This window comes from Alexandromys fortis, unplaced genomic scaffold (assembly GCF_014885135.2).
Source record: "Alexandromys fortis isolate MF-2015 unplaced genomic scaffold, M_Fortis_MF-2015_v1.1 scaffold_51, whole genome shotgun sequence".
In the NCBI taxonomy this organism is placed as follows: domain Eukaryota; kingdom Metazoa; phylum Chordata; class Mammalia; order Rodentia; family Cricetidae; genus Alexandromys; species Alexandromys fortis.
The window spans coordinates 946,511-1,014,690 of NW_026067925.1; the positions used below are offsets into that span (position 1 = coordinate 946,511).

General features: G+C 46.5%; 1 protein-coding gene across 2 annotated transcripts; it reads right to left on the reverse strand.

The window, feature by feature from the left end:
• Positions 1–29,240: 29,240 nt before the first annotated feature.
• Vangl2 (VANGL planar cell polarity protein 2) lies at positions 29,241–57,405 on the reverse strand. Of its 2 annotated transcripts, none has more exons than XM_050143095.1 (8): positions 57,103–57,405; positions 43,452–43,713; positions 43,174–43,294; positions 39,753–40,360; positions 38,860–38,996; positions 38,231–38,366; positions 33,909–34,140; positions 29,241–33,047 (listed from the first exon to the last, which is right to left on the reverse strand). In XM_050143095.1, exons 2-8 carry the CDS (start codon positions 43,520–43,522, stop codon positions 32,787–32,789), a joined length of 1,566 nt encoding a protein of 521 aa, XP_049999052.1. In that variant the 5' UTR covers positions 43,523–43,713; positions 57,103–57,405; the 3' UTR covers positions 29,241–32,786. The 2 variants fall into 2 exon arrangements, with proteins under 2 accessions (XP_049999052.1, XP_049999053.1); XM_050143096.1 differs by lacking the exon at positions 57,103–57,405 and adding an exon at positions 56,690–56,810.
• Positions 57,406–68,180: the final 10,775 nt, after the last annotated feature.

A 68,180-nucleotide genomic window follows, 5' to 3' on the forward strand; every position in this document is an offset into this window, starting at 1 on the left:
CTCATTACTCTGCAATTCAGACCAATGCCAACACTTCATTAAACGGCTGATTCCGCTTCAGGACAGGCTTTGGGGCCTATCCCTGCCCACTGAGGCTTTCCTAAGCTCGAGAACCTCCTACTTCTTACACAAAGTTTAGCAACCATGATCAGTTTCTAAATAATCTATTAACAAATCTTTGGCTCATCCACTGTTTTTATCAATAATAATAAATATCAAACATAACATTCAGAATGAAGATGACTCACAAGAAGTCAAAATGACCTGCAAGGTCAGGAGGCCTGTGAGGTCTTTGGAAAAGGTGATGCTCCCTTGCAGGAGGGATTTGGGAGGGTTTGTCTTGTTGAAGGAAAGCTTTGAAAGCAAAGCTAATGGAAACTCTCTTCTCTGTGAAGGGGAGGGTGGTTAATAAAAGTGAGAAAGCACCCCTTTCCCTCCTTTGTGAGTCATTTCCTTCTCAGAGCTTCCTGTTTGTCCTTGGTTGTTCCTCAAGCCTACCTTTCCGCCCTTGCCTCCCCTCCCCAGCACGATTTTCACAGGTCCACGGTTGAGTGAGTCGAAGGAGGCCTCCAAAGCCTTTGATGTTGAAAACGGTTATGAAGCCAGAAATGACTCCTGAATTTACAAACTTTCCAGTCAGGGTGAGCCTGTCTTGATGCAACAGGTAGCTACAAGCTCCAAACCCAGCCCTGCTCATGTGTGTGTGTTCCCCCTCCACTTCCCTCCCTCCATCTCGTCCCATTTCTTCATGATCATCTCTCCGCTCCCCTCTTTTTTACTTGAGTGTTGTTTTCATGGATTTAAAGGCACTTAGACTAGGGATGCAATCTCAAGCACGGAAAGTAAAGCTTTTTTGTTTGTTTGTTTTCTTTTGAAACAGGGTCTCTCTCTCTCTCTCTCTCTCTCTCTCTCTCTCTCTCTCTCTCTCTCTCTCTCTCTCCACAGTTGTGGCTGTCCTAGAACTCCCTCTGTAGACCAGACTGACCTTGAACTCAGTGCTGGGATTAAAGGTGTGCCACCTTGTCTAGCAGGAAATAAAGCTTTGAGATGAAGATTTTGAAGCTTTTAACTGAACTCCAAGTTGGCTGGTCCTCAAGAAGCATAAGAAATAAAGTTGGGGTTTTGTTTTTTTGTTGTTGTTGTTTTTTAAAGAGGAAAAAATCAGAGATCTTTTGCAAGGGTAACCATAAAGATGAAACATCTTAGCCTGGTGTCTCCTGATCTAAGTGGCATCCGTATAGCTACTTCTGAGAATGACAGCTGGCCTGTGTGTGGCTACTTTTTCTCAAGCGGACCAGTCATCAGCAAGAGGTCACACTTCGTTGTGGGATGGCTCTGAGAATAAATGCTGGCCTTCCTCACTAGCTGGCCTGCCTTGGGTAAGACACGTGGCCTAGCCCAGCAGTTTTCATCAGCACAGCGCCGCTCTTAGGACCCTTAGTGGCCAGTACCATCCTAATTGCCAATGACTATGCTGGACCAGCTGCAGCTATTATTAACTCTGAATAAATTAAGTTTTATATGTAAATAACATATCACTGACACATAATTGTAGATGCTCAATTAATTTCAGCTCTACTAATGATTGTTTTCCTCCCTACCCACCCCCAGACCTCATCATCAAGTCAGTTCTGTTGGGAAACTGGTTTTTGCTTTTAAGTATTATTCTAATGTTCCACAGTTTACAGAAAGGAAACCTTAGACACAGAGGTGAATAGATTAAGAACACAATATTGAGTCAGAGGCTCCAGTATAAGACTCTGTATGCCAGTTCAGAACGTGAGCCAATAATTCCAAGTCCAGAACTCTATAGGAATCAATTACAGTTGTCAAGAGAAAAAGAGCTCAAACTTTTAACTGTTCCCGCCCAGTCACTATCCATGTGATCTCAAAGAAGCCGCTTACCCTCTACAAGTCTCATTTTCCCCATGCACAAAATGGCACCTAAGTGATTAAGTGGGATCGTCAGTCCATGTGCAAATGAAATTTTAAATGGGATTCTTTCTCCTTTAGTTTTAAATGGTGCTCCAAAAAAAAAAACAAAATCTGAACTATAAGTTTTCCCGTATTGCAAAGCATGGGCACTTGTTTAAAGGATACAACCAAGGCTGGTGTTGTGACCATCGGCACATCACCTACTTCATGAACTGAAGTTGAAGAGAGAAGCAAGGAAAGGTATTCAGCAGGGTGTTATGGAATATCGTATTCTCCTCCTCTTCCCTATGAGGAAAGGAAACTCCCATGGTGTCAAGTCAATCAATAGGCTTCAGTGGAAACATGGGTGGCTCATTCAGAGAGGCATACGCCCCCCAGAGTGCTTGAGAGCACAGAGCAGAGGAAGAGAGAGGTCATGAGTAGGATGGTCGCACAGTGGTGTTTTTACAGATCAGCATAAGCGTTCCACGGTGGAATTAGTTGGAAATCTCACCACGCCATGGAAGTCCATGAAGACTAGGAAAAGAGTTGCAGTTAAAAGGGAAATCAAGCCAGATAATTCAGATAATATCAGAATTAAAGCCCCCAGCAGGGAAGTCTTTGAAGGACCTAAAGTATATTCCATGGGAGAAGTAGCCTTCTGTTTTACATCTGTTACGTTTCAGGTCACAGTTGGATGTAAAACACATTCCAAAAGTTACCAAAGTCCTAGGCTATAATGGACCTGACTTCAGGGAGTCTCAACAAATTAGGTCTGACCACTTACTCTAGAAATCAAAAAGAAAAAGTAATAGTAAGTATGGGTTCTATCAATGTATTTTAAAAAGAAAAGAAATCAATGTATTCCAGCCCTGACTTTGAGCGTACTGCAATGAGCTTTTGGGTTTGTGAAGGAAGAACTGAGGTATAAGGGCAATAGGAATGCACAATTAGGGCACACACACACACACACACACATATCAAACTATGGTCTGGTTGACCCTTATCTCAATTCTGGCTCTGTTAGGTTGGTCCAGATAAATCACTGTCACACCAATTAAGGGATCATTTCAGCTCCCTCTGTTTCTGGCATAGGATAACTGCCTTTGTTTGTTGTGAACACTCTTATAGAGTAATCTACCTCCAAGACTCCACTGTTGCTAGAATTCGACAGAACTGGAGATTTAGAGCAATGTCCAAGACTTTCAGATACGTCCTCAAGGGTCTAGAATAGATTTTGTAAAAGCTAGCAGTAAAATGCCTTGATTCCTTTTATTTTGGTGACTTCAGTCTTAAAAGGTAAAACAGATTAGATAAATTTGAGGCTGATCATGAAAAATAAATTTTAAAAAATGGAGGCTAACCAACCTGTATTACCAGCTTTTACACCAGTACTGTTTGAGTAATTAACACACCTATAGGCAGAGTTGAGTAGGGATCTGACCCAAAGTAAAAGACAGATACAAAAGGAGGATGGATGTGTTAAGCTCCATCCTGACTCTAATTACACAGCTGCAGGCGCAAGTGCAAGTCATGACTGTGCCTGTTACAGTATGAGTATGAAAAAACCTTCCAAAAAGATCCATATGTTGAGAGCTAATAGTTCCCAGTTGGTGGAACCAATCAAAGTGAGGTGATTGGCTCATGATGGCTCTAATCTAATCAATTGATTGATTTTTTAATTATTTATTTTTATTTATTATTGGATAATTTCATATGTGTATATGTAATATATTTTGATTATATTTACGCACACCTACATTTTCTTATCCACTTTCCATTTCCTCTGGAACCGCAGCTGCTTTTTGTCTCCCAAAATGTCTCTCTCCTATCTTCATGCATTGTTTTTGTTTTTTTTTTTTATTTATTATGTATACAATGTTCTGTCTGTGTGTATGCCTGCAGGCCAGAAGAGGGCACCAGACCTCATTACAGATGGTTGTGAGCCACCATGTGGTTGCTGGGAATTGAACTCAGGACCTCTGGAAGAGCAGACAATGCTCTTAACCGCTGAGCCATCTCTCCAGCCCCTTGTTTTTTTTTTTTAATGACTCACAAATTTTAATTAGGGTTGCTTCCATGACCATGGGTATGATGTTATTTACTGGAGCATGGGAAACTTACAGTAGCTTTACCAACGGAGAAAAATGACTTTTCTTCCTCAATCACCATTAACTGTCAAAAAGTTCCTCATCTATAGGTATAAATGTAAATATTTAAGAGGCATTTTGATAATACATCCATTTAGCAAAGCATCTGTAGTAGGTTCCCTCTAGTCCCTATGATCTCCTCATCCACGAGCTTTTGACCAGATTTACAGTGCCAGTCATGAGCTCCCTTCTGTGGGGCAGGTCTCAAATCTAACTGGAAAGCAGTTGAGCATCTTCCTAACTGTCATGCCCTACCACACCAACAGGCACATCTTGCCTGGTAGATTGGCATTACAGGTCAAAGAGCTCACAGCTAAGTAAGACTTTTGATCGGTTTTTCTCCTTCAGCAGTCTGGATAGCATCTTCTAGCACTGTGAAAGCCAGCTGGCAGGAAAGAAGCTTCCAACTCAACGCCAGTTTGATTTCTCTCCATGTCCTACAACCAAAGTGTGCAGTATCTTTAGCAAAATGGTCTTACCATCTAGTTCTTGTTGGGGACTAAGCAACTGATAGAATGGCAGGGGTAGTAAGAGATGAAGCCTAGCTGGAGGAAGCAATAAGGGTATCTTGTTCCTCCCTTCAGCGGCGGGGGAGGACAGGGTGGTGGTGCTTGGCAGCCATCAGGAGGTAAACACCCCTCCTCTGGTACATCTTCCCTATCTAGTCTCAGGAGCACAGTGATGGGGCCAACTACCTTTTGGGCAATTGAAGCCTCTAAAATCATGATCTCAAAAATAACTTTCCTCTTTTAAGTTGTCTTTCTGAACTATTTGTCACAATTATGAAAAAGTGACTAATAGAGTACTTTTTAAATTTATTTTTTCAAAATCAGCCTTTGAGTCCTCGTTACAGTTTCCATTCTAGCCCCTATGGTATTCCAGTATCTTCTGCCAGAGCAAAGTTTATGGTCGCTCCCAATTCCTACTTATGATTAATTACTTTAGTTTATGAAACATTAGTGACTGACTTTCACGTGCCTTTCCTACCTACCTTGAACTAGGTATTCTACCTTAAACCTGTATTCTCCTAATAGTTTTTCTTTACTTTTCTCTGTCTTCAGTCTCCTATTTCTTCCTAAGATCAAAACTAGATTTCTTCCTTTTCTTATGCAGAAAAGTCCAATCCAACCGTTTCTTAAGAGCCCTGGCTGTTGTTCCAGATGACCTGAAATTGAGTCTCAGTAGATCTGATGCCCTCTCCTGGCCTCTGCAGGCACTGCATACAGATGGTACACAGAAATACATACAGGCAAAATATCCATGCATAATTTTTTTTAATTTTCCCTGTAATCTTTCCCCAAAGATTTCCCTAAAATCTTTGTCTTCAGGTCATTTCTTTCATCTTGAGTGTATTGTTTTCTTAAAAATAGTTCAACAGCTCAATACAAGAAAATGTCTTAGGTGTGACAATATACATCTATAATCATAGCACTTGGGAAGTAGAAACAGCAGGATTAGGGGTTCAAGGACAGCAGCCTACACATAGAAAAAAGAGCTACATCACAAGTTGGAGGGCAGTCTGGGCTATATGAGCTCTTGATATAAAGAGAAGGAAGGCAGAGCAGCGGTGGCTCACACCTTCTATACCAGCACTCAAGAGGCAGAGGTAGGGGGATCTCTGAGTTCAAGGTCAGCCTGGTCTACATAGCAAGTTCCAGGTATCCAAGGCTACACATAGACATCCTGTCTCAGAAAAAAAAAAAAGTAAAGGAGAAGGAAGAGGAGAAGGAGGAAGAGGGAGTTATAATACAGCTCAGTGGTAGAGGGCTCACTCAGCATATTTTAGGTTCAGTTATCAACACTGGAAAGAAGGAGGTGGAGGTATTGGAGCCATTAGGTGCTACTTCAAGAAAGAATTCAAACCAGGGGGCTTTCGCAGAGTAAGTTTCTGGATAATTGGTCAGTTGAATTAATGTTCTTCATCTATAGACTTATGTAAAACAGCTAGCCTGGCCTCTTTAATAAGCTTAGAGAATTCAAGTGGATTGCCTAACTTCAGAAAGAAATTGGTAACAACATAAAAAACTGGTGTTGCAAGGAGGGGCTGCTTGTTTGTCCTGGCTGCCCAGCTAGCTTAGCCCTGAAATAACCACACAGGAACTATATTAATTAAATCGCTGCTTGGCCCATTAGCTCTAACTTCTTATTGGCTAACTCTTACACCTTAATTTAACCCATTTCTATTAATCTATGTATCACCACGTGGCAGTGGCTTACCAGGTAAAATTCCCAGCTTCTGTCTCTGGCGGCTCCATGGCATCTCTTCACTCCACCCTTCTTTTTCCCAACATTCAGTTCCATCTTCCCCGCCTACCTAAGTTCTACCCTATCAATAGGCCATATTCATTAACCAAGAAAAGCAACACAGAGACAGAAGGATCCCACACCAAACTGGGATTCTGAATTTTTGTGGAGAGTTCCCTGAAACAAATGACAAACGTTTTTGACTTGACTACTGCCAGAATGTATGTTGTTTTAGGTTTAAAAATTCATTTCAAAGGGGACGTGAAGGGGGATGGAGATGGTAGAAGGACTACTACAAAAATAGAGTTAGGAAATAATGGAGACATCAAGGTGTAAACGAATGGGAGTGGAGAAAGCAGGGAGAAGATCGAGTGCAGAGGAGGGTTATCCAAAACTAAAGGTGTAGGAAGAAGTCACATGAGAATGTACTACTTTATATGCTAATTTTAAAGCATAATTTAAAAAAAAAAAAAAGACTTCTAGTATAGATGATGCCAGCCCCAGAAACCATAGGTTACTAAACTAAAATCTCAATGCTGCGTGTAGGCCACCTCCCTAGGAGTTGCCGGCCAGGCATGCTCCAGAGGTCCCCAAAACTATCCCGGTTATGGCCATTGCCCTTGGTTGCTCACCAGACCCCATACAACTTAGTTACAGCATACAGAGAAGTCATGCTGGAACTGAGCAGGACGGTGCTCCCTGCTGGCTAACCTACAAGTACCAGAAGTTGTTAGGAAGGCAGCTGAAAGGAGAAGTTACCAATAATCTGTCCGAGCTTTGGGCTTTTCAAGAAGTGTTTTGTTGGCACAATAATGGAACTGTTACGGGGTTCAGCAACTGACTTTGGGTTATGTCTGAGGACCACTCCATAGAAAGGAATTCCTTCCCAATAGTGTAACTACGGTCCAAGACCCATTACTGGGGAGGGCATAGGCACTAGGAGTGAAACTAGTATTTTTCTTTGCTAAATAGCCATGTTGTCGAACTGCCTCCTGAGTATATTTATACCCCTGGACTAGGGCAGGCCTCAGCCATTATCAAAGACGCCTCAAATGAAAAGCAGTTAATGCAGAGACCAGAGGCTGGTCAAGGTCCTGGGGGAAGTGACTGTTGGATGCTCAGACTTAAATGGGACAACTGTATCTTTCCCTCCAAGTTTCCAGGAACATCGTAGAAAAGGGAGCTGGGAGCTGTGAAGCTATATGTTGTGTCCATGACACAAGTCATGGCTGTGTACTTACAACAGTTGTCACTGTTCACAAAGGGCCCATACGAGACTGAGCTGTAAACATGCAGTCAGAGGTGGGAGAGGGGCTCACAGTACCCCCACCCCACCCAGAGGAGCAAATGGTAATCTAGGGCTAGTGCGGCAAAAGAAAGTATTGTCTTCATTGAAGAAGCTACTGACCAGTTGTATATTCCAGTGGGTAGCTTCACACGCATGACCTTGTGCGTAGCCTGGGTTAAATCCACGGGGCCACAAAACAAACACAGAAACAAAACAAAGGGGCGTGGGAAGAAGAACCGGTTAGGTGGATCAGCAGTTAAAGATGCTTGCTGTGAAGCCTGCTGGCCTGGATTTGATCCTGAGACCCACTGGGCGGAAGGAGAATTGACTCCTGAACATTGTTGTCTGAACGTTATTGTCTGACCTCTACAAGCACACTTGCTATAGACACCTCTCCCAACATACTTACACAATTAATTGATTATTTAATTAATTAATAACTAATTCACGGGGAAAAAAGCAAAGCAGAAAGACATGGGAGCGAGGCAAAAGTGGGGAAACGGTGAGACACAGGCTGAGAGTGGCAGGATGGGTGTGACATGGATGTGTCACACATGAGGGAACCCGCCAAGGAATAAACTAATTTTTAAAGTTAATGAATTAAAAGGACCTCTGCTCTTTAGTCCCTCGACCTTAAAACGATGAAAAGTAGATGACCAGTCATCAAACAGCAATCTGGAAGCCCTTTTTCTGACTATAAATAAAAACTAAAATAACAACAATAATAAACAGGTTAATTCGGGTCACCCAAGAAGCAGATGCCAAAACTGTGCTGAGAAGATGCCTGTGAGAGAAAAATCACAAGAGCTGGAGAAAGCAGGGAGACTGTGATGGAGATCTGACCCCTGGGAGAAAGAGAGGACCGAGAGGATTAGATTAGCTGGGTCTCAGACTGCTGTGCCATTCTAAGAAAGTTTTAGCCAGGCCACTGGGGAGTCATCAAGTCAAAGGCACCCATCAAAGGAGTCTGCATCTTGCAGGCAAAGGCTCCATTAATATTCATGCCGCCCTGAGTACCGGCTAGGAAAGCCCCATTAAAAGTACAAACACAATGGTGAATTCAGAGACCAGCTGCTAAGTCATCCATCACTTAGACTTTCTCAAAACAAAGGGTTTGAGCAGTGTCCTTTCTCGCCGCCTCAATAAAAAAGATTTTAAAAGCAGAAATCACATTTGGATATATATATATTTATTTATTCTATATCTTTCCTTATTGTGTTGATGTGGAAACAACTAAGCTGTACAGCTGAAAAATACAATATCTGAAATAAGATTTGCTAGGTAGAGCTAACTGGAGCAGAAAATGAACAGTGAACTTGATGGTATTCAGTGCAAACCATCTCATTATGAATAAAGAAAAGCATCAATGAAGAGAAGCACTGTTAAGCAATATAATATAAATGGAATCAGAGACTCCCAAAGAGGAAGGAACAAAAAAATAATTGGAAAAATTAATAGCTTAAAATATTTCCAAACAGAGCCATCTAAGGTGCTCAGTGAACCTCAGACAAGAGAAACATAATGCAAACGGAACCAAGTAATAAAACCAAAGAGAAAAAAGAAAGTCTCAAAAGTAACCTAAGGAAAAAAAGAAAATGGCAAACAAGGGAACTCACAGAGGTGGGAGGATTTGGGAGGGCAGGGGTGCAAAAATTCTAGTAAAGCACAATGTTAATCCAGGAAAAAAAAAATCTTTAGAGATTTAGGGAAAGTAAAAATGAAAACACTAAGTCTAAAGTTCTATCCAAAGAAAATATATCAGGAAAGTAAATAAAATTTTAGCAAAGAAATCAAAAAACTTTATGGCTAGAAGACATATACTATACACAGTGTTAAAGGAAGTTCTTGAGGCCAAAATTAAAGGATTCCAGATATAAGTTCAGATATATACAAAAGGATTAAGAGCCCTGAATCTAATCTCACCTAGCAATGATTAAAAACAAATCTCAAAGTAATCAACAATTTCCAAGTAAATTAGTTTTGTCCACAACACTTGAAACTATTTAAAGAAGTGCAAAAAGTTCAAATCTAAAATTTTATATTGTCATGATATCTGACATCCAATAAAAAACTATCAACTATGTGGGGCTGAAGTGGTGACCAGGAGCACATATTGCTCTCCCAGAGGACTCTGGTTCATTTCCCAGCACCCACATCAGGCAGCTCAGAACTGCCTTTAACTCCAGCTCCAGGTGATCCAGTGCCCTCTTCTGAACACCACAGGTACCTGTACCCACACATGAGTATACACCTTCCACCCTGCACCCCAACACACACACACATAATTAAAAGTAATTTTTTTTTAATTTCTTAAAACTGGTGCTAAAAAGAAAGCTATTTAGTGACCAGAGGAAAAAACCCAGGAAGTACAAAAGAAGAAAGACAAGAGTGACAGCTGACAGGAGACGGTGGAAGGAGCAACAGTCAGCAGCATCGATCACCCTCGAAGTCTGGGCTCTGAGCATAACTTCCAAAAACAACATTTTCATACACACAAAACCCGAAAGAAGTCATCATTAGCATATCAGCACTACAAGAAATGTTACAGAAAACCCTTCGGAAAGAATGAAAATGGTGACAGGTGCTCTAATCAGGAGTGACACAGACACCTCTGAGCCTTCCCCTTACCTTCTCCAGAAGTGCCGAGGTGGGGACTCTGAGGATGCCAAGGGAGCCACCTTCAGAGCCACCTCCAGTGAACTCTAAGGGCCTTTCCTGTTCTCCCTTTTTTTAAAAAAGTATTTATTTATTATGTGTACAATATTCTGTCTGTGTATATGTCTGCAGACCAGAAGAGGGCACCAGACCTCATTACAGATGGTTGTGAGCCACCATGTGGTTGCCGGGAATTGAACTCAGGACCTTTGGAAGAGCAGGCAATGCTCTTAACCACTGAGCCATCCCTCCAGCCCCCCTGTTCTCCCTTTTAAACAAGGCTATTTTATTTTAGAACACATGTTCTCTTAGGTAGGACACACATTAATAATAGCAATAGATGAGTGTGTTAATTTGAATGAAATGTCTCCCATGGGCTCATAGATTTGAACACTTGGTCTCCAGTTGGTAGCGCTGTTTGGGGAGGTTTAGGAGATGCAGGCTTGTTGGAGGAAGTATGTCACTACAGATGGACTTTGAGGGTCTAAAGACTCACACCACTTCTAGTTGCGGCCTCTGCTTCGTGCTTGCAGTTCAAGTCGTGAGCTCTCAGCTTCCTGCTGCAGCGGCCATGCCTCCCTTCCATGATGGATTCCCATCTCTCTGGAGTCATAAGCCTAAAAGACCTCTTCCTCCTGTAAGCTGTGCCTGGCCTTGGCTTTTTATCACAGCAATAGAAAGGTAGCTAGGGTGAATAGTTAGGGTTTTATGATACGAATATTAACAATAACTTAGTGAGGTGATAATCCAAAACTGTCTTTTTTCCAGTACTCGTGGTATAGAGTATTGTTAAAATCATTAGTAACTAGGGATATGGTGAGGGAGTCAGAAAGGAGCGAATGTTTGCTAGAGCTCAATCGAGGGAAAAGATGATAACAAAAATCTCAGCAGTTGTAGTCAAAAATATAGAAAAGTTGACCCTTGGGAAAGAATGCTGGGGTATTCCCCTCCGTGAATCTAGGTAGGGTTATGTAAATTTGGAGCTTATTCTTCTCTTCTGAATCTCAGTTTCTTCATATGTATAGCTAACGGCTGGCTCTGTGAGCCTGTGCTTCTATGAACATGGCTGAAGTTAGACGTCTGACCACTTTAAATCCTTCTCAGTATGACGAGGTGAGCAGGAAATCCCCACAACCCCAAAATAACCGTCACTAGTGTAACTCGAAAATGAAGATCCATATTTGCATTTGAAAATCTTTTCAAGTCCGGGCATGGTGGCTCACGCCTTTACTCCCAGTGCTCGGGAGGCAGAGGCAGAGGATCTCTGTGAGTGTGAGGCCAGCCTGGTCTAAAGAGTAAGTTCCAGGACAGCCAGGACTACACAGAAAGATCCTATCTCAAAAAATAAAGAAAAAGAAAAGAACAAATGAACGAAGGAATAAGGGAGGGAGGAAAGCAAGGAGGCAGGGAGGAAGGAAAGAAAGAAAGAGAGAGAGGAAGGAAGGAAGGAAGGAAGGAAGGAAGGAAGGAAGGAAGGAAGGAAGGAAGGAAGGAAGGAAGGAAGGAAGGAAGGAGAAAGAAAGATCTCTTCAAGGCTGACTGGGGGAAGGGATGTCAAAGAAGCCTTGAGTGATTGTATAAAAAGCAGGTGACGTCCTGAGTGGATGTGTAGTGTTTGGCATGAGCACAGTTGTCTCAAGAACCCAATGTCTCAGACTCATAGGAATGGCAAAACCTTACTCCATGTATGGAGTCTCAGAGGGACGGCAGAACCTTCCTCTGGTCCAAGTGTGAATGTTGACATTGGTCCAAGGGCAGATGTTGACAGTGTAAAGCAAGTATGAGTGTTTATAAATGATTGACCAGTGTGCGCAAAAAGTAGCGACGGCAGGTTTCTCATCCCAGATGTATATAACCTGAAACTGCTGCCTATAGAAGCCTCCTCCCCAGACAAGCTACCTCCTCCCTCTGAGCTGTACATGTTGCAGGGTGCTGGGTAGAAACTGGTGCCACTCCATCAGAGTGTGCCTGTCCCATGTAATCCCAGCTTTTCTGTATGTGTGTCTGTCCTTTATTCATTCCCTCACCACCCCAGCCAAGGGCCCAAGCCACACAGGATGCAGCAGCCAGCAAAGGGACCCCGTGCAAATCTGGCAGCCTGAGTTCAAGGCCTGGAGCACACAGTGGAAAAAGAGAAACAACTCCCAAAGATATCTTCTAACCTCCACATGTGTGCACACAACATACGTACATACATGTGTTCTCTCCCCCCTAAACACACACACAGACATTGTCGGAGTCCAGCCCCAACATAAATCATTTCTCTTACCTGAGTGGAGGTGTGGGAATAATTGAGACACAGTTTAAATGGTAATATTAGGAGGAATCTTCAAAAACACATACTCACACACAATGATAATAAAAGAAAAAATATTTCTTCTTTTTTTTTTTTTTTTTGGTTTTTTTGAGACATGATTTCCTTGTTTAACAGTCCTAGCTGTCCTGGAACCAGATCTTGTAGACCAGGCTGGCCTCGAACTCACAGGTATTCACCTGCCTCTGCCTCCCGAGTACTGGGATTAAAGGCATGTGCCACCACGGCCTGGCCCAAGAAAAAATATTTTCTTCTTTTTTTTAAGATTTATTTATTTAGGGGCTGGAGAGATAGCTCAGTGGTTAAGAGCATTGCCTGCTCTTCCAAAGGTCCTGAGTTCAATTTCCAGCAACCACATGGTGGCTCACAACCATCTGTAATGAGGTCTGGTGCCCTCTTCTGGCCTGCAGACATACACACAGATAGAATATTGTATACATAATAAATAAATAAATATTTTTAAAAGATTTATTTATTATGTATACAGTATTCTCAGTACTCTGCCTGCAAGCCAGAAGAGGGCACAGATCTCACTACAGATGGTTGTGAGCCATCATGTGGTTGCTGGGAATTGAACTCAGGACCTTTGGAAGAGCAGGCGGTGCTCTTGACCACTGAGCCATCTCTCCAGCACCCCCCCCCCAAAATTTTCAAACTGTCACATAATACATTGTCCCAGAACACATCAAATTATAGTTCAGAGAACTGACTAGGGTTTAGTAGGGAGAGCAGTGTCAACTACAAATTGATGGCACTGAGAAATTTTTTTAAAGACAGAATCTCACTCACTATGTAACCTGAGCTAACCTCAAACTGTCATCCGTGAGCTGAGTGCTGGGGCTCCAGTGTGTACCACCATGCCAGGCCCAGGGACCTTTCAGCATAGTAGAGCTGTTCAGTATCTTGATCACAAGGGTGGTTTTACGACTGCATTCCTTTGTGAAGACCTATAAAAGTACATACGATAAGCTTGCATTTCAATGTGCTGAAATTCAAAATGAATGGTATTTTTAAACAACTCGAGCAGCAGCACCAGTGGTGATTTCATATCCATCTTTTCTAAGCTTGCGTCATTTTAATATGCCCTGGATAACTTTCCAGGTATTAAATTTAAGTTTTACTTTGAGCATTTAGTCTCTTAAGAGAATCTCGATTACTTCAAACATAAAAAGGGTATACTGTAAAATAAATGCATCCTTTTAAAACTATGCTCATTGCGTTTTCGGAAGCATCGTGGGGTGGAGAGATGGCTCAGTGTTTGTTAGCACTGACTGCTCTTCCAGAGGACTCGGGTTCAATTCCCAGCTCACTACCATCTGTAAATCCAGTTCCAGGGGATCTGATGCCCTCTTCTCTGGTCTCTGCAGACACCGTGCACAGATGAGGTGCACAGACATGCATGCAGGCAAACATTTGCACACATAAGATAAAAATTAAATGCCTTTAAAATCATTGTTAAAAACACTTACTAAAAGCCGGGCATAGTTGTGCCTTTAATCCCAACACTAGGGAGACAGAGGTTGGCAGATCTCTGTGAGTTTGAGGACATCTGGCTTACAGAATGAGTTCCAGAATAGCCAAAGCTACATAGTAAAAACCTGTTTCAAAGGAAAAATAATAATAATAAAGAAAAGAAAACAAAAAGAAAAAGAGAAAAAACACCTATTGAGGTATACTTTACATACCATATAACTCTCCGTGCTGAATCGGGTGAATTTAGAGTTGTATTGTCATTGTCTCAATTTAAATTTTGATCACTTCATCACCCCATAAAAATCCTCATGCCCATTTTTCAGTTTAACAGATTTCCAATAAAAGGAAAAGGCAACAGGCCCAATGACAAGCTTCTAGCCCCAGAAGGTCGCCGCCAGCCAGGCTGACACTCCTACACAAGGTCTGCTGTGCTGGCACTGTGCCTAGCAGTTCAACAGAGTGATGCAAGAGTGACCGTCTCAGTTAGCAACTCATTTCACCCTTGCCCGGGTCTATACATCCCACAACTATGCATCGCCTTGAAGCACTGACGCTTTCATGGGCCCTCCATATGCCCAAACTTCAGAAAGTCCCAACTCCAGCAGTCTTGAAATTTTGTAAAACTCAAAAGTAGCTCTGTTGGGGGGCGGGGCGGGGAGATGTGTGCGTATGACAGTGTCTAGGATTGATGATTGCATTAGCAGGCCAGGAAAACAGAAACTCTGAAGCAAATAAAAGAAAGCTGCAAGCATTAAACCAGCAGGGAGGCCAAGGAATGGAGCACTGCTTTCAAGACAAGCGGGGAGCTGGAGTATGGCCAGGAGCATGTCTGGGTAGCAAACAAAAGGACAACAGACTAAGATGCTAGTTGACGCTAATGGAAAGGTTCAGGCAACTGCTTAGAGCCACTCGAGGCTGAACGTTTTGTGTCAACTGAGTCCAGACGGCCTACCAGTGAAGTGAACCAAAGCTACTGCCGTGTAATTAAAACGGAATCTAAAACTAGGACTGCTTACGTAATCCCATCGGATGAATGTCACACTTTCTACTAAGTGGCTAATAACTTGCGTGGCTGGCTCTTGTATGCCGCCGTAAATGCGTGAAAAGACCAGGGAACGTTCATTAATTCCATAAGCCACCAAAGGTGTCAAGGAGAGCATATATACCCGGTGTCTGGAAACTGTCGCCTGGAAACAACATTGTTAGGTCTGGAGTCACGCGTTTGTGACATATGTTATCACACAGGGTCTGTTGTCACTCACTCGTGTATGATTTATTTTATTCATTTAGGCAGGGTCTTAGTTCTCTGCTCCAGGCTGGCCCTAAATTCCTGGGCTCACACAATCTCCTTGCCTCAGCCTCTTATTTAGCTACTGATGCATGTCTGAAGCTCTTAATAATGTTTTAACCAAGGACTCTGCTCTGTTTTCATCTTGGCAGTTCCATAGCCAGCTATGAGGCCCGTTCACACCTTAGGAGACAAGAAGCAGGAGACAAGAGCAGCAGCAATGGGCACACACCACAGCTGAACAACCTTGTCGGGTCTGAAAGCCCTTTCACGCACTTCTCAATTGACCCTTACAATTTACCTACTCAAAAAGAAAAAAGAAATTAGGAACACTGGTAATTTGTCCAAGGACACAGACTGAGAAAATTTTAGAAGGAGATTACCAACTGTCTGGTTTATCTTTCCTATGTTTCCAAGTTTGTTTCTCGGTTGCTGTAATAAAAACATCAGCTGAAAGCAGCTTGGGAAAGGGAAGGGTTTACTTGACTTGCAGGTTGTAGGTTACATCAAGGAAAGCCAAAGCCGAAACTCAAGCCAAGAACTGAAGCAGAGAACACAGAGGAATGCTAGTCACTGCCTTGCTCTGCATGGCTTGCTCGGCTTGCTTTTTCATACAACCCAAGACCACCTGCCTAGGGATGGCACTGCCCATAGTGGGCTGGTCCTCCCACATCCATCCTTAACCAAGAAAACTAATTTCTACAGACCAATCTGATGGAGGTAATTCCTCAGTTGGGGGCTCCCCCTTCCCAGGTAACTCTAGATTGTACCAAGTTAAACAAAAACTAACCAGTTCATCATACTTCATTTTACAAACACAAAAGCGTGTGCTTGAAGAAACTAAGAAAACAGGATTCTTGCTTCTACTCCAGGGTTTCACTGGCCACCCCATAGCATGGGGACATAAGGACCAACCATGAGCTGCTTGAGGCCGATGTCATGTGTTATATGGTGTGGGATGGTACCCAGTGAGTGTCTATAAAAGTGCTATTTTTTTAAATACTTTTTTTGTGGTGGCGGTAATGTATAAAGTATAATGTGGTGGATATGTAACCCAGGGCCTCACACTGCTAGGCAAGCACTCTACCACTGAGCTACATCTCCTGCCCAATACTTAACCATTTGCATATCTACTACCCCATTTGCACGTCCCAACAAGCGCATATAATAAACAAAACCACTATTGTGCTTTCCTTATTTGTAAGTGAGGGAAACATGCGTGCCTCCCAATGACTCCTACAGCAGACTTGCGTGGGCTTTTCTCACCCCTGCTTCTCAGCTCGGCATTTACCCTAAGTAGGCGGCTTCCTTTCCTGTTTCTCCTTAGGTGGATCTGAACTATTCTCCCTAAATCAGAAAGAAATCAAATGTGTGTTGAGCACACAGTCTGAACAGCTGCCAGGAGAACATTTGGAGCAATGGCAAAAGAAACCAAATGGACACTGAGAGTCCTCTATCCACACAGGAAGACGGGCACAGAGTTCTGTTGTATTCAGAGAGACACTGACGTTCATGTAGTCCAACGCTTAAACAAAACTGAGTCACACACACACACACACACACACACACACACAAAAACAGAAAGAAAAAAAACCCTACATTTTCATGCATCTATGACCAACACTCAATTTCGACAGGCACTGCTCACTGGATTTCTGTCACAATTCTCTACTTGGTGACTTAAACCATCCCTTACACTCCTTAAAATAGCACAAGCAGGTGACTGTCATTTGTTTGACTTGGTGGCAGCCCCTCAGAAGGTGTGAAAGGGAACTAGAGGCCTCCTGATCATGCTGATTCGCCTCAAGCTGTCTCTGGGCACCTAAGAAGCACTGGGTACTGAGTGTACTGAGGTGTCTTCACTACGCAAAAGCCGCAAAATGGCCACAGGGAAACAATAAATGGGGAAGGAAAAAGAACGGACACACAATTAGCAATTCCATTACTCTCGAATTGCACAGGGAACACAGATGACTCAGACCGCAAAAATCAACAGGAAATTGATAAACAGCAGAGGCGGTAGTGGAGGGGGAAGAACTGTAACTTTTGCTTTGCTTAATAAATTCCCTTCAAAGAAGTGGACCTCCCTCTGTGCTACTTGTCAGCCTACAGGGCTCTGAATTCCAGGAATGCTGACAAAACAATGGTCTGAAAAGACGCTCTCTGATCTTTAAAGAACCACAGAAGACCTTCCTGGCTTCAGCTTAATAAGAGATTTCTTTAGAAGATATTTTACTATACCAACCTACAGTTTTCCACTCCACCAACTGAGCTACCTAGCCGCTAGGGTTAAGGTTAGCAACAGAAATGTCAGGTTGAGCCGCAGGGCAACCCCAGGCATTCACAAGGGCACCAGGGGCAGCTGCTGGGGTCTGCGAGATCCTTTTACTGACAGCCGCAGGCTGCTTTCTTTTAGGGGGGGGGGTGTCTTTCTGTCTCGCCGGGGCTAGCAAACAGCTTGGTTGTTCTACTCTGAAACAACTCAAAACAAAAACAAAACCTTTTTCAAACTATTTCTATCCCACATAGGAAGTAGGAGGTACCTGCTATGAGAGCAGAATGGGCTGTAACAATAGCCACCACCCCACCCCACCCCACCCCACCCAAAACCATTCCATCGCACAACCAATGCAAGCAGTATGAAAGGTGGGAAGTTCAGGACGACATCCAGACGAACAAGAAAATTTACAATCCCTAGTCTCAACAAGCTTAGCCTTAAAACAACAGGAACAACATATGAAGTGTGTTTTAAAAAAAAAAATTGCATTAAACCCATTAGTTTTTATGCTGACTAAAATAAAAATTAATAAAAGAGGCATGTTGCTGGGCACAGTGGTTCACGCCTTTGATGCCAGCACTTGGGGAGGCGGTGCCAGCGAGACAGATTTCTGTGAGTGCTGGGCCAGCCAGTGTTCAAAATGATGATAATCCCCTAAGCCAGTCGTTCTCAACCTGTGAGTCGTGACGCCCTTTGGGGAAGTAGAATGACCTTTTCACAGGGGTTGTCTGAGACCATCATGCATATCAGATATTTATATTACGATTCATAACAGTAGCAAAATTACAGTTATGAAGTAGTAACAAAAATAATTTTAAGGCTGGGGTTGCCACAACATAAGGAACTGTATTAAAGGGTCACAGCAATAGGAAGATTGAGAACTACGTAGGGCCTAAACTCTAATGGCACAGATATTTAAGTCTAATTTCTGAGACACTGTTTTATTGGGTTAACCCTTTATTGATATGAAAAATACCCCTGGAAGCTTCCATTATAAATTATGATCAAAATTAATAACCTCAGGACAAAAGAAATATAATTACCAAAGGCCAGGAGTGGTGGTGCACACCTTTAATCCCAGCACTTGAGAGGCAGAGGCAGGCGGATCTCTGTGAGTTCCAGGCCAGCGTGATCTACATAGCAAGTTCCAGGCCACAGTTACAAAATGAGATCTTGGCACAAAACAAACAAAGTAAATAAATAAATACTAAGGCTGAGCGTTTACTCTGTTTTCACTATTTCTATTTTATTTATCCAGACATTTGTGGAAATACGCGTGAGTCTGTATACAGTGGCTTAACTTAATCATGAATGTTCAATGCTTTATGTCATGAGCCCTAGAAAGTGTGGCCCAGCAGGAAGACCTTCTGAGTGCTTTATCTCCTGTTAACTGGCAATGATGACCCAGCCACGGACCCAGCCTCAGTACCGCATAAAGAGCTTTCTGAGACAGGGTCTCTTGTATCCTACACTGACCTGGAATCTTTACGCTAACCAAGAACAACTTTGACTCCCTGATCCTCCTACCTCCACCTCTCGCGTGCCAGATTACAGGTACGTGCCACCAAGACTGGTTTCTGCGATGCTGGGGATCAAACTCAGAGTCCAGGCAAGCGCATTCTTATCTATTAAATCCTAAATTCATTCTTGGATGGTAATCGTGAAGATAAATGTGAGTGATATCACCCCATATCACTTGAGAGGATCTGACTGATGAGCTTGGAGTAGCAAGCTGTCAGTGATGGGAGACCTGGAAAACGTTAATGAACACTTTGCTTGGTCCACTTCAGGGATCCCAGGGCTGTCTGCACTATTATTTAGGTCTAATAATTACTCTGCAGTGGATGATAGCCACAGTTAAGGTTTTAACCCATAATTATTAAAGAAAACACCAGCCTGCCCAGCCCTCCTGTCTGCAATGCACTGCTCCCCCGCAGGTGCTTAGGATGTTGAATTTTTATGTGACGAACTTACGGAGGCTCCCAGGAAAAGCCCTCCCCTCGGTGCATGAATGAAGTTTGTCCTAGAGGAAGTCTTAGCCCTGTGCAAAATGGAAGCCTTTTGTATCTCTGGAGGCTAGCTTCAAGCTCCAGCCTCCTGCATTCCTGTTGAAAACACTAATTTTATAAGTGAACAAAGGGAAGATCGCAAGCATCTCTCCTTAGCTTCTCTCTCCCCAACCAGGGCCTCAGTGCAGGACCACGATGACGCCATCACTGGTCGTAATAACATCCTTCTGTTTGTTTGTTCGCCTGTTTGTTTGTTTTTAAACACAGGGTTTCTCTGTGTAACAGCCCTGGCTGTCTGGATCTCACTCTGTAGACCAGGCTGACCTCAGACTCACAGAGATTCGCCTGCCTCTGCCTCCCAAGTGCTAGGATTAAAGGCATGCACCACCTTAGTTCTAATGCTGAGAAATGTTTGAGTAACTTTGGAAGGTTCAGTGACTTCAACATTCACTATATAGCAACTATGTGGACAATGTCATCACAGAACAGAAAGGGTAAGGTCTCTCTGATAAAACGGGGTGATTTTTGTTTGTTTTGCTTTTTAACGTGTGTGTGTGTGTGTGTGTGTGTGTGTGTGTGTGTGTGTGAATCTGTGCATGCATTCATGTGAGGTAAGTGTGCTCACACCAGGGCCCACACGTGCCATGGTGCACATGTGATCAGAGGACAATTTCAGGTGCCCATCTCACCTGTCACCTTGATTACCTTCTTTACAGCAGGGTCTCTTCCTGTTTTTTTTTTTTTTTTTTGGTTTTAGAGTTTTGGTTTTCGGTTTGTTTTGAGACAGGATTTCTCTGTATAGCCCTAGCTGTCCTTGCTCTGGAGACCAGACTGGCCTTGAACTCACAGAGATTCCCCTGGCTCTGCCTCCCAAGTGCTGGCACCCCCACCACCCAGAGGCGGGTCTCCTCTTGTCTTCCCACTATGTGTGTAGAGCCAGGCTAGCAGGTCCTCAGGCTCTTGGGACTTCCCCCTGTCTCTGTCTTTATTCTCATTCTATACTTATTACAATAAACATAAATATTTGAGTGTATCACAGCATCTTATTTGGAATCCGTTAAATACAGTTGAAGACCTAAATATCCTTTGTTCTATCGGCAGTGTTGACAAGAAGTTTCTGGGGAAAGATAATGAATTCAAACAGTATGCACGCTGCTGCTTTAACGCTTTGGCGTTTTTCAAGATTTACTTTTAACTGTTTAAAGTGTGTGTGTGTGTGTGTGTGTGTGTGTGTGTGTGTGTGTGTGTGTGATCGGAGTTACAGGTGCTTGTGAACTACCACACATGGATGCTAGCTAGTAATCTAACTCAGGCCCGCTGCAGGCAGAGGATTTTAGTGCTAAAAATCCCAGCATCATGGCTCTTCTTTGAACCATTATACCAAGAAGCCAACTGCTCTTGCATAAACCCCACACATAAGCCCATCTCATATATTAGTATTTAAATGTCTCACAGAAATCAGTTTGATGCATATATTCAATCATATAACATGAGCAACAGTGACTTTATCAAGATATTTATTATGGTCATGAAGCTTACTAATAATAATTTTTATTTTTTGAGATGGGGTCTCATTATATGGACCAAGCTAGCCTGGAAGACATTATATAGTGATCCTCCTGCCTCCGTGTCTCAAGCGCTGAGATCACAGATGTGCACCACCGCACTCAGCAAACAATTTTGAACTCTTGCATCAAGCATTATTTCTTTTTAAGGCAAGTTCGGTCCCCTTCAACTTCATGAGTACAAAAGCTTTCTCTTACGGCCTTGCTACTCCAAGTAAGGTCTGCCTAACAGTATCAGCAATGTCTCCTGGCACTGCAGACTGAGTTGCAAGATCAGAATTTAGGCGCTGAAGCCTCGCCTGATTTGTTGTTCTTTGAGGAGAAATTAGGATAAGATGAGAGCATAAAAGAGGGGCCTCATCATGGAATTAGTGACCTGGCTAGAAATCAGAAACCTAGTCTCTCTCTCTCCCCACCCCCAATGTGATATCAAATAAGAGGAAAATTGTCTACAACCCAACCCTCTTCTCCAGATCACAACCTTGTAAACCTTGGAGTTTAAGCTCCCAGAACAATAAGAAATGAAGAAGTTCTATTTATGTCACCCAATCTGTGATATTTTGTCGTGGCAGCCCAAGCTGACTAAGAAACCAGATGTGTATACCCTCAAGATGTATACTCCCGCTGGGCGATGGTGGTGCATGCCTTTAATCCCAGCACTCGGGAGGCAGAGGCAGGCGGATCTCTGTGAGTTCGAGACCAGCCTGGTCTACAAGAGCTAGTTCCAGGACAGGCTCCAAAACCACAGAGAAACCCTGTCTCGAAAATCAAAAAAAAAAAAAAAAAAAAGATGTATACTCCCAGGCTGGTAGTGGGGGCCCACACCTTTAATCCCAGAAGCAGAAGCAGGCAGATCTCTGAATCTGAGGCTTACCTGGTCTTCAGAGTGAGTTCCAGGACAGCCAAGGCTACACAGCGGAACCCTGGGCCCATCCCAGACCTTATGTGTAAGGTCCTAAGACCACATGTACACGATGATGTACACAATGGTATGAGCACACTAACATTTACATGAATGCATGCACAGGTTCATGCACACAGAGAGAGAGAGAGACACACACACACAGAAGCTGTATATCTGGAAGATCCTGGAGTGATCTACACACGTCATAGGTACAGTGACAGTGTGAGAAGCTCTATTTGGGGGAGCTGCCTCAAGATAGACTAGATCCGCCGGGACATTTCAACCCATGAAAGAAAGATCCCTGCTGTCCAACTCTTTGATATGCTCCAATTCAAGAGGCATCGGATTCCATGGCTGTCTTCGCAAATGAAATCTACACAGTGAGCTGTGTCTGTTTTCTTTTCAGCTCAGCCCCATCCTGCAGAGCAAGGTGCTGTGTTCGGGGAGAAGGGCAGAAGCAGAAGACAACGCCCCAACTGGAATCCATCTAGACTGTCAAAACTCTCCCAGTCTATCCCACCTTAAAATTACACGTTAAGGTGTCAATGGAAACTAATGTTAACAGGAACTGGTAAAGAGCAAAACCCAGCCCTATCCACTTTATCTCCCAACACAGTGAGGCCCATGCAAATTTTTGGCATCTGTGGTAGATCACGAGGCCCTCCCTTTCCTCTTCGGATGTTTTTGTTGCATTTCCACATTTTTTATCTGCTATCTTAAGTCCTACACTAGTGCTTTTATTGCTCAATCTGTGTCTAGAACGACACATGGCTGTATTTGGTGTTTTGCTTAGGCTTTTGTTTGTGTTACATGGACTTCATTTTTCTAAGAGCTGCAGTTTCTCAGGAAAATTGAATCTAATTCAGAGATTCTCCTTAACTGTCTCCTGCCCCGTCCCTCATATGCACAGCCTCCCCCATTTAGCACCCTGCGCTGGAGTGAGACAGGGGTCACAACTGGCAAACTTGCAATGATACACATTATCAAAGCCCATAGTTAACAATGGGGTTCAGTCTTGGTAAGGTACAGTATGGGTTTGAACGAATTATGATACTGTGTTCACTACGGTAACATCCGCCACCCCTATAGTAGCTGTCTAGTCTCACGGCCCTAAAAGCCTTCGTTCCCAGTGCTAACAACACAGTTGCCTGGTTAAGCAGCAAGCAGCACTGGTTAGTTGTGTAAAAGCAAGAATGAATAAGACACAATCATATCCAAACTTTTTCCCAACCACAGATTCTCTTACAGGATTATCAGTTCAGACAGCCTTGCAAGCAGTGGCTACGTGACAGTTTACCCACTCCTACACTGCTTGCTTCTGTCTGTCTCTTGCCTATGCCATGGGCCTCCTCTAGGGGAAAGTGTAATGTATTTCCTTAGTTGTCAACGGTAGGAGACAAAATAACAATAATGGTATTTCCCACTTGTACTAGCAAAGGTCCTGAGAGCTCCTAGGGAATGCGAGTGACCCTTGATTTCCCTTCGCATCCCAGTATCACTATCACAAAGAAATGTCTTCCCGAAACTTGCAGAGGTAAGAGAAACCATTGTGTTGCCCAAGTTTCACAGATCATTTAAATGAGTATCTTTCCCCCCCATCCCACTTAAATGTGGCACTTGCTATGTATCATGCCTGTCCTGCCCTTTGTAAGGAATTCCGTTCTCTAAAAGGTGAGGAGCTACAGAGCTCTTTCTACTGTGCGCCCACGGGTTTCTCTTGCCCTCTCTCCCTGCCCCCTTCCTTCCTACCACTTTAAAATGTATTAATGCTGCAATGGCTTTCCATGAGCTGACGTTCCCCCACCCAACCTTCCCAGCAATTGGAAGAGCCTTCGCATCATTTGCTTAGACTAATAAATAAAATGAGACACTATTTTGAGTAGCTGGCTCTCAGTTCTCAGCAAGTGATTGAACTATCCGGCTCTTCCAAAACACTAGTAACAAATCACTAAAAACTGAGTGTAACATTGTATCACTTCACCAAGAGCCACAGCCTGCTCCCCTCCCCACTCTGCCCCTCCCCTACATTGCAAAGTCAAAGGCTAGACCATCACATTTGAGGGACAACATCAAGAAGTCTTGGTCATGACCTTGACAATCAACTAAGCTGAGTACCTATCTTCTTCAGTGACAGTGAAGTGCTTCCAAACTGTCCCTTCTCAACTAAAGGTTACAAATACCCTTTGTTTACATAACAAAGGGCTGACATCATGACTTTCACTTTTAGCAAACCCCTGAAGAAAATAAGGTCTTACTGACAAGCATTGAGGCTGGTCTTAAATTGATCAGTTCCTGGACCAGTCTTTTTGGTTGGTTGATTGGTTGGTTTTGTTTTTTGGCTTTTTAAGTCAGGCTTTCTCTGTATAGCCCTGGTTTGACCTGGAACTAGGTCTATAAACCAACCTGGCCTCAAACTCAGAGATCCACCTGCCTCTGCCTCCAGGGTGCTGGGACTAAAGGTGTGCATCCCATTCCTAGCCTGGACCAACGTTTAAGGAACGAGGTCCATTATGTTAAATGGACACTGCTCCAAGGTCCACAAAGGTCAGTTCAGTGAGAGCAGGATCATGGCCACTATCTTTACCACCCAAGGCAAGGCACTTTAGTACCAGACTGGGGACATCAAGGCACCAAACAAAAGCTTAGTATACTAAATGGCATTTATTCTATATTTCAATAATTTGAAAGGTTTGAGGTAGAAATCTGGTCATACTAAATCAAAACTTGACTATGAGGTGAACTGAAAACAATAAATAGAAGTATTTCTTCCATAAGCCAAAGTACAAAGAGGACAGGGGTGTAGTTTCTAGAGAAGAATTTTTGTGACCATATAAGAAAGATGTTTAAAAGGAGAAGCAGGCCGGGCGGTGGTGACGCACGCCTTTAATCCCAGCACTCGGGAGGCAGAGGCAGGCGGATCTCTGTGAGTTCGAGACCAGCCTGGTCTACAAGAGCTAGTTCCAGGACAGGCTCCAAAACCACAGAGAAACCCTGTCTCGAAAAACCAAAAAAAANAAAAAGGAGAAGCAAAGGTGGGCTGGAGAGATGGCTCAGTGGTTAAGAGCATTGCCTGCTCTTCCAAAGGTCCTGAGTTCAATTCCCAGCAACCACATGGTGGCTCACAACCATCTGTAATGAGATCTGGTGCCCTCTTCGGGCCTGCAGACATACACACAGACAGAATATTGTATACATAACAAATAAATTTAAAAAAAAAAAAAAGGAGAAGCAAGGGGCTGGGGTACAGCTCAATTGGTAGAGTGCTTGCCTCGTATCCATGAAAGCCCTGGGTTCAATCCCTAGCACCACCTAGATTGAACATGGTTGTGCAAGCCTATAAGCACGAACTGGGGGTAAAAGTGGGGCAATCAGGAATTAAAGGTCATCCCCAGGACAGGCTGGGGTACATGAAACCTTATCTCAGACAAAACAAAAGCTAATGGTACTATGTGTGCCCTTGTGTGTGTGTGAGGGGGGTGAGTTTGTGTGGGCACACATGTGGAGAGGTGGTGTCTTCCTTGATGCTCTTCATCTTATTTTTTAGGCAGGGTTGGAGCTCATTGGTTTAGTTAAGCTGGCTGGCCAATGAACTCCATGAATATGGCTGTCTCCCTTCTTCCCCAAGTAAAACCACTGTGGCTACCCAGTTTTTTACATGAACCCCTGGGGATTTGAACACAGGTCCTCATGCTTGTGTGGTGGCCACATTACTGACTAAGCCATCTTTCTAGTCCTTATCATGTTAATCTAACTCATTGTTCATCTAGCAATATTTTTAACTTTATTGAGGCTTTTTTTAATACATACAGGTTTTGGGGTTTTTTTGTTTTTTTATTTTATTTTGTCTGCATGAGTGTCTGTGAACCACATGCATTCCTGGTGTCCTCAGGGGCCAGGAAGGGATATTCTATCCCTTGAACTGGAATTAGTCAGCTGTGAGCTGCCCTGTGGGTGCTGGGAATCAAACCTGGATCATCTAGAAAAATATCCAGTGCTCTTAACTCCCCTGCCTTCTTATCAGCCCCATTAACAATATTTTTGTTGAGCATCAACACTATGTGAATTGGGGCAGACGGCAGTAATGTTTAGAGAAATAACACTTAATCTCAAGGCTGTGGTACTCCCCTCTGAAGTCTTAAAGAAGAAAAGCTCCCTGCTACACAGCCCTTTAGGGTTAGCATCTCCACACTGCTGAAGACTGATTGGGCCTCCCATTTCGGTTCTCTGATCTGGCATCTCCAATAGATTGTGTCTTGTATTTGCATCCACAAAGCCTGAAAAAACCATGAGGCAAAGGAGGTCAATATCTAGTAAATGTGTCATCTCCATGGAGGAAAGTGTAGGTTTGTTTTAAACCTGAGAAGACTAGGGGCCCAGCCTGGAGCACACTAGGACTACACCAGTAGTAACAGGACTCAGGAAGCAGTAACAGGAGGATAGCAAGTGTGAGGTGTGAGACCAGCCAGATTACACGGGGGGGGGGGGGAGCACACAAAAACACCCATAAAGAACCTGCTATACGGAAGTGCATTCTTTTTGCTGTTGGTGGTGTTTGTTTGCTGAGACCAGATTTTTCTGTGTAGCCCTGGCTGTTCAAGAACTCATTCTAATATCAGACCAGGCTGGCCTTGAACTCAGAGATCTGCCTTCCTCTGCCTCCCAAATCCTGAGATTAAAGACTGCTCCATCACCGCCCAGCAGAGATGCACTCTTTAACTCAGTACTCTGTAAATTGAGGGAATAAGTATCTGAAACCCAGGAATTTAAAGCCAGCTTGGGGTACATAATAAGACCTCCCTCCTTTCTCTTAAGATTTTTTTTTAACATTTAAGTGTTTCTCAGCCATTTGAGATTCCTCCACTGAGAATTCTGTTTAGATCTGTACCCTGTTTTTTAATTGGATTATTTGGTTTGTTGATGTCTAGTTATTTGAGTTCTTTATTTATTTTGGATATTAGCCCTCTATCAGATGTGGACTTGGGGAAAACCTTTTCCCATTCTGCAGGCTACCGCCTTGCCCTTTACCTTGCAGCTTTTAGGTTTCATGAGATCCCACTTATTGTCGATCTGAGTGCTGCACTACTGATGTTCTGTTCTGGAAGTTGTCTCCTGCCAATGCATGCAAGGCTACTATCCACTTTCTCTTCTATCAGGCTCAGTACATCTGGTTTTGTGTTGAGGTCTTTGATCCACTTGAGTTTTGTACAGGGTGATAAATACGATCTATTTGCATTCTTCTACATGCAGACATCTAGTTAGTGCAGCACGTAAAGATGCTTTCTTCTTCCTGTTGTGTATTTCTGGCTTATCAAAAATCATGTGTCCATAGGTGTGTGGATTTATATCCGAATCTTTGATCCCATTGATAAATATGCCTGCTTTTAGCCAACAGGGAAATACAAATGAAAATTACTTGAGATTCCATCTTACACCTGTCGGAATGGCTAAGATCAATAACACAAATGACAGCTCACGCTGGTGAGGATGTGGAGCAAGGGGAACACTCCTCAATTGCTGATGGGAGTGCAAACTTGTAGTGATAGGAGCAACAGGGCTGCGTCCCCAGCACCTGGCCGCCCGCATGGCTAGCTTATGCCCGAAATAATTACACGGAAACTGTATTCTTTTAAACACTGCCTGGCCCGTTATCTGTAGCCTCTTTGGCTAGCTCTTACATATTAATCTAACCCCATTTCTAATAATCTGTGTAGCCCACGAGGTGGCTTACCAGAGAAGATCTTAACCTGCGTCTGTCTGGAGTGGGAGAATCATGGCGACTCCTCGACTCAGCTTCTTTCTCCCAGCATTGTGTTCTGTTTTCTCCGCCTACCTAAGGGTTGGCCTATCAAAAGGGCCTAGGCAGTTTCTTTATTAATAAGAAATCACTCCCACATCACAAACTTGTACAACCACCATGGAAATCAATATGGCAATTCCTTAGAAAATTGAGAATTAATCTACCTCAAGACCCAACTAAACCACTCTTGGACATAAACCCAAAAGATGTTCCATACCTACCACAAGAACACTTGATCAATTATGTTCACAGTGGCTTTATCCATAATAGCTAGAAACTATAAACAGCCTACATATCCCTCAATCAAAGAATGGATAAAGAAAATGTGGTACATTTATACATGGCTATTAGAAAAAATAACATCATGAAATTTGTAGGCAAATGAATGGAACTAGAAAAAAATATCATTCCGAGTCATGTAACCCAGAAAGACAAACAAGATTGGTGCCTAGGCCAATTATCATCAGAGAGGTTTCCTCTGGCAGTTGGTGGGAGCAGATAACACCCACAGCCAAACATTAGGTTAAGCTTGGGGAACCCAAGTGGGGCGGGGAGAAACATTTATAGGAGCCAGAGGGGTCAAGGTGGGCAGGAGAACATGGTCCAGAGAAGCAACTAAGCAAGGATCATAGGGGCTCACAGAGACTAAATCAACAACCACAGCGCCTGCAAGGCTCCTCTGAATACATGTTACAGTTATACAGGAGGAATGCAGGGAAGAGAAACTGTGGTCGGGATGTATTGTGTGAGAGAAGAATTTTAAAAAAGAAAAAGATTATATACACACGTGCGTGCGTGCAGAAGGCCAGAAGAGGGCACCAGATCCCCTAGAGCTGGTGGTTATGAGCCACTGCCAACGTGGGTGCTGGGAACCAAACTCAAGTCCTCTGTAGGAGCAACAAGTGCTCTTAACACTAAGCCATCTCTTCAGCCCCAGGAATCCACCGTTTAAAAATAAATAAAACCAGCGGTGAAGTTTGGGGACTTTCATAAGTGAAACGTGAGAAGCCGTCACATCAGCATCTTCTGGTTGAGAGCCCACTCCAGTTCTCACTTGGAGGTCGCGCGTGCGCACACACACACTTACTCGAGAAGACAGGGGCTGAGAGCAACCCCTCTCTCCCCTTCCCTCCTCCGCTTCCTCCTCCACCCCCCAGGACCCAGAGATTATCCATCGCAGCTCTCCTCAGAATGAGGGTTAGCAGCAAGCAGTTTCCTTTCTCATTTTCCCTCATTCTCCTCCACGCTGCCTGAGGCCTGCAGCAAGACAAAGTTCACACTGCCCCCTGCTGCCCAGCCACATAGTCTCTCTTCCTCGACCACCTTTATCCCACTTTGAAAAAAGAAAAGCAACAGCATACCCCCACAAAAGTCAAATGTCTTTATTTTTATATATAAAAAAAATTTGTACAGTTTTAGTTCCTATGTTTAAGAAAAAAAAATCCCTAAAATTGCCATAATGTTTAATCCACTGCAAACTGTAAAAACAAGCTTTTTATATATTAAAAAAAATTTACATTTTACAATTTTCTACATGCATGCACAAGATCTCAGCTCTGTAACCAAAAAAAAAAAAAAGAAGGAAAAAGAAAAGAAAGAGAGAGAGAAAGAAAGAAAAAAAGAAAAAGAAAAAGGGGGAAAGAAAAGGAATAAGAAATCTAGATCCAACAATGGAAAATTCTAAATTACATTCTCACTTGGAAGAGATTCAAGAAGGCCCTTCCTTTTACACACAGAAGAACAAATTACAACAATCACACATCAGAACAGAATCCATCAGTAGATGTTGTCCCACGGGGAGAACAGAAGGGGCAAAAAGAGACTGACAGACACCAGGAACGGACAAGGCAGAGCGAGGCCCAACCAACAAGGCAAGCACAAAGCCTGGAAACCAGACATTTGGAGTGAGGACCTCCCAGGATCCTGCCTCTTTGTCTTTATTAAATCACGGTTTACAGTGGGAATGCTGTGGCTGGCTAGGACCAAAAGCAGAAGGGAAGAGATGGAAAGAACTGGGAGGACAATAAAATAAAAACGGAGCGAACAAAGACACTTATTTAGGAGAAACCAGGAAGGGACCGATGGGGATAGCGACAGAGTGGTGAGGTAGGTGAAGGACTTAGGCACGGTGTCCTGGCGTGGAGGGAAGAGAGGTAAGCACTCCAAGGTCATAAAAACAAAGGCCGAGGTGTGCAGTGGGATGAGCTAGGATGCCACACAGATGGAGAAGCAAGCGAGGGCACTGAAGTAGGCCAGCACAGCATCCCCTGCGGTGATAGCGCTGGGCTGGGTAGGCACATTCCTCCAGTGGAAGAATAGAAACCGAGTGAGTGGTGGGACAAGATTGGTGGGGGAAACTGCTCAGAGGGACTGAGTCAGCCGCCCACACATAGCAGTTCACAGCATGAGGACAGCTTCCTATTCTGGAGAAGCAAAAGACACAGATACTCACTCTCTCTTTCTCTCTCTCTCTCTCTCTCTCTCTCTCTCTCTCTCTCTCTCACACACACACACACACACACACACACACACACACACACACACACACACACACACACACACACACAGCTATACTCTTGACAATTCATCCTGACATTTTAAAAAACATGATAACCAAAGTAGACAAAGATACCACAGTTCTGACACAAAGGACCAAAACGCTATACCATTCTTGGTCACAGCCCTTAGTGCTTTGACAGAGAGTCGGAGAGACTTTTTTCTTTTTCATTTTAGGGAAAAGGAATGAAAATATCACAGTGATTAAAAAACATGGCAGGTTCTTAAAATAAATGCCCCCGCGCCCCTAACCTAGGGCATCAACTAAGATCCCAAATATTTTCCTTCTGCCCACCCCCACCCACTGCTTAAACCAACACCACACCCCATTCTTGCCCAAAAAGGCAGTGATCCCCAATCACCATCCAGGCCCTGCTTTCCAGGATAGTGAGGTATTTATGTGACCCAAAAGGACTCCTCTGAAACCTGCTTTGAAAGAAAGAAAGAAAGAAAGAAAGAAAGAAAGAAAGAAAGGAAGGAAGGAAGGAAGGAAGGAAGGAAGGAAGGAAGGAAGGAAAGAAAGAAAGAAAGAAAGAAAGAAAGAAAGAAAGAAAGAAAGAAAGAAAGAAAGAAAAGATACCTTCCCATGACTCAAGTACAGATTTATTTCCCTGGAGTCTATCCAGGAACCTCTACCAGAGCCCTAGGCTAACCTTGAGGCCCTGCCTAAGTCAGCTCCAAAAGCCCATTCCTGTGGGAACAGTAAGGGGTGGTTGGCTATGGATCCCACAGCCTCACATAGAGATCAATGGGTACCTCATCTCAGTGGACGGCAAACACCAGCAAAATTTCCAGGGAAGTGAAAGGGCTATGCAGGGGCTTTGGGAGTTGTTTAAGAGACGTGACCCAGGGGCACTGCTCCGTCCCAGCCATCAGAACCATCCCCCACACGGACTCCTGGAAGGATGGATGTGGACATTTCCTGTTTCTACTTTCTGGTGATAAAAGATAATTTAAAGGTGTCTGATTTAAGGGCTTAAATTTGCTCTGAAAATATCCACTAGAGGGTTAATGAATCCTGCTCAAAATGAGCTTTCAATTACTGAGATTCAGATGTGGTGCAAAGGCTGTGTTAGTTAAAATGGGGTGAGGAGCTAAGACCTACAAAAGGCAGGAATCCTGGTCCCTCACCCCAGTATAGAGCCTAGAAAGCGAGGCAGGGAGAGAAGAGGATGGGACCCTGGAAGGCCATGGAAAAGAGACCCCTGAGGCAAAGAACCGGACTTAAGGCAGGGGATGAGAAGGAGCTGCTGGTCCCTCCCCTAAGAAGAGATGAGGCCACAGGTCTCTAGAGTTGGAAGTCAGCAGGACTGGGGTAGCTGGTGCAGAAAAGAAAAATGTCTTAGGCCATGGTCTTAGACCACATCTTAGGGTTGGTCAGGGTCTGCACATCATAAAGTCCCTACAGAAGTCAACACGCATCCTTCACGGGTAAGGGTGGAAATGAACTGCTCAGAGGGATAGGGTCAGTGGTTCAGAGGGATAGGGGCCAGTGACAAGCGTCTCTCCAACTTGAGGGGGTTGTCCCACCCTTCCCCTTAGAATTTGCCCAAAAAAGAAATACCAAACCTCCCCCACAGTCCTAGTAAAGTGGTCAAAGAGGTTTTCACCTCAATTTGCCTATGATCATGTGATCCCACAAGTCAGAAATAGCATAGAAGACTCCTGAGTGGGACTTCCCACTTGTTCTGTCTGTGTGTGGACCAGGAAAGTACAGCTGTAACAGCGGGAAGCAAGTTAACACGCAGGGAGAATCCTAACTCTGGGACTTGTTACGGGTCCATCCCTGCCCAGGGACTCGGGGCTATGAGTGGGCACAGGGAATAGGGTTAGCTGCTGTCCCGCAAGAGTTTGGCACCATGGCTCTCTGGGGTCAAAGCTCTGTCCCCCACCCCCACCCCCAGAGAAATCCTATTAGGGACCACTGGAGAGCAGGGCTCTAAGAACTTAGGTTTGTTAAGTGGAAGCTCGGGGTTAAGGTACAATCAAGATCAAGAAGGTCCTGCGCCCTTTGAGAAGGGACTTCCATCCAGGTGGACACTTTGGGAAAGAACAGGGTAAGAGGCACTGTTTCCTGCAGAGCCTGGAGTGATACAAACTTGGGGGGGAGGCAGAGTGGTTCCCAAATATTGTTAAAGCAAGGTGGTCTCTCCAGATTTACATGGGAAAACTGAGGAAGAGGGGTGGAGACCAGATACAGGATAAGTTAATTCAAGTAAAAAAAACAAAACAAAACAAAAACAAGAGCAAGAGGAAGTAGGGCAGCAGAAATGTGGCAGGGCCAGAGCCCCAAGCCACGCCCACTCTGCAGGAGCCCCCCACATACCCCCTGCCCTGCTACTGCTGTAGAGTCACACAGAGGTCTCCGACTGCAGCCGCATGACAAACTTGTGGGACTTGGGATCCACAAATTCCTCAGAGAGTTTGAAGAATGGCACCTTCTTGGTGCTCACCACCAGGCTGAAGTCCTGGCGTTTCAAGAGGAAAACGATGCCGTCCTTAAGCCCATTGGTCACCGGCTCCTCGCTCACCAATGTCCACTGTTTGGCCAGCCACCGTTCCTTGTGGTACTGGATGGTGGGTCCAGCTGCCAGATATCGCTCCAGGAAGGCCTGAGGAGGGGAAAAGACACTGCCTGGGCATCTCTCCCACCCGCCCATCCTTCATCCTCTGCCACACAGCTTTCAAAGGCAGCCATGATGTTCTGAGCTCATTCTATACACATGAACAAGTATCTTCAAATGTGTGAGCAGAAGAGAGCCTGCGAGAAGCTTAATATTCAGATGAGGAGGATGGCATGCAGAGGTGAGAGTGCTCCAGTCAGGACCAGAACTCACTCTGTTCCCTGCACCAGGTTGCGTCCCAGGCAACTCGACCCTCATTCTTCCTTCTTTCTTCCTCCCCTTCCATACAGCTTATATGATTAGAGCCATATAGGTCTGCACGCAGACAGAAGAGGGCCAAGCAAAGATATACATGCAACAGAGTGTGTGTGTGCATGCGTGCCTGTGTGTTGTGCTAGTAACTGAAGTCAAGAACTCGAGCCTGCTCTAGCACTGAGCTACATCCCCAGCCTCTTTAGCACCCACTCACCAAAGAAGGCTCTGAGAAAGCCATTCTAGGAAGCTGGCAACTGGGTTGAGGCAAGCAATGGCTAAAAGTAAGCACAGGCAGAAAGCTTACTTGGAGGGTGAAGGGTCAGGAGGGTAAAGGTGAGACTTGGAATGTAGAAATTTCAGAGCCTTATGAAGAGGAGCAACAGGCCTCTGACATCCCTCCAAATGGTTCAAAAGCCTACCCTTGCCTCCTCCACTCCACACAGACAGGCTAGGTGGAGTGGGGACAAGAAAAGAGATGACAGAGAAGAAGTGAGGAAGAGACAAAGAGAGGGAAGAAGAGGGAAGGAAGAGCAGCCATGAACAAAGGGAACCAGAAGCTGGACCCAGAGGAAGGGCTCGAGGTGGCAGGCCTACCTTGGGTGTCATGTCGTGAGTGATGCAGAACTCCAGGTGCTGTAGGATGCTCTCCATGGTATGGTAAGGCTGCTGCTTGGTGGTCCGGAGGTACTTCTGCATAGCACGGGCCATGGACGCAAAGATGGCTTGGGCTGCTTCCCGGGGATCCATCACCTCCCTGGGGTTCTTCTGCTCCTCTTCCTGCAGCCGCTTAATGTGAGTGAAGGCTTCCTCCACAGCCACCACAAGCCTGGGGACAGGCAGTAGCTGGAGCAGATGCCCACTGCAGTCCCACCCTCCACCCATTGGCTCTGACTGCTGCAGTCAGAGCGAGGTCAGGCCTCCCTGCTCTCCCTGAAGTCATAGAAGCCCATTTGGAGCCAAGCGCCTGGAGATTAAGAGATGGGGGTGGGGGGGGGGATGTTTTCCTCACAGGCAACAATAACAGTTGTAGAACTCAGTGGACTCAGACAAGGGACTTAAAGTGAACAGGCCTGACATTAAATCCAGAAAGACATCTAGGAACTATGTTACTGAAAAGGCCAAGTATCCCACCGTACCCTAGGAAAAGTCTCCATACCACACCACACCATACTATGTAAAAACATTAATAGATATGAGTAAAGGGAAATGGCTCATTATCATCATTATTATTTATTTATCGTTATCATCATCATTTATTATTACTATTAAAGTTATTTATGTGTGTGTGTGTGTGTAGGCATGCATATGTCTTCTGTGGAGGTTTGAGAAATCCCTTCTCTTTCTAACATATGGATTCTGGAGATTGAACTCAGGTCATCAGGCTTGGCAGCAAGAGCCTTTACTCCTGGCCCTGGAAATGCTATTTCTATTCAGCCACAGTAGGACAGGCTGTGCTGACACTTGACTGGGGACCAGAGTGGGGGTAGGGGGACACAATACAGACACAACACGGGACATCTACAGTAGCTAAAGCCAACAAAGAACTGCTCTCTAAAATACACAAAGAATTCACTACAAATCAGGAAGGAAATGGTAAAACCTTTGAAATAATGAATAAAAGAGGAGGCTGGTAAGAGAGCTCAGCCAGGAGAGGGACTTGCCACCAAGTCTGACACCCGAGTTCCATCCCTGGACTTACATGGTGGAGGAACAAAACCCACATGCAAAAATTGTCCTCCAAGCTCCATATAAACTCTGAAGTGTGCATGGCCACATAGACATATAAATAAATAAATGTAATTATTTAATTACTGGCAAGGGAGCCAGGAAAGATGACGTATTCCTATAATCCCAGTACTTGGTAAGCGGAGGCAGAAGAATCACAGGTTCCAGACCAGGCTGGTCTACTTAGTGAGACTCTACCTCAAAAAACTAAGTACATTCAAATAAAATCAGACCAAGGAAGTAAAGGATTCATATGAAACCTGAAGGACACCAGGCAAGTAGAGATATAAACTCAACACTAAAAAGGGGCTAGAGAGGACAGCCTGGTGGTTAAGCACACCTGTTGTTCTTGCATAGGACCCAGGTTCAGTTCCTAGCACTCACATGACAGGTCACAGCTGCATGTAACTCCAGGTCCAAGGGATCCCATGTCTTTTTGTACCTCCCTGGGCAGCAGGTACACACATAATATTCATACATGCAGGCAAAACACTAATACACATAAAATAATCTTTTTGTGTGTTTGTCCATTGTCTCGTTCTCCCCCACCCCCCAATCAGGTGTCAGCACAGCCTGTCCTACTGTGGCTGAATAGAAATGTCATTTTCAGAGCCAGGAGTAAAGGCTCTTGCTGGCAAGTCTGATGATCTGAGTTCAATCCCCAGAACTGGAACTGGAGTTACAGATAGCAGTGAGCTGCCATGTGGGTGCTGGGAACTGAACCTGGATCCTCTGGAACAGCAGTCAGTGCTCTTGATCACTGAGTCATCAATCCAGCCCCTAAAATATTTTTTTTAATTTTTTAAAAAAAAATGAAACATTAAAAAGATGCTTCTTCATCTAGATGGACGAAAACTATAATCCTAACACTGGACAGCAAGTCAGGGGCTGGTGTGCGACAACTGTCTATATTCTGTCAATTATGTTTTAAATAAACGCTGATTGGCCAGTAGCCAGGCAGGAAGTATAGGCAGAACAACCAGACAGGAAGTAGAGGCGGGTCAATGAGAACAGGAGAATTCTGGGAAGAGGGAAGCTCCTTCTGCAGTCCTGTCCAGACACAGAAGAAGCAAGATGTGACTACGCTGCTGAAAAAGGCACTGAGCCATGTGACTAACACAGATAAGAATAATGGGCTAATGTAAGTTATAAGAGTTAATAAGAAGTCTGCGCTAATGGGCCAATCAGTTTATGATTAATGTAGACCTCTGTGTGATTTCTTTGGGACTTAACGACTGTGGGAACCGGGCAGGACAGAAACCTCAGACAACAAGGGGCATTTTAGGAACCACAGTGCAGCAATAACATGCAACGAGGGGGACACAGAGAACACATAGGTGAATCTCAAAACACATTACAGAGGAAGAAGAGAAAAGTCAGTTTAGCAGAGGGCCTGGATGAGTTTGAGGTCAGTTTGTCTGCATAATGAGTTCCAGGCCAGTCAAGGCTACAAAGATGATTTTATCTCAAAAACACAAATAAAAAATCAGTCAACACTAATAGCACCGAGCCGCACAGGCCAACATATCATTTCTACAAAAACATAAACAGATTCTAAGGACCTCAAGCCAGGCTCAAGTAGATGAGGAAAGACTGTGAAGGAACTATGACCCCAGGTGGTAAGAGCCGAGGATAGCGAGGAGCATGGTACCCACCAAGTCTAAAAACTGAAACAAAACCCTTGACCTGAAAGTAGGAATGACCAGAAGTGATAGGACAAGAAAGGATGTGAGGCCTGGATGCCAGAATCCAGACACCTGGGGACCTTCCATAAGCTCAGGATGGAACTATGGGCTAGTACATGCCTTTGTCTGCAGGTCTCCTTTCTGTACATCCTTATGCCTCCCTACGTTTCTTGGTAAAGTTTCTTTAGAAAAGACCTTTTTGTTTCAAGTGAACCAGAGTTTCCTACCAGCTACAAGAAAGGTAACAGGGAGAAGAAATAAACCCGTGTGCCAAGAGGGACAGGCAAGCTGTGATATCCAAGACCCTAATCAGAGGAAATGGCAAAAGGGCCTTCACTGGTTTCTTTCCAACAAGCACCATTTCCAAGACAACAGGCAATGTCACAGAATTAGAGCTGGTGGTCTTTGCTCTCCAGGGGACACCAAGCTACATTAAGACCAAGATTGGGCCGTCTCTCTCCCTTGAAACCTAGAAATGGGAAGTGGGCGGAGGGCAGGGTGAATGTTCTAGTCCTATATTTCTGCTCCTCTCTTCTGCAGTGAAATCCTAGAAGCTTCAGGTGGAACCTGGTAGCAGCAGGCACTGAGAAAGAGTCTTCAGACATGATTTAAGTTCTTATGACAAAGGAAGACGTGAAGACGGCATTTAAAAATTTACCAATGAGGTCAGGCGTGGCGGAACACGTCTTTAATCCCAGCTCTTGAGAGCAAGATATCATCAGATCTCTGTGAGTTTGGGGCCAGCCTGAGCTACACAGTGAGCTTCTGGACAGCCAGGGCTATATAGCAAGGCCCTGTCCCAACAAAATAAACAAACAAAAAACTCAAAGTCGATGTCCTATACTTTGAATCTCAACATCAGGGAAACAAAGACCAGCAGATCCCTGGCATCTGGGAGCCAGCCAGCTTGGTCTAGCCTACTTGGTGAGCTCCAAAGCAAGGAAGAGACCATCTCAAAACACAAAGTGGATGACACCTGAGGAACAATAGCCCAGACTGTCCTCTGACCTTCACACGCATGCACACATAAATACACACACGCGCGCACACATACACACACACACACAAATAAATAAATAATGAGCAGACAAACAAACAAATAAATAATCCGTTGAGGCCTGAAAACCGCTTTTCCCTGTGGGCAGCAAAAGTCAGAAAGAGCAGTCTCCTGTTAGAAAAAGCCAGGGAACTTGGAAGAAAAGCCCGGGCTCACAGGAGAGCCACACAGATTTATCCTTCAAGGTCCAGCAAACCTGAACCTGACCCAGGGAACAGAGCAGTAATAAATGTGCTGTTTTACAGCTGCTGAGTCTGTGGCAATCAGTCACGGAAGCACTAGAAAATGACTACGCAAACCTGTATCATCACTGCTCTACCTCCAGGTGGTCTAGGGGCCTCTTATGCTTCCTCTCCCCAGTCCATCCCAGAGGCTCGCCCTCCCCAGCCTCCTGGCTCTTCCCTCCTTCGGGTACTCGCCAGGGCCCTGAACTCACGGCCAGTACCCACCTGGCCCTGCGCTTCCGCACTCTGCGCTCGTGCTCGGCTTCCTCGTAGTAGTACTCATTGTGGCTGTTGTCCCGCCTCCGCGCCGCTGCCGCAATCACTGCCCTTGACTGGCCAGTGGAGTTATTGGTGCTGTTTTCTGCACAGGAGCAGGATGGAGGAGATGGTCAAAAAAAAAAAAAAAAAAAAAAACAAAGGAACAAAGAGTGTAGCCTCCACACTTTGCTGGAGCTCTGGGAAAAAGCCTGACACAGCCAAAGGATTCGTCCCCCCGACCCAGCAATGCCTCCCAGTCCCAGCCCTCCTGGCTACCTCTGGGAGAAGCTGCAGGAAAGCAACCAGGAAGGCATTGGAAGGGCAGAAGTCCTGCATATATGCCTCCTGAGGCAGGAGACTTTGCAGCTCAGGGCCGAAGGGTAGAGACCAGGGGTATGAGAAGACACAGGTGCTAAACCAGGGGACACACCGTAGCATAAAAAGGATCAGCAGCTAAGACCAGCTACCTGAAGTCAAGGGAAATGACAGAACAGAGAAGGCTGGGACACAGGCCAGAGAAAGGAAAAGGCAAGGGAAGTAGCTTGGAGTCCTGTTTAGGAAGAGGCCGGGAGGGGCGGAGGAGCAGGGCCGCTCACCCTCTCCGAGAGAATACACCTTGAAGCCAGACACTTTCTTGGCCAGGACGGACTTGGGCAGGTTGAGGAGGGCGGGGTTGTAGACAGGGAAGTCATGGTAATACTTCTCCAGGATCCACACTGCCACTCGCTGGATGCTGTTGGGGAGACGGCAGGAGGGGGAGGGAGAAGGGACAGACAAGGGGCACAGGGGAAGGGACACATCAGGGCAGGTCGGCAGGGCTGGAGAGGACACATGACAGGGACAAGCTGCTTCCAGGAAGCCTGGCTCAAGCCTGGGATCTACTTACCAGGCCCCTAACCTTTCCCAAGACTGGGTCTCCTAGTCATTTCCTACCATGCTGAAGCCCAGGGGTAAATAGGGCCCCAGCCAGAGGTCTCCTCATCCCCCTCCAACATTCTCCCAAGGTTACTGACAGGACCTGGGAGGTGTCACTGATGCTCCGCACAGCCAGGGGGAGGGAGGGAGACATCCTGCCCATAAGCCTGGTAGGAGGTTACTTTCTATCCCTCCCTCAGGCAGCCCATCCTCTGACCAGTTCATCTCGCTGACTACTTTCAGGAAGCTGTGCCTCCAAGAAAAGGTTAGAAATCTTCTGTTGGTAGCCCATATCTCTCTCTCCTTTGGTCCACCCTCCCCTAAGACTCCTGATTTTGAACTGCCTATCCCTCACAGTTCACAACTCCCACAGGCATCTTGCCCACGAGTCTCCATATGACTTTGCCATCAGGTTGAAAATATCGCTGATCTCTCTCTTACACGCTCCCTTCCATCCAGCCCCTCCCATCCATCGCTTACAGTTCCCACCACCACACCCTCCCCCTCCCTTCAAGCCCTTTCAGGTCTCATCTTTGTCCTATGCATTGTCCCACCTACTGCCATGCACCCCTACCTGAGATGCCCGACATTGTAGAAGCGGCTGGCCCCGTCTGTCGACCGCACGACCTTAAGCGTGAACTGGGGCTGGAGTTGGCGCAACTCCAGCAGAACTACAGCCAGATAGTGCACGAAGAGTAGGGCGTCCACTAGCGAAACAGCAAACTGAACCACGCCCTGGTAGCTGCGCTCCCGCGCATCCAAGATGCGCACGCCGTAGAAGAGCCAGTAGGAGATAACAAGCAGGAAGACGAGCACCATGAGCAGGGCGCGTAACACGAAGACTCGGGGCAACGAGGCCTTGGGCCGACGGAAGAACAGAGCCCAGCTGCCCAAGAGCAAGATGAGCAGCTTGAAGGCCACGGAGATGAAGAGGCCCTCACACGCTGTCCCACACGGCTCCAGCTCCTCCCGCCACAGTAGTGGAGGCAGAAGCAGGAAAGCCAGCGGGGTGAGGAAAGAGAGGAGCGCCAGAGTGGCCCCTGCTGCCACGCCCAAGTGGCGTGAACAGTCCAGCGGCACACTGTCCTCCATGTCCTTGGCGATGCGCGTGAGGTCATCGTGGGAGATACTGTGCTCGGAGGTGCCTGTGACCACCGTTGTTGTCTCTCCCCAGTTGTCATCCTACAGTCGGGAAGGGGACGAAGGAGAAAAGGTAAGCAGAGAAGACAGGGGCGCACAGGAGAAAGGAGACAGCAGAAAGAAGGGGAATCAACAAATACACCGTCATCGGAGGATGCTGAGCTCCACCATGCGCCCATCTTGTTGTTGCAGGAATTGCAATATAAAACCCAAATCCTCGGGGAGCTGCACAGAGACTGGGGAGGGAAACGCCACGTATGCAGCGGTGACCCTCAGAAAACAGCACAGGACAACTGCCAAGGGAACATCTTGGGACAGTAACAATGACCCAGGGGCAGGCTTGCCAGGCAAAACAGGCAGTTTCCAGAGAGTGATAGGACCCGAGCTGACCCCCCCAGCAGCGGGTGACGTGCAAAAGCTCTTCTGAATTAGTGGTTCCCAACCCCAGCTGCACACATTAGAATCACCCTGGGGAGCTTGGAAAACATACCAATTATGCAAAGTGAGATCTGCTTGTCAACCTTTTTTTAAAACAGTCCCGAGATGATTATAATGTTCAGCCAAGATTGGGAACTCTGAACTAAATGATCCCCAGGGGCTGCTAGTCAGAACACCCTGTGGACCAGCAGTGTGGCAGTCACCTGGGAGCACGCGAGAAACGCAGAACCACAGGCCCACCCCACATTTACCAAGCCACAGTCTGCACTTCAACAAGATGCCCAGGAACTGTTTCAACTTAGGGTTCTCCTAAGTTTCCTACAGCTCTTGCAGAAGTCCACAATTTCAATAGAAGCCAGAGACAGACATTCAGGGCAGAGATTCAGAGCGCTGAGCATCCAAAATCAGGGGCTTGGAAGTGCCTGGGAAGGGGAAGTCAAAAGCCACTTGTGCAGGCCATGTGGCAATGCCAGGCTAAGCAACAGGCATCTATCCCGGTCAAGTGAGGTAATGCATGACTATGATCCCAGCGCACAGGAGGTTGAAGCTGGAGGATCGTGTCAGCTCAAGATTAGCCTGGGCCACAGATCAAGACAGTCTCAAAGAGGGAAGAAGAAAAAAAAAAAAAAAGCCAGGGGCTTTTACATGCCTGTAATCCTATCACTTGGGGAGATGGAGGAAGAAATATCAGCGGGTCAAAGCCATCCTCAATTGTATTAGTAAGTTCAAGGCCAGACTGAGCTACAGGAGACCTCATCTTTTGAAAAAGCCATCTATTCTTCAACCATGAGCAGCTACTGCGGTGTTCCCACAAGGGATAAAGGGAGACAAGACGGCTGGCGAGTGATCTAAATAGGATATGGGAAACACACTGCAGACTCAGGGTCACCATGGGAGTACCTCAGGCTACATGGGGTAGCCATCGGAACAATCATGGTTTGGGTCTGTGGAGGTAAGCAGTGGACAGGCTGGGTGCCTCAGGTGCTCTCCAGAGTGTGATGTGCCCACATCTGCTTCTCTGCAGTGGCTAGAGACCATCCTCCAAAGAAGTTCCAGGACACCGGGACTTCCAGTACCCACAATTCACTTCCTGGACAGCCTGGGCATATGGAGTCATACCCTGAAGCCCAGGGGATGCAGGCCACAGGACCGAGTCACACCGTGCAGTGAAGGGGGGTGGCCTAGAAGAGCCAGTGACTAGAGGGCTGAGGAATCTCCTCTCCCAAGGAGGGGGGAAGAACCCAAACTGAATGTAGAAAGTAGAAACGCTGGCCACTGTCGGCTGTGGGGGTGGAACCACACCCTCACCCGGTGACCCCAGATACACTGTCTACCCTCTCAAGGATCAAGGCCTAGGGAACCCTACCCCAACAGGAGTGATCAAGATCACTTCAAAAATCTATGAAGCTTGGTATCACGGAAAGAAATGAGCTTCCAATGTCAGACAGGTCTGCCCTCCGCGCCCCCCCCCACCCTTTTTTTTAGGAAAAAGAAGCTAAGAGTCTCAATTGCCTAAGATACTCCCAAGAAGGAAGTTCAGGAATAAGAAGATTTAGGCAATCTCTGTCACTGCAAACCCTGTTGCTCCTCAATTCCAGGACTGTCCTCTCGACCCAGGGAGTGCAATGAGTCAGAAGTTAGAACAGAAACAGCAGTTCCCTCTGTCCTGGAGAATTCTTTTCCTAGGTACCTTCCTTAACTGCTCAGCCTCTCCTCTTTCCCTAGGACCTAGGTGATGCTATTTCCACACGCTGACAGCAGAGGGCGCAATCCTGAGACTCAAGGGAAACCTGTCGTCTTCCCACCAAGACTGCTGCCCTCCTACTCCAACCTGCACCAGCCTGCCAGACTAAGCGGAGCCTCAGAGGAGCGGCCCACTTCTCCTTACTCAGCTAAACCCCCTCCACCGCTTGAGAAGGGGTAGTTTTCCACTAAAATTCCCTGAATTCCAACAGGGCCCCACCTTGGAACCTTAAACTAAGGAAGGGAATAGTAGCGCACAGCTGTAACCCCGACATCTGGGAGTCAGAGACACGAGGGTACCATTTTAAAACCAGTCTGGGGACCAGGGATAGTGGCGCACACCTTTAATCCCAGCACTCGGGGCAGAGGCAGGCGGATCTCTTTGAGTTTGACGCTAGCCTGGGCTACACTTTGAGGCCCTGTCTCGCAACCACAACAACAAAACAAAAGAAAACCTAAGACCAGTCTGGGCTACATAATGAGTCCAAGTCTAGCCTGGGTTACAAAAAGAGACCTTGCCTTGAAAAACAAACGAAAAGATACCCTTCTGGATCCTGTAACTGTCCTAGGAGACCAGATACTTATCTCGGCCCTTCCCTTGCCTAGTGGAGCCTCGAACTCCCTCAAGGGATCAGAAAATGTTAGCTCTAACCCATTTCACTCCTAATGCTCACCCGCTCATCTCCCCTCGTGGACTCATTGTCCAGCAGGGGCTCTCCTGGAGCCTGGATCGTCACTGATTTATCTCCACGGCTCCCATCCCGGCTCTTAGAGCGGTGCCGGTCCCGGCGGTCCCTGCAGCAGGAAGTCGGAGAAACAGGAACAAAAGGTCAAGAGGGGAGTCTTAAAGGTCCTTTCAGGAGACCCCTACCCTGCCCACCCACCACCAACCACCTCAGCACACACCACCTCTCTACCAGCCGGGCCCTCCCCACCATTCAGCTGGACACACCTGTGCTTTCTGGAGCTGCGGGAATGGCCCGACTTGTAAGAATAGCCCGAGTACTGGGACTCGGTGTCCATGGCGTCTGAACGCCGTGCCTTGTAGCGCTCCAGGGTCGCGGGCTGGGGCCTCTTGGGGGGCCCCACAGCCACCTCCTTTAGCACAGGCTTCTTCAGGCCAAGAGGCACCTTTAGGAAGTCAACTGTCACCCTGAGGGACTCTATTTTGCTGGACGAGTGGGCTTATCTCAGAGAAATTCAAGCGGCGACAGCTGAGGAGATAAAGCAGTTGCTTAGGGGTAGCCTGGGTTCCCCCATGAGTGAAGACAGAAAAGAAAACCATGCCCAAATGTCACCAGAAGCTCAGGTAAGCCCAGACACTACCTGAGACTACCTCATTTTTGGTTCCTGTTCTGTTCAATGGGCTCAGCTCCTCCTGCTCCGCCAGCTAGAAAGATCCTTCACCCACAGTGTGCCCAGTATTCAGGGCTGGAGGAAATACTGGCACAGGCTCCCAGGGCAAGGACACCCCGAATAATCCAGCTTGGATGCCCCATTGGGAAGAATCAAAGCAGTACTCTCCTATTCTCAGCCAGGAAGACAGAGACTTAGAGACACATGGACGTATACATGGACGTATGACGTATGTACAAACTCACAAACATAACCTCTCTCTCTCTCTCTCTCTCTCTCTCTCTCATTGATGGGTGGATGAAGGATGTAGCCTGACAGCAGAAAACAAACAGAAGCATCTTCCAAACACCTGAAATCTCTGGACAAGCAAGATTCAAATCTATCTCCACTTTGGGCTGGTGGGCAGCCTCCCTTATCTACACTGCACAACTCTGCAGCAGAGGATGGTATCTCCTCCCCGAATCTCTAAGCACCACCCATCCTTCAGAGCCCAGCCCCAGCTCTCACAAAAGTCCCAGCTACTCTAGCAACTGGGGCCATCTTCTCCACTGATGCTGCCAACACTAACTTAAGCCATCACCCTGCCCTGAGAACGTCCCGTCTTCACTCAGTGATTGGGCAAACCTCTCTAACACACCTACTTTGAACTATATACTTTGCTATGCCCTGGGTACTGTGGTGTAACTGACTCTGAGTTTATAGTTTGGGGGAAGATGTACGCTAAGCAACTAAGCCAATAAATACAAGCAGCCATGTCAGTGTGGTGGAGCTTAGCCGACAACAGGCAAAGGTGTCAGGTACCGAACCCTGTGTTCTAAGCAGGCATTCTACCACTGAGCTAGCTACATTTCCAGCCCCACGGAGATGCTTTAAACTGAGTGTCTGGAAACACTGGAAAACAACACTTAAATGGAAGCCGAAGAAAGGAAGAAAAAGTTCCAGGAGGGGAAGAAGCGACACCACACCAGGGAAGGTCAAGTCGAGAAAGCGCTTGTGAATTTAAGGCACAACCACCAACACAGCTGAGGACAAGAGAGGAAGACAGAAGCAGCGGGCGGCAAGTGAAGAGGTCGGGTTTTATTCCAAGGTTATCAGGAGACTATTTTGCTGTACAGATTTGGGTTGGAAAGAAGAAGCGGCAGAAATGGAGAGATCAGTGAGGAGGGTCCACGGCAGGAAGACTTGGCCACCAGAACCAAGAAGGAGGAAAGAAATGGACTCCCAGAACCAACCAGACCTGGTGAAAGGCTGGCTGAGGGGGTGAGGAGCAACAAAAACACCTAATCACGCACATAAAATAAGTAAGTAAAACACAACCAAAATTAAGATAGATAGATAGATAGATAGATAGATAGATAGATAGATAGATAGATAGACAGACCGACCTAGCCTGAGCAAGGGAGAAGGTGCTGAGACTCTGGTAAGGCAGATTATTAGAAGACATGGTTGGGGGGACAGTGTTTCTGAAGAATTATGTGTGAAAAGAAGGGTTGTAAGGACTATGCCCCACGCATTGAAGGTCATGCCTATGAGGAACTGGACAGTTTGGCATCCAAGGAACTGGAGTCTGAGCTGGATGTAGGGGCCACAGGCAGAGACCCTGCACTGAGCTCAGGAGAAAACTTCATAATTAGATGCAAGAAATGGAAGGGAGGGTGTCCAGCATAAAGGTTTAAAAGGAGAGTCCAGAGGTCAGTAGAATGTAATCTCGGGCGACCAATAAGACAAGTGGACTTCCAGGGAGGAATAAACACAGCCAGGTCCACTGAGAAGCCCACTGTTTTACGCACTGAAACAGACTTGCTTTGTGGAGTTACCTTTTTTCCAACCACTTTAAATCACCAACAAGTGAAGGCGCAGATTAAGTCATACATATTCGCAGACATCTTTCCTCCTGTGGGTACAGGGCAAGTAACCGATACCCACCTAGTAAACGAACACGCTTGTCTGTCAGGGAAACTGCAGGGACATAAGCATCAGTGTGAAACCTATTCATTTCTCCGCCTAACAGAGTGACGTGGAAGCGATCCATGAGCCAGTGATATCAATACCCCCACATCAAAGCACTATGTGATAGAGACATACTTTGGGACAAATATAATTCAACCCGAACCTGAACCTCTCTAAACAGAACCATAAACAGGGCCCGTCCCATGCTCATCCCTCTGCCTGCAAATCACATGTGGGATTTCTCCACCCCTCCCCTGGGGACCCACTCTACTGGTTTACTCCTCCACGTGGCTCAGACAGTCGCGGCCACACCACTTTTTGATGTGGTTCCCACCTATTCTTTCTAGTTCTCCTCTTAAACACTGAACTTTCCCAGGAGGCTCTGAAACCAGCAGATTGGGGGAAAGGGGGGGGGGGTGAAATAAAAGGACAAAGAAATGCCATGGATTAGATCCAGACAGATACTAGAGCCCTCTCCTTCGCCATCCCCATCCCCGAATACCTGCACTCTATCTGCCAGAGCCAACAGCAAAAAGAGCCTGGATTTACACAAAGACCTGGCTTTAAAGGCTCCCTCTCCCATTGCTGAGCTGTCTTAGCTGTGGGCAAGTTACTAACCCTTTTGTGCTAGTGGCCCGGTGGGCCCTTGGGTAAAATAAGGTGATGATACCTCCTTCATGGGGTAGCAGCAAGGAACACGGGGATGAAAGGAGTGCTTTCTACGCTGTACAGCTACTAATAGTTAAGCAATTAATAAGCTCTCAAACTCCAGTCCCCAACCACTTCCTCTGATACTAGGGAAGGCGGTGGTATAAATAAATTGTACGACTAAATAAAGAACTCGCGCACACACACACACATCCCAACCAGACCCACTACTTCAAACACACCCAGATGTGAGGTGAAGCCGCTGTTTCCCCTACAGATAAATGTCAAGCCAGACAGGGTGCCAGCCATCTCCCAAGTCTTTGTTCTGAGTTACTTGGCCTGGATCCACTCCCTTCCTCACTAGCAAAAGACAAACCCCGCAGCCCTGGAATACAGAGGGCTCCCCAAAATGCAATAAAACGTGCTCCTCCCTCAACTACCCAAACACAGGGGCCACAGAGGACCACTTCTGAAGCCTTTGCCTGCTGTCCCTTTAGGTACCCAAGGGGGCGAGCTAATCGCAGCATTGGGAAGGGATGAGAGGTAGGCAAAAAGACAGGCAGAAGATCCCCCCACCTCCTACTTAATCGGTCTCAAGGATCAGGTTTGGAGGGTCTCCCGGGTGGGCAGTGTTCCCAGGAAACAAAGTGGGGGAGGGGATCAGTGGATGAGATCAACAAGTAGAAATGTCAGAGCGATGAAAAGACAGGAGAGAAGTCTGGACTTGGCACAGGGCAGAGAGCTGCACCCAGCTGAGGGGCAGAGAGTGGGAGGCTGTAAAAAGGGAATATGCCCCACTGTTTTTCAACTCACCCCCTGTACTCCTCAAGACACAAACACAGGCACCTCGTCCCCTACTCAAACCAGCCATGGATTATCTGGGGTTAAAAGGAGGCCAAAGAGGAGAGGGAGAGAGCAAAGAGAGCCCCACACAAAAAGGAGACCCTTCTCCCCTCCAAAGGCCTTTCAGAAATAAAATTAATGGAATGTGTCTCAGTATCACCCCAAGGGAATTGGGGGGGAGGGCCAAGGGGAATGTGGGGGCTTTTGTCCCGGCTGCCCAGCTTCTCCCACATTGATCACCATAGCAACCAAAGCCCCCTGTTGCCTAGGTGATGGCAGCCAGGTCCTGGAACCCATACCCAGCATCCAAAGCGAGAAAGGTTATAGAGGTGGTAGAATGAGACAGAGGGGGAGAGAATGGGGTTTCTCCTCTGGCAGCCCCAGCTTTTGTCTAAGCTTGGGATCGGGTTTCTTCAAGAAACAATTGGAGGCCTCTAGAAAAAAAAATAAACTGAAAACTTGGCAAGAGGGCCCTGGGGTACATGGTACGTGGGTAGATATGGGTGCCGGGTAAATACAGACCAGGACAAAACGAGCCTTCCTCATTTGCCACTCGCAGGAACAGCTGAGTGTCAGTCGAGTGTTCTGCGTGTGCGCACACATGCACACACACACAGGCGCCCCACATGTGGCAGGTGCTCAGGACAACAACCAGGCATGGGAGCCTATGGTCACCACCCCCTTCTGCCACTGCAGTAGCCCCGGCCTTTAGACCCAGCATGGGGACATGAGGCAAAACACAACAAGGACACATCTGGGAAGCATCTGAGAGCCTGGGTGACTCAGCCAGAGAAAGGTAGGGAAGGGACAGATGCCCAGTGCACACCTCAGAAGCGGCGTTCTTCGTCTATACCCGTATGACAGGGTTGGAAGTAGCAGGCCTGCAGGGCGGAGGTACCTGTTCCTGAGGAGAAGAAAGTAGGACGGGAAGCTAAAAGTGCTGCTTAGACAGGAGTCTGTCTCTAGGAGAGCACATTCCCCCTTCCCAGCCAGGGACCAGGAGGTCTCCTGGAGAGGCACCCATCTGTGGGAGCTTGCCCATTACAGCCTTCTGATTCCTACACAAGAGTCACGGTCGTCCTGTATCTGGCCTGGCCCCACTTCTGCACCACAGCCCGTAGAGAGGTGAGGGACGCCTAGGTAGCTCTCACAAGTGCTGAGTGCCTACTTGGGGAGTGGGGTTTACTGATTAGCTATCTGGCCGGAAGTGGAGCACCTAGTCATAAAGCTCATCATCAAGAGGCAGAGAGAAGGTTTAGAGGTTCCTTTGGTCTTTACCACACTATCCCTGGGATGTCTGAGATGCGTCCAAACAGGTAGCCCTGTCAGGCAACAGTAGAGACTCAAGGCTTTTGATGTGGGTGAAATACAGACACCTAACTCAGATCTCTGAAGAAAGGGGTAGAGCTCTCTGATTCTGCCCTCATCTCTCCTATACCCAGAGACAGTGAACTGACCCACCCAATTCTCTCAGCTACTGCAAGCATTAGCTGAATGGTAACTCGGAGCCCTAAAACCAACCGAGTTTTACAGTAAGGCCCAGTGAAGGGAAGGAAGTGGCTGGCCAGTGCTCACTGCTTCCATGACAGCCCATTCTGGCCTCTTATTGCTGGGGAAATTTCTCTTCAAGAGCAATCAGATTCTTCTGCGAGCCTCCCTCTTGCCCTTTCAACAGACAACACTAGAAGAATCTGAGGGAAGGGGAAGATTTGCTGACTCCTGCCTTGAGCCTTCCCACCAGTGAAAACGATCAGAGGTCAGGCAGGCCTAAACCCAATAGCAAAGAATCCCTACGTAACCAGCCACGGCTCCAAAGAACATCAGCACACCTTCATTCCTCCGCATCCAGCCTTGGACATGGGCAAGCCTCCCATTCCAAGAGGCTCATGCCAGGTCCTTCCCATCACAGAAAGAACCAAGGCACAGAATGGGCGAGGACCACCCTCAGCCTAAAAATGGGCTCTCGACTCACTCTTTTAAGTAGTCAGAATAGACCCAGTGACTCTAGTGACCCAAGAGGCCAAGAAGGCAGCTGGATCTCAGGGGGCCCAGTGGGAAGGCTACAAGACCAGGTGCCCAGGGGCTGGCACCAAGTGCCCCACCCCCGTACTGCTAACCAAGCACTCTCCTAGGAGGGCCAGACATGAGCTCACCATCCTCACAGCCCCAGGGTGGGGGCAGGAGCCTTCCCCTCGCAGGGGAGGGGCAGAGGAGCAGGGAAGAGACCACAGATGGGCTCCTGCCAGGGTACCAGATACTAACTAGGAAGGAAGGTGCTAGAAAGTAGAGCCACGCCCCTTTCCACCTTCTGTAATTTCCCTTGATGTGAAGCAGATCAGCGTGGAGGATACCCTCCAAACCCAGACACGAAACACCGACACGCATACATTCTAGTTCCCCTTCTGAAACCTGGAATGGTTCCTGCCTGCCCCACCCAGCTCCACCCACCCTGGCTAGGCAGGTTCTGTAGAGACCTGTTCTGCTCTCTCTCGCACCCCTACCCCCACTCGGCTCTCAGAGTCCCTACCCCCAATCCAGCACACACACACACACACACACACACACACAGCCCATAGCACCCCATCCTCTAGTTTCTCCTAGACTCATCCCTGGTCAATCTCGAGCAGGATGTTGAGGGGTGAACATTCCCTTTGGCATCTTTCCCAGGTTGAGGCTATAGGGAGAGAGAGAGAGAGAGGACACAGAACTTGTACGGAGGCAACCGGGACTGAAATGCCAGGATGCCCTATTTAATTTTCACCACCCACTGGGCTTTGAGCTGCTGCCTCCCAGGTTGTGGCAAAAGAGGCCCCTCCCCACATGCCAGGTGAGGTGTGGACAGACTAAGGAGGAAAAACGGAAGGACAAGAGGAAGGAGGTGAGCTGTGCTGACCCACAGGCCCACTTCCCCCATACACGGTCATACTAAATGCCATCCTGAAGCTATCCTAAGGAGGCCTCAACTGTCTCTGACCCCAAGAGACCTCGACGCCTGTTCACTCAGCCCCTGCCTCAAGGCAGGAAGAGTTATTTAGGAAGGGGAAGTCAGCCAACCTCAGGCTGGCAAAGTCGACCAGGAGCGCTGAGACGTGGGGAAGGAGTGTGGGGGAAGAGACATATGGGACACTGTGGGTGAAGGCCGGATTGTATGGGGAAGCAGTAGAGTGAGCCTCAAGGTGTGAGACACAGTGTGTGTGTTGGGGGGCGGGTAGGCCTGGGGTTCTCCATAAAACCTCCTCCACCCACCTCAGCCCAGGGCCACTCATATCGAGGAACACTGAGCAGGCCGAAAGGCCTGAGTTCCAACCAGCCTCCGCCCTCCTGACAACACCCACCTCCCTCACCCGAGATTCAGATTCTCGCTCTTTCTGAAGATGATCAACTCCCCCATCCTTATATCTGCCACTTCCATTCCTGGAGTAGAGCAGGTGACAAAATATGTGTTTCTGTTCACACTTGGCTGTTTTCTGAGTTACCACATCACGCGTCAGGCTCAGCACCTGTTTCTGCCTGACCTCCTCCGCTTATCCTAAAAAGCTGGAGCCCCCATTCACAAACCCCCTCTTGTCTTCCATCCAGGCCGAGGGAGCCGGGCGCCAGTGAGAGCAGAACTTGAGGTACTACAGTAACGACTGTGAGACAATCCTATGACGAGGATGGCAAGATCCCCCTCCACACAAGACTCCATGAGCTACGGTAGCGAAGCTTATTCTCTTGGCTGAGCGCCTGCTCCACACAGAAGGGAAGAGCTTCAGCGCCAACAGGAGTCCTGCCATGGCTTAGACAATGAGGTGCCCACCCCCAGGAAAAGCCTGGGTTTCTCCAATAAGGCCCCATCTGGTTCTCATCCTTAGAAGGTGTCTCTACTCATCAGGCTATATGGACTCAAGTTAGCTTTCCAAGGCGGAAGAGGAAATTAGTCACGTTCAAGATTAAAGCCAAGAAGGAGCAATCAGATAAGATTGGGATGACAGCCGCAGACGTGACGAGAGCACTTTGGGAAAGGGAAGACCAAAGAGCACAGAAATTACAGAGATCAAGCCCAGCCTTTAGGGGCTACGCCATCTTAAAGACTCCCTTGCCTTCTCTGAGCTTATTTTCCTGGCTGTAAAATGGGGACAATAGTTTTCCATATAATGTATCTAGTACGTCAAAGAAGCTGTAATATACAAGATGCTCCATCAGGCCAGGTATGACAGTCACATATTTTTGTGATCCAGGCACTTCAGAGGCAAAGGCAGGCAGACCTATGTGAGTTTGAGGCCAATGTGCTCTACAAAGAAAGTTTCAGGCCAGTCAGGGGCCACACAGTGAGTGAGACCCTGTTTCAAAAAAAACAAAAGATAGCTAGACCTATAGATGATAGATTAAAAATTGATGCTCAGTGAAAGGTTTGTTTCCCAGCTCTTTTTAGGTACCGGATAGTCAATCCTTCAGCTTCTTTTCCTCTAACCTCATTATAAAAAATAGATTCCACTCAGAATAAGGAGGATGCAGAGGTGGTTCCTCCCCAACATGGGCCTCAGCCAGAACTAATCCTACAGTGATCCATTTCCTCGGGAGCTCTTGGGTCCCCTAGCTTCTCTCTTCTTCAGTGAGGTCAGGCCAGGATCCAATGTCTTGCCACTCTGCTCCAGTCTCTCATCCTAGCCACTCATCGATGGGAAGAGGAAGGAGACCCCAAGGCTCCTGCCCCACCCCAGCCCCCCAGCTACTGCCTACTCGCCCCTCTCAGGGCCCCACCCTGATTACCAGGATAGCCCCAGTGCTGCTGATTCCACGCTTGCTTCTCCCAAGCCCATCCCCAGCTGTCTTGTCTGTAATTACCAACCTTGCCAGGGGCATCAGACTGGCAAGGCAACAGCTCATTTCCAAAGGGCCCCACCACAGAAGCCTCTGCCTCCCACTCTGCACCATGCAGAAGGGGGAATAAAAGAGATGAAAAGTTCTGTCCAGGTCACCGTTGAGAAAGTGACAAATGGCTGTCGAAGACCAAACACGATAGAGCCCGTCACATCTCTGCTATCAATATCACACGCAGCACAGGACTACCCACCTGTAGAGGGCGAGAGGCTTCAGGTCAACTCAGAGAGAGAGGAAATTGATTGGAGGCAAAGCAGGAAGACGAATTCGCACAGGGATGAGAGTAGAAGCACGCACAGGGCACAGGTGGGAGCTTCGAGGAGAGAGGAGGAAACAGTAGGTTTAAAAAAAAAAAAAAGACCTGAGAAGAGACAGACTATCATCCCAGTCTCTCTCCCCGATGCAGCCACTTCTACCAACAAACACCACAGACAGGAAAGAAAAGGGATCATTAATTCTGTTTTATAGCTAGGGAAACTGAGACCAAATCCTCACTTCGTACTTCAAGATCCAGCAGGACCAAACCCCCCAGTCTCCTTCCTGCTCGTGCTCAGCCTCTACCAGCCTCTACCAGCCAGCCCTCCTCAGGTCTCTCCGTCTTTCTTTCCTTGAAAAACTGCTAAGGGCCAGGCGTGATGGCACAGGACTGAGCCAGAGAGGCAAGCAGATCTCTACGAGTTCCAGGTCAGCAAAGATAAAAAGCAAGACTTTGCCTCAAGATAGATAGATAGATAGATGGATAGGTAGGTAGGTAGGTAGGTAGGTAGATAGATAGATAGATAGATAGATAGATAGATAGATAGAAGACAGGCAGATAGATAGATAGGTAGATGATAGAGAGAGGATAGTGAGAGATAAATGGGGTCTTCTAAGAAATATGTGTGTAGTAGAATATTACTAAGCCATAAAAAGGAGCGATGTACATACATGCTGCCACAAGACTAAGCCTTTCAAACATGTTCAGTGGAGGAATCCAGACATAAGATGATGAAATTTGGAGGAAATAGCCAGAGCAGGTAACTCCACAGAAACAGAATGCAGGTTAAGGGTGGCCAAGAACTGAACAAGAGGGCATTGGGAACTTAGTGTGCCTGCAGTTCCTTCAGGACTAGCAAAAATGTCCCACAACTCGGCAGAAATGGCTGCAGAGTACTGCGTGTGTGCACAAAACTCCACTCTCTTTAATGTTCATTTCATGTTAACTTCTAAAACTCCAGCGGCCAACACATCTCCTTCAGGAACCTTGCCCAATACTCCACCTCAGAACCAAACTCTATGCTGCAAGGGCCTCCAGAATACACCTCCATCCGGCACTCAGGGGCTTACGGGGATCGACGTGTTCAAGCATGCTTCCCCTGTGAACAGTGTCTTCTTCACCTTCCATCCCCCGTGCTTCTCACAACACCTAGCAGAAAGTGGACCGCACTGGCTGTGATCTGCCAGAGGAGAGCACAAAGCAAGCTAGCTCACTCCCCTGCCCCACTGCCCGGACCTCCATCGCTTACTACAGCCATGGATTAAAATTCAAGCCACGCCAGCCAGGACGTACTAAGTCATTTCCCCTGTGCCTGGCACTGAGGAACATACTCTTCCCAGGTTGTTTCACTTGGTCCTCATGAACCTAAGAGGTGGGGCTTATCATCAAGCCATGTAACAGGTGAGGCTTTACAAAACTTCTCTGTTTTGTCTGAGGTCACAGAATTAGGAAAAGCTAGAAGTTAAAGAGCAAATTGTCAACAGGAGAGCAGTCACAGTACCAGGAGGGGGACTTGAAATTCCTTGTGGATGGGCTCAGAGCGGCCTTGGAGGATGGTGTCTTAGAACACCTAGGCGGCTAAGGAATGGAACTTAATTACATGCATCCGGTCACATCGCTCTTAGACTAAGTGAAACTGTCTGACTCTTCCTTTTGTCTCACAGTGTGGGAGCCAGCAAAAGAGAAAACCAGAGTCCCTAAAGCTTAAAAGGAACAAAGGGCCAGGGAAAGGGGGATCTCTCTCCTCAAGTCCTACAAGAAGGTGAGGGAGCAAAGGAAGAGAAAGGAAGGCAGCCCTGTAGGAATTAGAGAAAGTAGAAAGCAGGACCAAGACAATAGAGAAGGAGGGGCCAATGTGGCCACTGGTTTCCAGTCTGGAAGTACTTTCTGAAATGGCACTTCCTATTGTCTAACCACAGTTCCTCCTGCTTGGAGGGCAACTCCTACTGGTGGTGAGCATAAACTGAGCAAATGAGGCATGCCAAAAAGTCAGGCACTTGTCTTAGACACAAGCGCTTTGCAGGTTTGGTGTCTGATTTGAAGGAATGGAGCAGTGGGGTGGGGAAGGGGACATCTAATCCTTTCCTAGCCTGCTCCTCTTCCTAGTCCAACATTTTCTAAACCTCTCCACTCTTTCCAAAGGCTTTATGAAGGGTAGGGAGCTCTGAGGACTAAAGATGGAACATTCCAACTGCACATGCCCATTAGAGACCAACATTCCAGTTGCAATTACCCAGGGACTCTAATGGGCCCCTGTCTTAAAACCGGTGTCCCCGCCTAACTAACCTCTGGCAGCAAGTGGGAAATGGTTGAGAACTTGAGAACGTGCAGCTGGGAACAAGACTTGGGTCCCAGAGGAGATGATCACCCCGGTCTTCCTTTCACCCCAAAGGAGAATGAACAAGAGCAAAGAGAGAAAGAAAGAAGGTAGCCACTGCTATTCCTCAGAGAAGAGATGTTCCCCTCATGGTCTCTGACTTCCCACCCATTCTCATGATGAAGGCAGGACCTTTCCCACAATGTGGACAATCTGGCCCCTGGCACGCTCAGCGCCAACACACACACACACACACACACACACACACACACACACACGAACATAAGCACACATACACACGAACTCACACACAGACACATTCACACAGAAACACAAACACAAGCACACGTGTACATATTAACTCACGCATTCACACATATGTGCACACACAAACGTACACACATGTACACACACACAAGGCTTCTCATCAAGAAACTACAGGACACACTACTCGGACACCTGCAGAAACTCCCAGAGAAGCACCCCATGTCACTTTCTCAACCCTGCACCTCCCTACCAGGTCTCATGCTGTGTGCATGCTTCTTCTCACCCCCCAGTGCGCGCGCGCGCGCGCGCACACACACACACACGTGTCTCCGGATCCTATAGGTAGGGCAGAGTTGGAGGGTTCTGAAGCAGTCACCTTCAAGACAGCTTTCCAAGAGAACTGTGGCCTCAGAGAAGGAACTGGGGCAGAGAAGCCATGCATGTGGCCTCAAAGAACACTAGAGACCAGCCTAGAACAGTGGGGGAAGGTCGCTACTCTTATGTGTGTCCTTGACTCATTGAACCCCAAAATTCCTTTAGGACTACAGAGCCCCTCTACCTCTCCTGAGCCTATTCCCCACTCCCTCACAATACACGCCATCTTCCAGAAAAGTCTACCTTCCCAAATACGCACCACCTCATAAAGCTCACTAACCCCCAAATGCACGATCCCCATGAGGGTCTCAGATCCTCAAGACACTACCCTTGAATCTAGGCAGAGCCATTCAAATCCTGCACAACCTTTCCTGTGGGCTTTCGGCCAGGAAAATCTGCCTGCAGAGACAAGAGATACCCCCAATACATACTCAAAAATACACACCCTAGCAAAGGCAGGCACACACATTGACATCTACCCATCAGTACAGGTTACTCACGAGAGCACAGATTCACACACACACACACACACCCGTTCCCACCACACCGGTGCACACACAACTATCCACATATACCACCCATTCTGCTCTTATAAACCCACCTTCTCTAATACCTATCCACCTCTTTCCTATAAGCCCCTCTCTCAGCACATACACAGATACACACCCCTTCCCTAGAGTATACACACAAATACATACCAAACACACAACAGATATGTGGCCAGCTCTCTCTCTCTCTCTCTCTCTCTCTCTCTCTCTCTCTCTCTCTCTCACACACACACACACACACACACACACACACACAGAGAGAGAGAGAGAGAGAGAGAGAGAGAGAGAGAGAGAGAGAGAGAGAGAGAGAGAGAGAGAGAACCATCTACAACCCAGGGCCCACCTGCGGGAACACGCAGCACGTCAAGGCGTGCACACACACACAAAAACAAAGAATCATGCATACTGATCCCCCAACCAACCCTTTAAAACTCACTAACGCAGTGTCCAAGACCTTCGATGAGTAAATAGGACGAGGGAGAGATGATGTCGTTTCCCACAACCCACCCCGACACACATTCCCCGGTATCGCTGCAAGTCCCATCCTTGGGTCTCTCTCTCTCTCTCTCTCTCTCTCTCTCTCTCTCTCTCTCTCTCTCTCTCTCTCTCTCACACACACACACACACACACACACACACACACACACACACACACACTGCTGTCCAGGGCCATCTCTCAGGGATCCACTCTACACCATGTACATAGAGTTCATGAACCTGCCCCTTCCCTCCCGACACTTCAAAGGTGTATACGCAGCCCGACATACCTTTAGCTTCCAATACCTCCAGCCTCCGATCCTTCCTTGGCCTCTCCCACCACCTCCAACACACGCTTCCCAATCCCCAGCTTCAATGGGCTCCCTGGGGACCGTTCAAGCGACCGACCCGGGCCCCCAGCCCAGGAAAGTCCCCGGCTCTTAAGGCCTGGGCTCCGCCCCTTCCCCACGCACCCTTTCCCCTCCCCAAAGTTGGGGGTACTCCGCCGGGCAGTAGAGAACAGACCGGAAGAGGGTTGCCTCAAGCCCCCCTTCCCCCAGAAGCCACCCCGCTTTCTCCAGGGCCGGGCGCTCCCTGATCCTTTGCATGATCTCCTTTTTTTTTTTCTGCTGCTTTCTTTCTTTCTTTCTTTTTTTCTTTTTTTTTGCAAACTTTGCCCGCGCCCCCGCGGCCCGCCACTCACCCGCCGCTGCGAACAGTCGGTTGGACTGGGCGCACGCCCCGCTCCGCTCCGCGCCTTTGTATCCGCAGCGCACCGGGTCGCTCCGAACTCCGCGCTCCAGGACCGGCAGCGCGGCCGATGGGGGTTGTTGAGGGGGGCTCCTAAGGTCGTTCACCCCGGCTTCGTCCCAGACCACTCGCCTCTTTCCCCCTCGAGGCCCCGGGGGCAGGGGGCCGGGGGAACTGCAGGGCGCTCAGGCTCCCATGGCGGGACCGAGGAGGACCAAGCAATCGGGGATCAGGAATCAGATCTCCAGCCGGCGGCGGAGGGGGAGGGGACAGAGAGGGAGGGGACCGGAGGGGGGCAGGGGGCGGGGAGCCTGCTCCCAGGTGCCGCCTCCCGGCTGTTCCCGCAGCCGCCGCCCCTCCCGCCGCTGCGTCCATTGTCTGCGGCCCGGCTCTTCCCCAAGTCGTGGCACCCCCAGCTCTGCGCCTGGCCATGCCCTGCGCCCTCGGGATCCTGGGAATCCTCTCCGGGTTTGCGAACCTGGCCAGGAAGGTGGGCTTGATGCTGCCTCGATTCTTGGCTTTGGTCCAGCCCGCAGCCCCTCTTGGCTGTCTCCTTCGACCCCCCGTTGAAGACCTTTTCCCTAGGCCCTGATGCTGGCCATATTCTCTTCTTTGGGACCACAAACCCGGCCACATGAAATCCATTGGAATCTGAGACGTGGGAAGATTGATCCCCCCGGCCCAGAGCTGCGAAAAGGGTCATCCCTGATTTTAATTAGTGACAAGAGACAGGCCCCTCTCCCATGTATACAGAATTTCCCTGACACCATCGCCACCATACCCCCCTTCTTCCAAAAATAATTTAATTACTCGGTGTTCTAGCTGTGAGCGACGACCGCCTAGTCAGACTGGGACGCTCGCTCATTAACACGTTTTCCTCCCCTCTGGTTTGAGTGTTGGGATTAATTACAAAGGGAATCCTGCCCTACGGGAACGGGGGAGGGGGAATCGACGACTTCAGGCGGCGGAGGAGAGGGGGGCCTTCTCCCAGGAACCTAGAGTAAAAAATGCCTGGGACGGTGCGGAATTCCTAGCTCTCCACCCATGGACTTTTGGGTAGTTAGCGTTGCAAGTAGGTCCCAGAGAATGTAGGTTAGCACAAAATATCTGGCATTTCCACTTCAGAGCACACTAAGAAACAGAGCTCCTAAAGTGGGAAAGAACCCAACAGAGGAGAGCCTACCATAAAGTGGCTGTGGGAAGGCCAGGTTGCCTTTGGAGTGAGTGAAAGCAAAAGTATTATTATATCGCCGCTAGTATTATTTACCCTGTAACCTGCCACTTACCTTGAACAGTATGGCTTCAAAAGCATCTTCACACACGTCTCAACACCCCACCATCTCCACCTTTCAATTCTGATACCTGCCCTCCCAACCCTGTGATTAAGAAATCCCAGGGAAGGCGACTCCCAGCCTCCTTTCTCTGATAGTCTTTCCAAAAACTCCCCCTTGTCACTGCTGTACATCTAACCGGTCCCCAAATGAGGACAGGTTGTCTTTATCTGCGTTATGACCGTTGGAAGGTGAAGAACCGAAACAAATGTGTCCTGTCCACCTTGCCCAAACCCTTGCTTTTCCTCGGCCACTAGTTTTTTTTTTTTTGCTAACCATTATGGGTTAGCAAAAAATTTAACACCAAGACTTCAATAGTCATCATTTCAAGTACCACAGCCTGTGCAAACACAGTGGCCCTCATTCACCTACGTCTATCTTGTACTAACACTGGGCTGTTCTGGGGGTCCCATAACACCAGGAATGTAAGGGAAGGACACATGGCAGGCGAGCAGGAGACCATAAAAAGAGATAGTAAAGACATCAGAGTCCCCTGCCCCGTCCAAAGCATGCCTCCAGTGTTAAACACAAGTTTATAATTTGACAGTGTTGGGGCTGCCACGTCACTGGAGGTCCTCTGCTATGTTTAGTGTATATTATGTTCATATTCTGCCAGTTTTTTCCCCAAACCTCAGAAGACCCTCAAAGAATTGGAAACGAGTATCTGATGTGAGAATTACAGTCGGTTTTTGTTTGTTTGTTTTTATTTTTTTGATACAAGGTCTCTCTGTGCAGTCTTGACTGTCCTGTAGACCAGGCTGGCCTTGAACTCACAGAGATCTGCCTGCCTCTGCCTTGTGGATGCTGGGGTAAAGGCATGTGCTACCACTGCCTAGCTAGATTATAGATGATTTTGTAGACTGGCCCCAGTTAAAGCTTGAAATGTCAGTCAAGATGCCAGGTCAGTACACGAGACTTTAAAATTAATGTCCATAAGGCATGAGCCTGGAATACACTCCATTCTTCTTTTTCTCTTCTGAGGATGAAATGTAATTGATAAATTGTATCTGCGATGATGAAAATACTGTCTTATAGAACTGTCCGACATTAAATGTAACTGTTCTACATACAGCTCTCTGAACATCCCTCCACTCTCACCCATTGGATGAATTTCACACATCCTCAAATCACAGAGTGGAAGCCAAGGCCCAAAGACAAGAGTCAGTCATACATTCAGGTCCTAGCCTAATTCTTTAGGAAGAAGAGCACCTACCAAGACAGGTGATATCTAACCACAATTTCCCAAGAACAACATGCTGAGGCAGAGCAGGGCTGGAAACTAAGGAGGTCAGGAACCTGAAGGACCATGTAGAGGGACAATTGGACTTTGTTTCATTACATAGTCCAGATCTCTTTATGTAGTCAGGCTAACTTGGAATTAAAAACCCTCCTGCCTCAGCCTTCCAAATACCACCACCATGTCTGACCTAGCATTCTTGGATGTTGAATGCACAAACAACTTATTTATTCAAATGTCAATTCTATTCATGTAAAGCATTTAATGAGGTAACAGAAGGCATCCCCTCTGTAGATCCACAAGGTCAATAGAACCAGTGAATTCCCAGTTAAGTTCCTCTTCCCACCCCTGGGTCTTTCGGGATTCTTCTTCAGGGAAGTGATTCCTAGTCCAAAGTCAAGGCCTTCAGTAAAATCTCTTCTAAGTCCTTGCCAGCTCAGGGTCGTGGGCAGTAGAGATGGAACAAGCAGACATCTCAGAGGTGTCTCAGAAACCCTGGGAGGTTTGTCTTTCAGAGATGATTCAAAAAGTGAGAATAGTTTCTCTTCAGGAAGACAATCAGGCTATAGAAAAATGCCTGCTTTCCTGAGTCAGTAAAGCTGTCCCTAGCCAGGCGAAGGTGGTACACTCCTCTAATCCCAGAAAGAAAAAAAAAAAAAAAAAACAGTAGGTTACTGTCCATGTCTTTCCTTTCTAATATCTTTCTTTTCTCCATTTTCATCCGTCTCAAACTTTTGTGGCTCTCTACTCATTCAGTGCTTCTTAATTTTGAGTTTCCTTGAATCCAATTCCATTATCACTAATCTAAAAAGTTACCTACAAACTAAATGGGTGAGTCTCAACCTTCATCATAGATAATAATCTCATGTGGAACTTTGAAAAGATTGCAATGCCCAGGACTCATCCCATACTAACTAAAACAGAAACTTCCAAGGGGTGTTATCCAACTATGGGCTTTTTTGTTTGTTTCTTTGTTTGTTTTGTTTCCTTAGTGATTACTCTAATGTAAAAATCGCTACTGTAGCTTTGTTTTGTTACTTTTCTGGTCCTGTGATAAAACACCGTGATCAAAGCAACTTCTAGAAGGTGAAAGACCTGTATAAATACAGACCCTGCTAGCAGAAAGAATAGAGCCAAAAATCTAGCAGGAAAAATAGAGCCAAAAATCTAGCAGGAAGAGAAGAGCCAAAAATCTAGGTTAGCCTGTTCCGTGACTCTGTTCTAGGAACTAGCTGACCATAAAGTTAGATTATAATCTTGAGAAATGGGGAGTTACCCCCTTGTGATTATCACTGATATTTTCAGAATTTTCCAATGACACCCTCCTACCCCCTTTGGATTGCGGTTTCTTCTCCTAAATATCCCTTCTCCCAGCTACTCGGGGGTCAAACTCCTCTTCCCCTGCGTAGGAAATGAGTTTCGGCCCCAGCGCGCTGGTTCCTGTCAATAAACCTTGTGTGATTGCAGCAAGGACAGTCTCCCATGAGTTCCTGAGGGTTTGTGTTATCCCGAGACTTGAGTGAATGAGAGTCTCCCCACTCTGGGGTCTTTCAAAGGGAGGGTTTATTTGACTTATGGTTCTAAAGGGGTGAGAATCCATCATGGTAGAGAAATGGGGCAGGTATGGTGGCTGGACAGAAGCTGAGGGCTCACATCTTGAACAGACAGTAGGAAGCAGAGACAGCAAATGGGAAATGGCACCAGGTTTTAAACTCTTAAAGTCTGCCTCCAGTGACATCCTTTCTCCAATAAGGCCACAGCCAGAGCCTTTCCAAACAGTGCCACCAACTGGGGACAACACACTCAACTGCCAGGTAGTAGAAAGGACATCTTATTCACTACCACTTTTTGATTCTCTCCCACCCCCCCACCCCCCGCCCCGGAAAAATAAATGACGGTCCTGCTATTCTTGGGAGGCGGGTCTTGTCCCTTTCCACTTCTGTCAATTATCCCTAGTGTCTCCCACACCTGACTTTGACCTCTTCACTCATCTGCATCTCACATAACAAAATCAAATAACAAATGGAGGTAGCTCAGACTTTTAATTCCAGCACTTGGGAAGCAGAGGCAGGTGGATCTCTCTAGCCAGCCTGGTAAAACAAAAACAGTTCCAGGACAGCCAGGGCTACACAGAGAAACCCTATCTTGAAACAAACAAACAAACAAACCAAATACCTCCCTCCACTCAGTACCCATCTTTGCTTCAGCTTTCTCTTCCTTCTCATTCTACTTTTTCCCGCCACCACAACCCATCCACCAGTCACAACTGTATACCCAAGGATCCTGCTCCACCTCCTAAGTGCTAAGTGCCAGGACTACTGGTATGAGCCACGATGGCTCGTTTATATGGTCCTGGGGACTGAGAACAGGTGTCATGCATGCTTGGTAAGCACTCTGCTAACTGAGCTATACCCATAGACTCACCTTACCATCTTAAAAGGATAGATTCCCCATCAGTATCCTTTCTTCCAGCTTCACTACAAAGCTCTTTGGGATGGCTGCCTCCTCTTCCATGCCTAGACTCCATCCCCATGCTCCTTCAGCCTTTACACTGCTCTCCCGGAACCATGTCGTTCTCTTCTGTCAAGTCAATTCAACCAGTGCTCACTTACTGACACTTCAGACTCCAGGTCTCTCATCTAAGCAGCAGATTCAAGTTTACAACTTCCTACTAAGCATTCAGGCATGTACATTCTTTGGGTACCTGTCCCTGTCAAGATTACTTGTTGAAATATGAAGCAGCGGGGCTGCGTCCCCAACACCCCGGCCGCTTGGCTAGCTCATGCCCAAAATAACAACACACAAACTGTATTCATTTAACTGCTTGACCCATTTCTATCTAGCCTCTTCTAGGCTCTCTCGCACCTGGACTAGCCCATTTCTAATGATGTGTGCAAGCACCCCAAGGTGCGCTTACCAGGAAGATTCTAGCCTAGGTCCATCCTGAGTTGGAGTTGCCTGGGAGAGCGGAGCATGGCGTCTCTGCTCCACAGCAGAGCTGTCGAGACTGTCCGGTCCCTCTGGAAGCAGCGCAGAGTCTGACCTCACTTCCTCTTCCGCCCAGCATCCTATCCTGTTTATTCCGCCCACCTATCTTATAACCTATCAGGGCCAGCAGTTTCTTTATTACTCAGCCAATGAAATCAACAGATTGATATATGACACTCCCACATCAATTACTGTTGCTGTGATGAAACACCATTACCAAAAACAAGTTGGGAAGGAAAGGGTTTATTTGTCTTCTGCTTTCACATCACTGTTCATCATCCAAAGAAGTCAGAACAGAAACTCAAAGAGGGCAGGAACCTAGAAGCAGGAGCTGATGCAGAGGCCATGGAGGAGTGCTGCTTACTAGCTTGCTCCTTGTGGCTTGCTTCTTATAGAATCCAGGATCACCAATCCAGGGGTGGCCCCACCCACCATGGGCCGGGCCTTCCCATATCAATCACCACTTAAGAAAATGCCCTATAGCATCAATTCTCAACCTACAGGTCTTGAACACTTTGGGGGTTGAATGACCCTTTCACAGGGATGCCTAAGACCATCCTGCATATCTGATATTTATGTTACTATTAATAACAGTAGTAAAATTGCAGTTATGAAGTAGAAATGAAAATAATTTTATGGCTTGCTGTGGAATAATCCTTCTGTTCACTGTGTGAATATATGTCACTATGATTAGTTTAATAAACAAGTTAACTGGCCAATAGCTGAACAGGATAAGGTTAGGCAGGAAAGACAGACTGAGAATAATAGGATAAGAAAGAAAAGAGTCAGAAGTGTCACCAGCCAGATGGAGAACAAGTTGACCTAAAAAATGGAATAGTGGTACAAGCCATGATCCTGGGGCAGCACATAAATTAATAGAAATGGGTTAAATTGTAAGAGCTATGTAGTAATAAGCCTAAGCTATTGGCTGAGCAATTATAATTTATATTAAGTCTCTTGTAGTTATTTAGGACTGATGGCCAGGACTGGGAAAGAAACATTCGCCTATAAGGATTGGGGGTCACCACAACATGAGGAACTGTATTAAAAGTCAAAACATTAGGAAGGTTGAGAACCAACTGCCCTAGAGACTTGCCTACAGCTCAATCTTAGGGAGGTATTTTCTCAGCTGAGTGTCACTCCTCTCCAGTAACTCTACCTTGTGTCAAACTGACATAAAACTAGACAGCACAGTACCTAAAATGTAAAAAATTTCAACGAAATATATTATCTTCCTTCAGAAATCATGCCCAACTTGATTTATTCAGAACTTTACCACTTCTAAACTTGTTTCATCTCTTCCAGTCCCTCTTATCCATTGCCAATGGAATTTTTCTTTTCAAAAAAAAAAAAAAAGATTTGTTTTGGGGCCTGGAGAGATGGCTCAGAGGTAAAAAGCACTGGTTGCTCTTCCAGAGGTCCTCAGTTCAATTGGAGTTACAGACAGTTGCAAACTACCATGTGGGCACTGGAAGCAAACCTAGACCCTCTGGAAGAGCATCCAGTGCTCTTAACCTGCACCATCTCTCCAGTTCGCAAGAGATCTCTGAAAAGAAGACAATATGATCCTTAACATTAGCAATGAATACACACACAATGAAAAATACAGTTTTGTTGCATGCAGTGTTTTGAGTCTATGTTCCCAACTACTTAGGAAACTAACTGTGGCAAAATGGTGGCTGGAGTTTAGGCGTGCAAGGCCAGCCCAGAGGTCATAGCAAGATCCCCGTCTTGAAAGCAGGAAGATGAGTAGGGCTTGAAGATATACCGCAAGGGTAGAGATCGTGAGGCCCTGGATTATGTAACATACTATAAAATAGTTCAATAGTATTTATATAGTTTAATACTATTAATAGTTTAATACCATTTACATAGTATTAAATGCACACACATATATAAGTATAATGTGAATAAAAAAATGTTCTTTAGGAATACTTCTAACAAAAGGTGTTCAAATCAAGTTTACTGAAAACTACAAAATACTAATCAGAACAATCAAGGAAGATCTAAATAAATAGACTGGCGTACACTTTCACAAATTGAAGGACTCAGTAATATTAAAATTTAATTTTCAGTTGAGTGTGATGGCACACACTTGAAATCCCAGCACATGGGAGACTAAGACAGGAGGGTCACAGCAAGTCCAAGACCAGCTAGGGATACAGAGCAAGAACTTGACGCAAAATATTTAAAAAAGAAAATATTTCATTCTCCACAAATTGAATCTATAGAATAAATTCAATCCAAACAAAATCATAACACTCCTTTAAAAACAATATAAATTGACAAAATGGGCCACTAGCTCATGTCTATGAATCAAACAGGGAGAGAAGGCAGGAGGATTGCCATGAGTTCTAGGACTACATAGTAAGCGCCTAGCCAGCCTGGGCTACAAAGTGAGACTCTTTCTCTCAGAAGGGCACAGTGGGGAGGTGGGTGGATGGCTCAGTTAAGAGCACTGGTGATTCTTCCAGAGGACTTGGGGTCCAATTATCAGCACCCATATAGCAGCTCACAATCATCTATAGATCCAGTTCCAAGAGTTCTGATGCCCTCTTATGGCCCCTGTAGGCACTGGGCACACAGTGGCCCAGAGACATGCATGCAAGCTGAGTACCTATGCACATAGAATGAATGGACTGGAGAGAAGCTCAGCAGATAAGAGCACTAGCTGCGCTTCCAGAAGACCTGAGTTCCATTCCCAGTACCCACATGGAGACTCACAAATGCTTGTAACTCCAGTTCTAGGAAATCTAAGAATACCTGTACACACATGTACAGAGTCATGCAGACACACACATAATTTAAAGCTAAAAATAAATTGTATACATAATTGACAAATATTTTAAAAAATAAATAAATAGAAATAAAGCAGGGCAAGGGAGAAGGAAGGAACTAACAAAAGTGATTCTAAACATCACATGGAGTTGGCGGATTTTTCTGTCCTGCCTGCCAGCTCCCAAACAAACAACACTGAAACTTATTAATTATGAAAGCTTGGCCGATAGCTTAGGCTTGTTTTTAACCAGCTCTTATAACTTAAATTAGCTCATTTCTATTAGTCTTTGTGCTGCCCTGAGGCTCATTTACTTCATCTATGCACTTATCCATCGTGCTCACTCTGCATCTTATGGCGTCTCTTCTCAGGGCTTCGCCTTCTTCCCAGCATTCCCCTCTGCATCAAAAATCCTGCCTAGCTATTGGCGGTTCAGCTTTTTATTAAACCAATCCAAGTGACACATCTTCACGGTGTACAAAGAGACTATTCCACAACAACATAGAAATTCAAAGGAACAAAGCAACTTTGAAGGAGAATAAAGTGGACTTATGTAACAAACTACTCAGGACAGTAGGGGCATAAGTATAAAGACAGACAAGTTGAACAGGGCACAATAGGAAGTCCAAAGACAAGTCCACCTACAAATGGCCGAAATTTTACTAAGGCAGAAGGACATCCACATGCAGAAATTAATAACTCACCCCAGGCATAAGGATTAACCCAAAATTGATCACAAAACTAGAACTGGAGTCTAGTTTAGTGACAGGCCAGCATGCATGAGGCCCTGGGCTAGGCTCCCAGCACCATGTATGCAAATACACATACATACACACACAGAAACTCCTAGAAGAAAACAGGGGAGAAAAGGCATGGTAGGCCACGCCTCTAGTGCACTATGAAGGCAGAAGCAGAAGACCATCTAAAGCCCAGTATTAGTCAGGTCTAACTTGAGACCCTGCCTCAAGACAGCAACAAAAAAAGTAGGATGAAAATCTTTGTAACTTTGGGATAGACAAAATTTTCTTAGGTACGATGCTAAGAACAAGGTACACAAAAGAAAATGAGAAATTAGAATTTATCTAAATTAAGAATTTCCATTTTTGAGCAGGGCAATGGTAGCCCATGCCTTTAATCCTAGCCCTCAGGAGGCAGAGGCAGTCTGAGCTCAAGGCCAGCCTGGTCTACAGAGCAAGTTTCAGGACAGCCAGGGCCACACAGAGAAACCCTGTTTTGAAAACCCCAAAAAGAATTTCTCTTCTCAAGCCACTTGTTTTGTTTGTTGATTTGTTTTCAGATGGAATCTCGCTATGTATCCTTAACAGGCCTGGAAACCCTTTGGGAGTCAGGCTGCCCTCAAACTCATAGAGATCTGTCCGTCTTTGCTTCCTGAGTGCTGAGGTCAAGACACTTCAGCTGCAGACTAGGGAGAAAAGAGGTGAAGAGCGCATTTAATAGAGCATATAACTGCGGTATTAAAAATAACTCTTAAAGGCCAGCGAAACAGCTTAGCGAGTAAGAGCACTTAGTGTTTTATTGCTGTGATGAAACACCATGACCAAAGGAACTTGGGGAGGAAAGGGTTTACTCAGCTTGCACTTCCACAGCACTGTTCACCATCAAAGGAAGTCAGGACAGGGACTCAAGCAGGGCTAGAACCTGGAGGCAGGAGATGATGCAGAGGCCATGGATGGGTGCTGCTTACTGGCTTGCTTCTCATGGTTGCTCAGTCTACTTTCTCATAGAACCCAGGACCACCAGCCCAGGCAGGGATGGCCCCACCCACAATGGACTGGGCCTTCCCATATCAATCACTAATAAAGAAAATGCCCTACAAGCTTGCTTACAGTCCCGTCTCAGTGAAGCATGGGAACTTACTGCCTGCCAAAGCCTAACTACCTGAGTTTGATTCATGGAACCCATGTGATGGAAACAGAGAGAGCGGAAGGAGAGTGTCTTACCACATGTTCACCATGGCACATGTACACATACGTGTGTGTGTGTGTGTGTGCGCGCGCGCATACATACAAAACAAATAGATACTTAAAACTTTTAAAACATTTTTTAATGTCCCAAAACTAAAACAGGGGCTAGGGGTGTGGCTCAGGTGGTAAAGTACTTGCCTAGCGTGAGTGAATCCCTGGCTTCAATCCGTGACACTGCATACACTGGGCATGGCTCTGTGCACCTATAATCCCAGCACAGGCCTGGAAACAGGAGAATCAGAAGTTTAAGGGCATCCTTGACTACATAGGAAATTAGAGGCCAACCTGGACAACATGAGGCCCTGTCTCAAAAAAACCTAAAATAAGAAGGCTAGAAAATGGCAAAACTATTTAAAAAATACAAAGGAAGAAATTTTTTTTTAGTGTTGATGTTTTATTACATGAATGGAATAACTAGGTGACCTGTGGAGAAAATAAAGTTGGGTTGCTACCTGGATTTTACATCTAATGAAATACAGATAGTGGATCTGAGAATGAAGCTCAGTGGTAGAACACGTACTTAGCAGGCATAAAGATCTGGGTTCCACCCCAGTGCCAAAGGACAAGAACAACAGCTAAACAATAATAATAATTATAATGGAATATGTAGGGTTTTTCTGTTATGATTTTTAGAGCAGAGAAATGCAACCATTTTCTTTCTTTCTTTCTTTTTTTTTTTTTTTTTTTTTTTTTTTTTTTTTTTTTTTTTTTTTT

Coding starts and splice junctions, on each gene's coding strand:
- Vangl2 (XM_050143095.1), bottom strand. CDS start 43,522: ATGGACACCGAGTCCCAGTACTCGGGCTATTCTTACAAGTCGGGCCAT. Junction 40,361..43,173: donor CCACGAGGGGAGATGAGCGG/GTGAGCATTAGG, acceptor TCCCGACTGTAG/GATGACAACTGGGGAGAGAC. Junction 38,997..39,752: donor TACAATGTCGGGCATCTCAG/GTAGGGGTGCAT, acceptor TCTCCCCAACAG/CATCCAGCGAGTGGCAGTGT.